Consider the following 64,192-nt stretch of genomic DNA (forward strand, 5'->3'; position numbering starts at 1 on the left):
GAATAGGAAAAAAGAGTTTGTGTGAAATCCTGCATGGAATGTTTTGTAGGCGGGCATGGTGGCACACGCCTCTAATCCCAGCAACTTAAATCACTACAGTCTGGAAGTGATGAATATCACCTCTGTCTACATTCTACTGCTGTAAAGCAGTGGCACAGTCCAATCAAATGAATGCCCAGCTTGGAGTCTTTTAATTAGTTTTAATGTTTTATAATTATTTCTTCATTGTTTAGATTGCTTTCCTGGGCGTGTTCTATAATGGTGACATTATTAATGATTTTTATGAGTAGTTACTTACTGTACTAGCACAGTTTTACTCTTCTCAATTTCTAGTGAATATTAATTCTTGTCCAATATCTGGACATTGATAATAATATTGCAATATAAAAATTGTGTTGAGCCAGGAGTGATGGCCCACGCCTATAGTCCCAGCAACTTGAAAGGCTGAGGCAGAAGGATGACAGGTTTGAAGTCAGCCTTAGCAACTTGGCGAGGCTCTAAACAATTTAGCAAGACCCTGTCTGAAAATAAAAAACAAAAAGTGGGCAGGGGATATGTCTCAGTGGTTAAGCACCTTTGGGTTCAATTCCTGGTACCAACAAACAAACCCAAACCAAACCAACAACAATGTGTTGAATTGAATACCTAAATTTAATTGAATACCTAAATGGTATTTAGAGGAATAGCTAAAAGAGAAAGAAAATTATGCTTGTTGTGTTTTTAGTCTGCTCTTTCACTGCTGTGACCAAAAGACCTGAAAAGAACAATTTTAGAGAAGGAAAAGTTTCTTTGGTGTTCACCATTTCAGAGGACTTAGTCCACAGGTAGCTGACTCTGTTGCTCTGGGCCACCGGTGAGGCAGAACATCATGGCGAAAGGGTGTGGAAGAGGAAAAATGCTCAGGATGTGGCCACTAGGAAGCGGGGAGAGTTCTCGCTCACCAGGGACAAAATATAAACCCCAAAGGCACATCCCCAGTGACCCACCTCCTCTGGCCGTAACCTACCTGCCTACAGTTACTTCCCAGTTGATCCTTATCAGGGTATTAACGCACTGATGGATTAAGGCTCTCGTAACCCAATAATTTCATTTCTGAAATTCCTGGCATTGTCTCACACATGAGCTTTTGGGAGATACTTCATATTTAAATCATAACAGTAGTCTTTCACAAGTTTCGATTTTTTTTTTAGTTGTCAATGGACCCTTATTTTATTTATATGTGATGCTGAGAATTGAATCCTGTGCCTCACACATGCTAGCAAGCTCTCTGCCACTGACCACAGCTACAGTCACAGTTCCAATTTTAACAGTAGAAAATTTGTGCTTTGCGATCAGACTAGTAAATTCCGTTCAGCCATTTTTGGAGTACGGTTTTTACCCCCTCTTGGCTTCAGCTTCCTCCACTTATAAAGATAACCACTAAAACTTACTGTGATTATGTTTTAGGAAGTAGATGAGATACCTGAAAACCACAGTCCTTGATATAGAGCCTGTGCTACATAGATGGCAGCTGCTTCTCTGTCCTTCTCTTCCTGCATTCTACAGCCTAGGACCAGCCACGACCGGCCCTGGCTTCTTTCCTTAGGGTTTAATCTGGAGGGAACACCCACTGAAAATCACAGGAATATATCTAATGGTCCACAAATCAGGTGGAATTCTGAGATAGGAAGATCACAGAAAAGTCATTCGAAGGCTCAGAGGACAGATGGTTTGTAAGCTGGGGGAAGCGAAAGATAGGATAGGTTACCTAAAGTCACCAATTTCAGGGTTGGAGAGGTCTTTGAAGAACAGCATTGCATGTAATTGAAAGCATGGGGTTAGACATTAGACCAAGCAGGTTCTAATTCTCTCATAGCTCTTCACTGTGTATCACTGGGCAATTCACTTAGTCTTCTCAATCTCATGTTTTCTCATCTGGAAAATAGGAACAATAGTGTCTCCTTTAGTGGCAGTTTATTTGCAAAAATCTGTAAAATACTTAGAGCAATTGGTGTGAAGTAAGCCTCAGTAAGTGAGGTCCATGGAGCCCCTGTGGGGTGAGTGAGGAAACAGGCCCAGAGAGTGTTAACAGCTTGCTCCAGATCAGTTAGGCAGCTAGTTAGGAATTGGATTAGAACCTTGCATTAGAACCAGTGTGAACCAAGGCAGAGAAGTTGCAAATGTCACATGGGCCTAGGACAGAGGTAGCAAAGGAGGGCTTGGGCAGAGAGAGAAGGGGTAACACCAGCCCTTGAAAGCAGAGAAGGAGCTCAATGGATGCAAAGAGGAGGGGAATATGATCCTCGCTTCTTGGGCAGGGAGGTATTTCATGCAAACACATTCTGAAATTCCATTGCAAAGAGATGAATGATAGAATTAATACAATAGACTTTGACTCAAGACCAGGAATACAGTCATTCAGCCACAGAACCCAGAGGAGACAGCCCTACTAAAAGGCACCCAGAGGCTTTGCATCATTCTCAATCTGTAGTCAAGGAAACAGGAGGCTAAAAAAGACATTGCCACAGAAACACTGATTTGAAAATATCTACCAGAGAAAGAGGAGAACCAGTTATGTATTCTGTGCCCACGTTCCCATGGTAGCACGTGTATGTACGTGGTGAGGCACAGGTATGTATATATCCATGCACACATGTGTGCATGCGTGTAGTGTGTGTGGTGTGTGTGGGTGCATGGATGTGTATGTGTTGGTGATGGGTGTGAAGGATACACAGCCCCAGCTCACACCTGAGACAGTTGGGAGAAAAGGAATAAGCACACAGTCTATCCATGAATGGACTAGGAATTCCCACGAGCTTTTGAATTTTTAACTGTTGTGCCAAATGAGCAGTGGCAGAGCATCTCAGAGTTCACTTGAGGTCAATAGAGAAAATTATCAGCTGAAACCTGGGTCCTTGAATGCATGCAAATGGGTAGACACTGGGTGGGAGTAGGGTGGGCGGTGTGATGTCATGGGAAGAATGGAGGCTGTGGGGTCAGATGCACTTGCTTTGGAATCAGGCTTTGTAATAATAATTCATTGTGGAGCCCTTGGCAATTTGTTACACAAACACTCCAGTGTCTGAGACTCATCACTGAAAGAGAATAATAAAAGCTACCTTTAATGGTTTTGTGAAAATCATAGGAGGTGTTATAAACACATGTACCTAGCATATAGGAGACACTCAGCACTATTATTTTCCTCCTCACTCTTCTCTTTTAAATAAGAGAGTTTTCAACCTTAGAATAAATAGGAATCACCTGGAAGCTGCAGGCTTGCTTCACCCCCAGGAATCTGCCCTAAAAGTCTACAAAGGGGACTCAGGAATCTGTCGTCTAACTAGGGTCACAGGGATCAATTGAGATGACCCAGCAACTGTATGTGAAGAAACATTGTCCTAAAAGAATGAGAAACTAGAGAAAAAAACAGAAGTCAAAGAATAAAATATACAATAGGTAACAGACATCCTTTTTGGCTACTTTATTTTCCATGTGGCTGAGGAGGCATGGCAGCCAGGTCACCTTCCAGAGATGTCAGTCACGGTGGCCCAAGTCAATAAACCACACTGATGGCAAAAGCCTTGTTTGTAAGTTGAATCGGGGTAGTTTCCTTGTATAAGACCAGGTGATGGAGCAGAGGGCCCCAGAAGCTGTGTGGCCCATCTCCATAGTTGTTTGCTCATTTGTTGCTTCACTGCTTCCTTTATTCATGAGTTGGGTGCCTGCTGCGTGAGGCTTACAGGACATGCTCACTGCCCTCAAAAAACAGAAGATGTTGAAATATGACACCTTAAATCTCAACCAAGGACAACAGATCAGAATGTGATGGAAGTACAAACTTAGTACTAGACATAAGTTCTGCAACTATGGGGACCCAGAGATATGGGTCCAAAAAGGCTTATTGGAGCCTTTGAGAATTAGGCTGGCACTTGAGAAAGGAGTTTGAGTTTTGAATACATAGAGCCAAGGGCAGGACATTCCAGTTTTTTCCTTTCATTGAATGCTTCTTTTTATAATCATTTTGTGGATTGTTGTATATCCTTTAGCTATTATTGTTGCTGCTCAGACTGGTGCCTCTGTACTTTGCTAATTATAACATGCTCTGTTTCCTAGGAAAGTGGAGCATTCCTGTACTTCTTTATCAGACAATCCTTTGGTTAATTTCACCTGCATATTTCCCCAAATCTATTTTAGAACAAAATTTTGATATTCTAGAAAAAACTCCATTAACGTGTATAAAGCATATGGCTTGATCAATTAATTAGGGGAAGAAATTAAAATAGCTTGCAATAGTTTTTCTGTTTAAAAATGTTGTTTCAAACTCTTTTGGAACTTGCTTAGGTGCAGGCCCAGCACCCTGCCCTTTTGTAGGCTGCAAAGCTGTGTGGCGCTGGAATAACCCCCCAGAATGACCAGCACTGGTTATCTGCCCTTGGTAACCCTGAGCAGTGTTGTCACCACTAAGCCAGGAGAGTTCTGCCTCACAATGGCAACTCTAATTGATCGGGTTAAGCTACAGACTTTGCCAGGCACCAGAATGATAATGTTTCCCTCAACCCAACTCTCAAATCAAGTAAAAAGGAAGGGAGAGCCGGATCCATCCTGCTGGCTTTGTTGGTTTCTCCAAATAGTTACTATTGATTAATTGGGGATGTATGGGACACTTGTTAAAGAGAAAAGGTACTAACGGGTATTAAGCACTGGTGATGTACATCTGCCAATCTTTAAACCCGATACTAGCTCCATGTTTAAGTACATTCTCTACCTGCTTTATTGTTTTTTCCTTTTTTATAACAATCCCATAGGTAATAACTATTATTAAATTACTAAGTAAAGGGCCAAGTTAATTGTTAAACTAACTTGCACAGTGACGGAGCAGTCACTGGTCTATTTAACACCAACATCCATGACATCTTTGGTACAGCACATATTGTCCAGCTGCTTAATATCCAAACTCTTTAATGGTTCTGTGAAAATCATAGGAGGTGTCATAAACACATGTACCTAGCATATAGGAAACACTCAGCCCTATTATTTCCCTCCTCACCCTTCTCTTCTAAATAAGAGAGTTTTAAACCTTACAGTATATAAGTTCAAAGAGGTATGAGTGCAGATAGCTGCTGTTACCATGCAAATTACATAGGTACTGCCAAAACATAGGAAAAGCTGGGTTTCCATTAAAGAAATAATGAATGTAGTTTTCCCAGGAAAACTAATATCCGTAGCATCTTGCAATGTAGCCATCTCAGGGGTGTGCTGCAGCCAGGCTGTTTGTCATGTAAAAGCCAGTTGTTAAACTTTCAGGAATATTCTGAGTCAGTTGTTAAACCTAGCTATTAGTAGAAATTAAATTACATAACTTATGATTAAGCAGTGTTAAAAAACAAAGGTCATAATTATTCATAATCTGTCACTGCCTAACCATTATTACTACACTTTATTATTACCTCTGCTCTTGAGGTAGAAATACTATAAAATGGTACTATACACTGTGTGCATCTCTTCAAAGCAGATATTCAGAGATGTTCTGTTGATTTTGTTGAAATCAGCCATGAGAATTGTAGCTACACTATTGGCAAATACTATGAACCCAGGGTGTTCCTCCAGGGAACCAGTTGTTAAAACACATGCATACTACAGGCAGTCTGCAGATGAGTGTTTCCTTCATAAGGAAATAAACAGTCCTAATGAATATCTTCAGTAAGCCCCAAAATGCCGTCCCATCACTAGGGTCTTGGCCGAGAGAGCAGAAGTCAAGAAGACAGAAAGGGTCAAACTGTGACTGAGCACTAAAGACTCCTTACAACTCAGGGATTCTGGGTCATTCGCCCAATTCTGGCAGGCATGAGCTTCCCCAGGATCCTGGAAGCCATTGCCCCAAAGGAAAGCCAAGCTGAATTTATTGTGCTTCTAGTGCCCAACCAATGAAAGCCCTGGTCTGTGGCTTTTTCCAGAACACTTCTGCTTCCTGGGTGTCAGTGCAAAGGGCCAAGCAGTGGCAGCCCTGGCTGGGGAGGTGTATGAACATGACACTCACAGCAGGTGGTGGGGCTGGTACCTCACTGGCTTTCTTTCACTCTCTGTTACTCCTGTTTCTGGGCACTGCCAGCCCATTGCCCCAGTGAGCGCATAATGCTTTACCTTGGCCAATGATCCCCACAGAGTCAGATTTATCCGTGGGAGTAGGTGTCTGGAAACAAGTAAGACCAAGACATTGGGAAGAGGATCAAAAACGAAACTCATGGCAAGAGAAGAGACTATAAAGTGAAGTTGAGATTTTAAGGTAAACATGAACTTTTAGGATCCTGAAAATTTGATGGGTGGATACTCATGACAGAAATATAGTTAAAATTTCTTTGGATGTTATTTTTTCTTTACCTCTTTTAAAAATTTTAAATAGATGCTGGGTGTGATGTTGCATGTCTATATTTCCAGCTACTCAGGAGGTTGAGGCAGGAGGATTGAAAGTTCAAAGTCAGTCTCAGCAACTTAGTGAGGTCCTAGGTAACTTAGCAAGAACCTGTCTTGAAATAGAAAGGACTAGGGATGTGGCTAAGTCCCCCTGGGTTCAATACTAAGTTCTAAAATAATAATAATAATAATAATAATAATAATAATAATAATAAAATTTTAAATCAATTCATGTCACTGAAAAATATTGAAGAGGAGAAGATCTGGCCCATGTTTTATTGCATAGTAGAAAATTACATTGTGCAGATGTACCATAATGTATTTAAAGAGTTCTCTATTGATGAACAGTGAAGTATTTTGTTGTTGTTGTTGTTGTTGTTGTTTTGTGCGTGTGTGTGTGTGTGTGTATGTGTGGTGCTAGGAATCCAACCCAGGGCCTTGTGCATGTGAGGAAGTACTCTACCAGCTGAGCTATATCCCCAGCCCCAAAGTTTCTTTTCAATTATTTCCAATTAAAATACTATAAAAAATGAATATCCTTGTAAATATATTTAGTCTACTTGTACAGTTATTTCTGTAGGAAAGATAGTAAGGGGTAAAGTTGTACAGTAAATGGTATGTGCACTTACAATTTTAATAACTTGTCAAATTGCCCTTCTAAAATATTTTACTTGTGTATACTCCTACAACATTAAAATATCTACTTTCCCCCTCATTTTTATCAACATGGTGAATGCACAATCTTTTTAATTTTGGCCCATCTCATAGCTGAAAACTTGTATCTTGTTCTTGCTTTGCAATTATTTGACAGTATTTAATCTGTATTTTTCCTGTGCATAGCCTGCTTGCTAACTATCTGCTAATTTGATTGACTTTCTCTTACTGATTTCACTTTTATTGTTTTTTTAAAAAAAAACTTTTAATTTATTCTTTTTAGTTATACATGACAGTAGAATTATTTTGACATACATACATGGTTGTATGAGTTAACGTAAAACTTTTTATATCTATATATGAGGAATATTCATACTTTGTTATGTGTTATATTTTCTCACTCTTCCATTTATCTTTTGTCCTTATTTAATTTACATTTTATACCATATCAACATTTTACATTTTTTCATAGATAAACTTGCTGGTCTATTTTCTTCGCAGTTTCTGGGTTTGGGTCTTGTTTTGGATATTTTCAAATACTGGTAAGATGAATATAAAGCCTTAAGGAAAAAAATAAGCTTTAAAATTTTGATAAATGTCATAAAAAGAAAGCAGCATTTATTTAATAATTCATTAAATATTCTCTTCTGTGTGGAAGCAAAACAAGAAGCATTTCTCCAACAAGATGAATAAATACTTTTTGCAGATCAGGGAAGAAAACTGTAGAAAGCTGTGCTGAGCCTTCTGCACACACTGGAGCAGGCAGGGGATGTAGCGAGGGAGCCGGCAGGAAGACGGGAAACGTGTCTTGACATATATATTTCATTACTGGCTCTACAAGCAACGTTTAGCATTGGTTTATTCTGTCTTTATTTTGCCAAGGAGAAAATGAAAAAAAAAAAGAGAGAGAATTACAAGTTTGTCAAATGTTTGGAGTGACCATTATATTCAAGCTCAGGTTTATCCCACCCAGGTTTTTCTTTCTATCATGAATTTTAAATTATGCGTATAATATTCGTCTAAAGAGACAAAGCAATTAGTTGATAATGAAATTCATTAAGTGGGAACAAAACTATCCAGATGTTTTGGACAGAATTCATTAATCCCTGAGAAACTAAGGATACTTTTATTGGTTCATAGCATAATTTTACCTTCATTTGAGACATTAAAATTCTTATGATCTTTTCTCCCATAGTTTTTATTGTTACTTTAAAATATTATCAATGACTAAAGGAACTGTGGATATCTTTTTTTTTTTTTTAAGAGAGAGTGAGAGAGGAGAGAGAGAGAGAGAGAGAGAGAGAGAATTTTTTTTTTTAATATTTATTTTCAGTTCTCGGCGGACACAACATCTTTGTTGGTATGTGGTGCTGAGGATCGAACCCGGGCCGCACGCATGCCAGGCGAGCACTCTACCGCTTGAGCCACATCCCCAGCCCGGATATCTTAATAATTCAAAAAAATTTTAAAAAATTAGATCACTCAAATTTAATGACTCAAAATACCTTGTTTGCAAAAGGACTCCCAGTACTTTTGGCTATATAGTTGCTTGAAGTAGCTCATAAAGGAATAAGAGGGGGAAAAAAAGTCTTCCATGTTCAGCATTTTAGGATTCCATCTGTATGAATTACAGGGTTGAACAAGAAGAAATACTCAGCTAACTGGAAAATCCGTTACTATGGAGAGTACGGTATATGAGAGAGAAAGGAGCATTGCAGGAAAGCCTGTTGCACAGTGAGATCCAAGTCAAGGTCACTGGAAAGGAGGCAAGAAACAACGGTGCTGATCTCAGGTGTCTATATGCCATTGCCTAAGCAATGGGTAATAGAAAAGCAAATTTGCTATTCTAACACCCAGAAATAAATATGATCTCATGGATATGTTCCTGAGACTTGATACAGAGACTCAATGACAAGATAGAGGAATGGAAGAATAGACTTTGTCTAAGAAACATAACCTACTAGGAAGATAGATATGTGAAGAATTCATCAATTGAACATGGTGCTATGCTGGACAGTCAATGGATACAGACAGGAAAAGAGAGGTCAAGAGCAGCACGGAGCTGAGCAAGGCGCTAGCTCACCTGACTTACTGAGGGGCTTCTCTGATCTCAGGTTTCTCTTGGCCCCAAACCATTTGAGTATGTCACTGAAGTCATGCCTAAGAGTTCTGTCTTCATTGAAGGAGGAACCACCAAGAATTTTTGAGAGATAGGACCTGTTGGGGACTGAATTTTAAAGAAGACAATTTTTATTAGTGTGGCAATCACCCTCTGAATGACGTCAATAAAACCTGGGACCCTAGAGGCATTTATAGGCCACACGGCAAACCCTGGACTAACAGAGTATAGAGACAAACAAGCAACTCAGAAATGACATGCAAACTAGGAGACAGAAAGATGTATGTGAAGGAACGTTATTTCTGCCTGGGGTTGTTGGAAGGGAGCTGCACAGATGGTGGTATCCCAGTTAGGCCTTGGAAGCAGAATAAAATGCTAGAGACTTGGGAGAGGCATGAGGGCATGGGCAGCCAAGGCAAAAGGGAACCTGGCACGTTCTGGGAAGAGTGGGTAGCTCTGATGTGAGTACAGGGAAATGGGCTGGGATCATGGCTGGCTGCAGAGAGGCAACCCAACTGTGAAAGCTGGGGAAGTCCTAGCAGCAATGAAGAACCATTACAGAACTTTAAACAAGGCTCAGACTGGGCAGACTGAGGTATCTCTGGAAAGACCAATTGCAGCAGCGGTGCAGAGAATGGACAGGGTAAAGGTAGAGAGATCACTCAGGAGTCCATTGCCCGTGGGCCATGGGAGCTGTGAGGTCCTGAACAGGGTAAGGCTGGGCAGTGGATATGGAAAAGAAGAAGCAGACAGAATAGAAATCAGTGGTTACTGATTGGTCATAGAGTCTGAAAGTTTCTGATTCATTTGGTGACCTAAGATGCCATTAACTGAAAGGCAGAACTAGAGGAGCAGGGACATGGGAGGCAGAGGTGACTCTGACTTGGGACATCTTAAGGATACCAGTTACCTATTGTAGTACAATAAATGACCCCAAACACAGTGGCAAAGACAACCATTTTATTATGCAGTGAGTATGGCATGCCTCTGCTCCCCACCTAAGGCCTTAACTGGAAAGACTGGGGGTGACCCAGAAAGTGGGGAACTGGAGCAGCTGTAGCTGCAGGAGCCACTTCCAAGATAAGATGACTTGGTCACTCACGTACCTGGCTCCTTGGTGGGCAAGACCGGCAGGCTGAACTCAGCCAGCACTGCCACTTGGCAGGCCTCTGAGCGGTCAGACTTCTTACCTGGGCAGGAAGACCATGCGCCAAAACAGCAAACAATGGCCTTTGAGGACCAGGCCTTCAAAGACTCCTGTCATCATTTCTGCCTTACCCTATTGTTCTAAGCAGTCACAGGGGTCTTGCTGCTTCAAGAAGAGGAGGACACAGATTCCATCTCTCAATATAAGAGCCCAAAAGTTTGAGACCATGTGTTAAAACTGCTATCAGAAGGATGAGATTAAACACAAGAGGACAGATGGGAGACTTTAATAGGGTTCCATGGATCTCAGAAACCAAATGAATATTAAGCTAAGGAGGAAGGAAGCCTCCAAGATGAATATTGACATTGAAATTTCCCACCTTAGATATTGGTGGTAGTGATTGGGAGGTGGACTGGGGTTGAACACTAGCACCACATGGTGTGTTTACAGTTTGATCATAGGCAACTTTCTTAATCTCTCTGTGCTCCACTTACCTGTTATTCCATTTTACTAGATATAATAATTGTAAGCTATTTGTAAGAGTTGGTGAGGATTCTAGTAAAGATATGTAAAAGAAGCTGGGCGTGGTGGCACCTGACAGCTTCTTTTGCATACCTTAACTAGAATCCTAATCCCAGCTATTTGGGAAGTTGAGGCAGCAGGATAGTATATTTGAAGCTCACCTGGGCCACTTAGTGAACCCTGTCACATAATAATAAAAAAAGACATAAATTTCCTAGTACAGCACCAGGCACACATTCACACTCCAAGTCTTAGCTATTACTGTTTACAAAACACATGCACATGCATTATCTCATTTATTCCTCACTAGGACCATCTGATGTAACTTTTCACATTATTGTCATTTAACAGATAAAGAGCAATGACCCTGAGAGGTCAGGTAACATTTTGAAAAGTCACACAGCTGGGAAGTGACAGAGCTGCGACTCTCAAACCTGCTTTCCTGCTTCCAGAGACTCAGCTCTTCCCACGGCTGCACAGCTGCTCCCCAAACAGGAGCATGCTCGGGACCACTCCTGGGCCCACCCACACTGTGGAATTAGCTTCCTGGCAAAGCCACCGTGTTTCTAGCACTGATGCCGTCCTCCTGGGAGACGCAGCGGCACCTGCCTCTGCCTTCGCCCACCACCGGCATGTCTGAAATTTACTAGAAGCAAGATGCTGACAACTGTGACAGCAGGTGTGACACCCATGCCATGGGCATCCAACCTCCCTGCCTGAGATCTTTAGGCTGCTGCCTTTGCTCTGGAATGGGAGTGGGGTGGGAAGCAAGCAAGGCCAAGCAGATCTCAGGACTGGACACAGACATTCCTTTGGGACCAGCACCAGTTCAGATGCCAGGTCCAGAGGTGCCTGCCCAAGACAGCTGTGGGAGAATGCTGAATAAGGATGGGCCTGCCTTTCCCATGACCCCTAGGGCCCCTCTCATTTCCTGGACGCCCCTATTCGGCTGAGCCGTAGCTCCTCCCTATCTCACCCTGCTGCATCTTTTTTCTATCTGGGGGGCTCAAAAATCAAACAAGGAAATACTCAAAACAGTGACACATTTCCTTTGACTCCTTTAACAGTTTAAAACATGGACACATCTGTGAGAATATTAATCTTCAGACCCTGCAATAGTCCGGAAAGGAATAACAATGTCTGCTGCTTTCTGTTAAAGGTCACCCTCTAGGCTCTGAGGAATTTTTCCTGAATTACAAAAGAGGGACAGATCAAATGCCTGTCATAACACACTCAGAAAACAAGGAGCAACCAGAAGTTCCCATTCATCTAAGGAATCTTTGAAAATCCTGCCTTGGGTGGGGCGACATTTGCTAACAATAAAAACAGTTCATTTGGCAGTCAGCCCTGGGTACAGCCAAAGCTAACCAGCCCAACTATTCCTCCAGGACTGTGTCTCACCTCTCAAGACTTCCAGGAAGTTCCTGAGAACGTCAGGAACTATGTCCCAGCTTTGGAGTGTCACAGCCCATACCTCCATCCCTGTTTCCCCTGCACCCACGAATTTTCCTCTGAAATCCAGTGGGGCTGTTTCACCTTTCCCCACAGTTAAGCTGACCAGAGTCAGACTAGGCCAAAGTCATCAGGCAGAACTACTCGCATATTTATGTGATTCCTACTGGTTCCTTGGCTTCCTGCCTAGTGCAGATTCTGAGTGATGGGATACTGTATGGCAAAACCAAACACATCCTATCAACCACGCAGCCACAGGGCTATTTCCAGGTGCACTCGTCTTCTTTGCATGGGTTTGTTAAAAAGCACTAAAAGAACAGTTGTCATACAACTTCAAAGTCATTTGCTAAATCCTTTTTGTAATCAACATTTTGTAATTTCCACAATACTCTTGTAGAGGTGGCAGGGAATTTCATTTTCTCTTTCTTCTCTGAAAATATGATTGTGACTAAAAAAAAAATTGGTGACCCTGAAATATAATCTAGGACTAAGTGGTATAGAATTACTACATGTTTTTATTTTGGGTGAAATCGCTGGCAATAGTGTTGGAAGCAAGCTGAAGAAACCTTCTGCCTTGCATTGTGTAGTGAGGACACCCTTTATACTTTCACTGAATTATTTTAATAACTCCAGCAGCTTTGGTGTGACTGGTGTGAGGAGACTTGTGAGCATGACGTACAAACTACCCCGTGGCCTGGGAAGACAAATGTCACATGTGTTAGGAAACAAACACACTCAGTCGTCTTCTTTTCCTCCCTTTGTAACAGCGGCGCTTCTCTGTAACCAAAGAATTGCCCTAGTTATTTAAACAATCATTTTCATTTGTCTATTAAATAATCTTCCTAGGATCATGACTTCAAAAATGAGATAAGGAAACCCTACATCTGTCAATTTACTAATTTTAAAGCACGTTCAAATCAACTGTTGTGTCTTTTCTTGGTCCATAATACCATCTGTGACTTGGGCAGAGTTGCTGTAATTGTTGTTGCTTCATGAACTGGAAAACTGATGTTTATAAAGACATCATGACCTGCTCCAAGCCCTGCCTTGGTGTTACAGATTCGCCAGCATTTGATTGTGTTTGGTCCAAGCTGTCTTCCCAGTGATTCTTGGGATTTTTAAAATTTCCCGAGAGGGGATGACTGTTAGATGATGGGAGTCAAAACGTCTCCAAGTCCATAATCGTTTTATGTCAGACACACATTCGCACCACACACACTCCACATAAATTGCTGAAATTTTTTGCCTACGCATGTTTTTTTTTTGGGGGGGGAGAGCGGTAAACTGAGAGTATAAGTGCTTATTATAAGAGGAATATTGTTCTGTGACGTGATGCGATGGTTGAAGTTTCTTGTGGCGAGGTGTGCTTTATGTACACAATGTACACAAACTTGATTGTGTACAGTTCAAACTTGAGGCCCCCATGATCACTTTTACATTTGTTTTTTTTTTTTTTTACAGTAGGGGGAATAGAACCCAGGGCTTTGTGCATGCTTGGCAAATACTCTATCACTAAGCTACATCCCCAGCCTCGAATTTGATAATTTGCTAGGACTCCAGAATCACCAAATCTCTTACAGTCACTATTACAGTTTATTATAATAAAAGGATAAGATTAAAACAGCAAAGAAGGAAGACATGGGCTGGGCCCATAGGAGTTTCAAGCATGAGCTTCCAGTTGTCTCTCTCAGTAGAATCATGGACAGCGCTAACTTCTCTCAGAAAGAATATATGACAATATGCATGGAGTGTTGCCAATCAGGGACCTGAGCCTTGACATCCAGAGTTTTAACTGTTATCTTTGTTATATAGACATGGCTGATTACCTATGTGATGATTTTAGTCCCCAGCCCCTCCTGAAGCCAAGCTAACACCACGTGGCCCAAGACATATAAACATCATATGTGTAGAATAGACTTTCTGGCATGGCCCAAGGCCCCTGGTAAATAAGACACTCTTACCAGGCAGGGAATTCCAAGATTTTAGAATTTACTTCACAGGAGCGAAGGGCAAAGACCAGCCTCTTTTACTGCACAAACATGTACTGGAGTTACAGAAGCCTAATAAAACAAAATGGAGGAAACTAGGCAGGCAGACAGACATCTAATAGGGATTTTCCTATTGTCCTTCCGGCTCAGTGATACTTCAGAATTACTAGACATGAAACCGCATATTGGACATCATGGGCTATATAAGGGACTTTCAAGGGAATTTCAACTGTAAAGTTTGACTTTTAAAAATTATTTTCTCACTAACCCCTGTTCCCACCACAGCTAAATATCTAAGCTGCTCTGCTACTACTATCATAAAGAAAAAAAAAAAAAAGTAGGTAAACAACCCCCCCCAAAAATAAATTATTTTAATAGAAGAACTAAATCTGGAAATTCAGTTTCTGTTATTGCTACAATTAATTTTCTAGCCGTGAAAACTGTGTTAGGTTGTAAGATTCTTTTGCTTATGATTGTGAAACACAGAGCTAGGAATGTTGGGGACTATTTTTGGAGTGTCTCCTTCTAGTGTAAAGTTGACTCAACAATGAGAAAATTATGTGACCTATAAGATTACTTAACAGTAAAATACAGCCTCTGTGTCCATGGGTCTGCATCCATGAAGTCATCCAACCATGGATCAAAAATGTTTGAAAAAAAATGCATCTATAAGGAAGAGACTTTATTTTCTTCTCATTATTCCCTAAATAATTCAGTACAATGGCTATTTACATAGCACTTACCTTGTATTAGGTATTATAAGCAACCTAGAGATAATTTGCATAGGTTATATGCAAATACTCTGCCATTTTATATTAGGGACTTGAGTATCTGTAGATTTTGTTGTCTGTGGGAGTTCTAGAACCAACCCCACCCCCCTGGTAGACACCAGGAATGACAATTTTAAGCTTTTAAATCTACAGAACTTAAAAAAAAAATAGAAGACAGAGTAATTGGAGGAAATTTTTATAATAAAGAAATTAATACAAGTAAAAAGCAACATGTTTTCTCTGTCACAAAATCTATCTTTGACATTGGTGGATACATACCAGGACTGGGGGCTCTGTCTTCATGTTGAAATATTGCAGATCATCTTATATAATTCATCAACCAAAAGCATTCCATCTGTGAATCTTAATAAGTTGGCAATGAATTTCTGTGGTAGAAAGCTGGTGTTTTTTTCTCCTCTCTTACATCTTGATTTATGGCATGCCCTCTGCGGGGGCCATGCCCCAGCACAGCAATTCTAATGGTTTCATGTAGCCTGTCATGAACACAATTACCCAACAAAATATCCTATTACCAATAAGCATAGATTTTTGGTATGACACATTAGCAATAGATCTTGCAAATCTGCTTTTTTAAAAAACCTTTTTGCACAGTAGATAGGATCAATAATTTCCAGACTTTAGGATTTCACAGACTAGATAAATTAGCATACTTTTTGAAGGAACTGACATAGAGTTGTCAAATATTTTCTTTCGCCAAATAAAGACACTGTGAGGGGGAAAAAATCTCCTAGAACATTATCTAAAACATTTCACAAAAGAACAATTTTTCAGTTAACACTCAGGTTAATCAATTACTGATTTATTTGCCTTGTTTTTCTGTTTATATCCTACTTTTTCTGTCTAGATTTGACATCAATCTTTTAAATGACATCTTTTAGTAGTTATTTCAATGAAGATTTGTGGGTAGCTAACTCTGTTAGTCATGGAGATAGAGTAACGGAGTGAATAACCATGGACTCTGGAGCCAAATGCCTGGGCCTGAGTCCCAATTTGGCCACATGCGAGTTGTGTGACTTTGGACAAATATTTAAATACTTAACCTCCCTGTATCTTGGTTTTATTATCTCTAAGATGGTAATATTGTAGTATCTACATCAGAGGGTTGTCATGGGGATTATGAGTTAAAATATATAAAGTATGTAAAATAGTGCCTTGTATATAATTGTATTATATATAAATGCTTAATATTATAATTAATCTGTGCATGTTTGAAATGTTCATATTTGCTTCCATTCTTGAATTATAGTTTAGTTTGTCAGGAAATTCAGTGTTGGCCATTATTATCTTCATTACTTTTGATATCACTCCATTGTCTTCTTGCATCTATTTTTGTGGATAAAGAGTCTGCTATCGTGATTATCTTTCCTTTATAAATAAGAACCTCTTTTATTTCTGATTTGTCTTAAAGGCGTTTCTCTTTACATTTGATGCTCAGTGGTTTTACTCTGTGTGTCTATGTGAGGATCTAATTTTATTTTATTTTTTTAGTTCAATATTCAGATTACTCCTGAAAGACATGAAGACTCATATCTTTCTTTGATCCTAGAAAATTCTCAGTCATTGTATAATTTAGGACTAGTTTCGACTGTAAGTGACTTTTAAAAAAGCTAAATCAGAGTGGTTTGTATGAGATAGAAGTTTTTTTTTTTACACAAATTATGTCATCCAGTGGTGTGCGATGATGATGTCAGGGGCTCAAGGAAACTTCTATTTATTTTCAGGAAGCTAGTTAAAACCTTAAATCATCACATCTGCATTTCAGCTACCAGGAAGGAAAAACTAGAGAAAAGGGTCCACCTCCTTCCCTTGAAGGACATTTCTGGACATTGCGCATGTTGTTCTGGTTATATCCCAGGACCATAATATTGTCAACCCAGCTTCAAGGGAAGCTAGGAAATGTTGTCTTTATTCTGGTTAGACAAATTTCCAGCTAAAGATAGGTAATTCTATTAATAAGGAAGAAGGGGAGACTGGCTACTGGGGAATAAGTAGTAAATCTGTCACAACTATTTATTTTCAAATTTCTATTTCTCAAGTTCCCCTATTATGTCCTTCTGGAACTTTAGTGCCATTCTATTCTTTCTTCTCCTCCTTCTTTTTTTAATTGCTTTTATTTTTTAAATGCATGACAGCTGAATGCATCACAATTCTTATTACACACATAGAACACAATTTTTCATATCTCTGTATATAAAGTATGTTCACACCAATTCATGTCTTCATACATGTACTTTGGATAATGATGTCTATCACATTCCACCATCATTGCTAACTCCCTTCCTCTTCCATTCCCCTCCCACACCTCTTCTCCTTCTTTCTCTCTGTCTCTTTTTGGTGGTAGTACTGGAGATAGAATTCAGAGCTTTGTGCATGCTAGAAAAGGACCTGTGGCCATCATGAGCTATGTGCATCTTCTTTTTAATATTTTATCTGTTGTATTCTGTGAGATCTCTTCATTCCTATCTCCAACTTACTGAATTCTTAATTTGTGGTTAGTCTACAGAACTGTTTTTAAAAAAAATGGTATATTTTTATCTTTATGTACTCCCCTATGTCTATTTCTTTATGTTGTCCTGGTTTCTCTGTTTAGTTTTTATTCTTTTAAAATTTTTTTTTAGTTGTTGATGAACCTTTATTGAATCAATTTATTTATATGTGGTGCTGAAAATTGAACCCAGTGCCTCACACATACTAGGCAAGTGCTCCTCCACTGAACTACACCCCAGACCCCAGTTTTTATTCTTTTATGTCATGAGTTATTAGGTATACTTACTTTTCAGTCTATTTGTGTTCTTTTCTGTAGTTCCTGAGGTCTGAATTTTGCTAACTCCCTTCCCTGGATAGTTTTTTCCTTGCCTCTTATGTTTTTGTCCTGTTTTTGTTTTAATCCTATCATCTTGGTGTCCCATGCATGCAGGATTATACAGTGTCACTATGGGACAGTTTCATATTTGCTTGAGTTCCTTGCTGTGTTAGTCAACTTTCTGTTACTATGACAAAATACCAGAAAAAAAATCCACTTAAAGGGAGGGAAGATTTATGTTGTTTCACAGTTTCAGGGATTTTATTCATGGTCATTTGGCTCTGTTCTTTGGGCCTGTGACCATCATGGCAGGGAGTGCATGGTGGCAGAGTCTGCTCACCTCATGGCAGCCAGGCAGCAAAAAAAGGAGAAGAAAGGATCAGGATCCTAATATTCCTCTCAAGGGTGTACCCCAACGGCCTAACTTCTTTTACAAGGCCCTACCTCCTAAGGGTCCCACCTCTTTCTAATAGCACCACAGGCTGGTGACCAAGCCCTTAAGACATGAACCTCTGGGGGACACTTCAGAACCAAAGCATAGTACCTGTACTACTCATGAAAGCACTTTTGGACTCCACCCCTACACACGGCTCAGTTTGGTAGAGAGGTCGCCCGGGTGGTAATCAGTCAGCCCTATCCACTGATTCCCAAGGTCATGGGAGAAGATAGTCTAGGATCCTCTTCATGGCAGCAAAGCTCCTCTAGGATCCTGGCTCTATGATCGGTTCCAACTCCACAGCACATGCGGCCTCCACCCATTCCAGTTCAGGCATGAAGGTCACAGCTCCTAAATTAATCTTCTGATTCTAATTCTTCAGTTCCCTGTTCAGCTCGCTTTTAAAAACATGTTTTGTTTTTGTTTTTTAGTTATAGATGGACACAATACATTTATTTTGTTTATTTTTACGTGGTACTGGAGATTGAAGCCAGTGCCTCATACGTACCAGTAGAGCTGTCTACGCCATAACTCCAGCCCCTACCTTGCCTTTTTTTTTTTTTTTTTTTTGGTACCAGGGATTGAACTCAGGGGCACTTGACCAATGAGTCACACCCCCAGCCCTATTTTGTATTTTATTTAGAGATAGGGTCTCACTGAGTTGCTTAGCCCCTCGCCCTTGCTGAGGCTGGCTTTGAACTCAAGATCCTCCTATCTCAGCCTCCAGAGTCGCTGGGATTACAGGTGTGTGTCACCATGCCAGGTGCCTAGACTCGCTTTTTGATCACTGTTTTTTTTTTTTCCATATTTTTCACTTCTGACCTGAGTGATTTAATTTGTTTTAGTATTTAGCTGTATACATTTTAATGTTTTTGTTATATTTTATACAGTATTTATTTATCTGTTAGGAATGATGGGTTTTCCCCACATTCATTTAGTCCATCATAGTGATAATAAGTCCAATAGAACATTTTAAATCCCCAAAAGCAGTAAAATTAGTCTCTCAATAAAAATATTGAAATTATTTGTTTTGATACTTCTTGCATTGACCTTGTATTTTCATTTGTAATGGGCTAGCATTTTCCTGTGGGTTGACATCTGTGAGTTAATGAACTAGACTGGGCACTGAGAAACTCTGGTTCTGGTCCTAGCTCTGTTAACTATACAGTTGGAGAAATCATTTATGCTCTCTGAGCTTATTATTAGCTGTAAAATTGGAATGCTATTATTTCCCCTGCTTTATAGGATTTATTTTAAGGATCAAATGAGTTAATAAATTTGAACATAACACTTAAACCATATTACACAAGTTTTTGTTATTAACCATATTACACAATTTTTGTTATTATTAATAGCACTCTTAGGGTTGAAAAGCATTAATATATTCACTAAGGTGTTTTAAAATATTAAGTTATATGGACTTTTTTTAATAATTCAGAAAAAATCCTATATCCTTGTAAAAATACTTATAAGTATTTTATGAAAATACTTGATGAGGGAATTACACAGAGACATTCGAATATTCTTATGAAATTAAGAGTATTATTTGTATTGACAGGCAGTTATGACTTTAATATAGACTATGGAATTCATTTTGGACAGAAACACCCTTCACAGTTAAAAAAAAATACAGAGAATTGAACATGGCAGTAATCACTGCATTTTGTTATTATGCATTTTCTCAAACTATGGATATTGAAAATTCAATTACTATTTTGTGAGGAGCCAGAAACATTTTTTAATATAGAAAAGATGTTCTTTGCTGCACCAATTTGCAGTCCCACCAGCAGTGTATGAGTGTACCTTTTCCCCCCACATTCTCACCAACACTTATTGTTGTTTGTCTTCATACTAGCTGCCATTCTGATTGGAGTGAGATGAAATCTTAGAGTAGTTTTGATTTGCATTTCTCTAATTGCCAGCGATGCTGAACATTTTTTCATGTATTTGTTGATTGTACATCATCTTCTGAGAAGTGTCTGTTCAGGTCCTTGGCCTATTTATTGATTGGGTTATTCATTTCTTTGGTGTTTAGCTTTTTGAGTTCTTTATATACCCTAGAGATTAGTGCTCTATCTGATGCGTATCACACGAGGGGTAAAAATTTGCTCCCAAGATGTAGGTTCTCTATTCACCTCACAGATTGTTTCTTTTGCTGAGAAGAAACTTTTTAGTTTAAATCCATCCTGTTTATTGATACTTGATTTTAATTCTTGCACTATAGGAGTCTTATTAAGGAAGTTGGGGCCTAATCCCACATGATAGAGATTGGGGCCTACTTTTTCTTCTATTAGATGCAGGGTCTCTAGTTTTATTCCTAGGTTGTTGATATGAAAAGGATTTTGAAGATTCCTTGGAAACTGGAAATGGAACCACTACTTGACCCAGCTATCCCTCTCCTCAGTCTATACTCAAAGGACTTAAAAACAGCACACTACAGGGACACAGCCACATCAATGTTTATATCAGCACAATTCACAATAGTTAAACTGTGGAACCAACCTAGACGCCTTTCAGTAGATGGATAAAAAAAAAAAGTGGCATTTATACACAATGGAATATTACTCAGCAATAAAAGAGAATAAAATCATGGCATTTGCAGGTAAATGGATGGAGTTGGAGGAGATAATGTTAAGTGAAGTTAGCCAATCCCAAAAAATAAATGCTGAATGTTTTCTCTGATTTAAGGAGGCTGATTCATAGTGTGGTAGGGATGGGGGGCTTGGGTAGAATAGAAGAACTCTAGATAGGGCAGAGGGGTGAGAGGGGAATGAGGGGGCATGGGGTTAGAAATTATGGTGGAATGTGATGGTCATTATTATCCAAAGTACATGTATGAAGACATGAATTGGTGTGAATATATTTTGTATACAACCAGAGATATGAAAAAACGTGCTCTATATGTGTAATATGAATTGTAATGCTTTCCACTGTCATATATAAATTTAAAAAAATAACAAAAAAAGAGCAAAAAAAGAAAAAAGAAAAGATATTCTTCCTGCGTGCAGTGGTGCACACCTGTACTCCCAGCAGCTTGGGAGGCTGAGGCAAGAGGATTGTGAGTTCACAGCCAGCCTCATCAACTTAGCAAGGCCCTAAGCAACTTAGTGAGGCCCTGTATTAAAATAAGAAAACATATTTTTAAAAGGAAAAGGGATGTGGCTCAGAGGTTAAGTGCTCCTGGGTTCAATCCCTGGCACAATTAATAATAAAAATAAAGTATTAGGGATGGGATTGTGGCTCAGTGGTAGAGCACTTGCCTAGGATGTGTGAGACACTGGGTTTGATCCCCTGCACCACATAAAAGTAAACAAAATAAAGGGATTGTGTCCATCTACAATTAAAAAAATATTTTAAAAAAAGTATTAGAAAAGATGTCCTCATATTTGAAAAGTTTGAGAACCAACCAAGGCTATGATAGTAGCTCACTGACAGGGCTGTTTGACTCCAGGTCCTCCACCTATTGTTAATGCATTCTCTAGGACAGAAAGACTGTGTCAGTCCTCAATGATAAGAATTAGTCAACCTGGAGGTCTACTGCAAAGACTGTGATATTTACTAATGGTTAAACTTAATTAAGTTTGCATATAATTTACTTAATAGAGAATTAAAGATTGACTCATGATGGCTGATTGAACATACACATCTGCTGCTTGGTGCCCCCTAAATCTCATAAAAATGCATGTAGATACAGATAATAAAATCCATTTTAATAAAATTAGAAAACCAGGAAACTTATGACCAAAAAGAGTAGATTTTAAGTAAATTCTGAAATATATTACAAGAAAACAAATGTTGGGACAATCAAACTGAAGAAAACAAAAGCCCAACATATGGGCAGAGATGCCTACTGGGAGGGGAGGTCTGACAGCTGAAGCTAAGAGTCAGTGGATAAGGAGAGGTGAAGAGTGTTGGGGTAGCAGGGTGGGTGGGGAGGATGGATCTTCTATTCCAAAGTGCTTTGATTCTCTTATCTCCGGTTCTGAAGTTTGAATCATTCTGTGCACTGAAGACTCTTGCTCTGTTTGCTTTTCTTCTTTGTATGATTTGTTATTTTTGATTGTGACCTTATTTTTAGTGGAGATTTTTTTTTTCCTGAGAATCACAGAAATATCTCTCTAGGGGGATTTGTATTTGCTTTTGTCGGGTACCTCAGAGATAGCACTAGCAGGATTTTTATGTTAATTTTGTGTACTCTAAGAAATCCTACATGTAAATTCATATTGCAAACTGGAATGTGGCACAAACAGGGTTTTACTTTCTCACTATCTATAGCTTCAGGTAGAGGTAAACTTTCTTGCTGTCTTGTGGAATGGACTCTGCCTTGTATTGACAGGTCAGTTGTTCGAGAGTCTCGCTTCACACATGCTTCAACTCTCTCTCTACCTTGGAAACCATAAGGTTTTATCCCTGTTCAAATGTGGATTAAAATTTAAGTCCTGGGCTGGGGTTGTGGTTCAGTGGTAGAGCGCTCACCTAGCACGCATGAGGCACTGGGTTCAATCCTTGGCACCACATAAAAATAAAATAAAGGTTATTGTGTCCACCTACAACTAAAAACCAAATATTAAAAAAAAATTTAAATTACTAGCCCTTAAGACCTTTCCCCAGACTGCTTACCTTCCCCTTCCCTTCTTCCCACATCAAAGCTTTCATTCTTATTATTGCAGTTATATCTGTACCACGAAGGTTGGAAATCTATTAAAATAAGAAAGTAGTATGCATGTATTGACAAGGAAAGAGCTTCAGGATATATATTGACACAGAAATGAGCAAATTCACTCTTTTGGAATATGAAAGTTTTACTGTTGTATGAGTTTGGCTATATATTTGTTTGTTATCCAAACCTTTTATTCAGGATTTCAAGGTGTTTGCAATAGAAGGGATTCACCATTAGTCTTAGTTTGTCATGTTGTAAGATCCAGAAGTCTCCAACACACATATACATCCTGATGGCACTCATTCTTTTGCAGTCTTACTAAATTTTCTTTAGTGGAAAGAGGATAAAGGGATAAAGAAAAAGCTAATCTTTTCAGTACTGCAGATAATAGTGAGAAGCTGATACATCCAACGGAAATCCAGAAATACTCTTTATAGCAGAAGTTCTACTCTTTATAGTAGAAGTTCACCCACTTCTACTCGTATGTAACACAACATATAGTGGATACACTATGTCACATCAAATGCACAAAATTAGAATAGCTGGTAGAGTTCATCCTTACCAAACTCAGCCAAAACTTAAAGGTTGAATTAGTGTTAGAAATGATCTATGTAAAATAGAAAACAATTTAGGAAATATTTTTATATCCTAAGTACCCATGTAATCTATAAAGAAAGGCAAGGTGTGTATGTATATCTTGTACTGGCAGAAATGTTTTTAGATTTTTCGCACTCTTAATTGTGAAACACATAGGAGTTCTAAGTTTTAGAAAAAGGAGGAAAACTTAAATTCATAGGAAAATTTAAATTTATAATTTACATTATCCTTAAGTTGAAATTTTAATTTAGTAATAGTAATAATGTGATTACCGGACCACGTTTTGATCAATGTACATTACTATCTCATGCTCAACAATTTTATGAAATTGCTATTTTCTTCATGTTACAGATAAGAAAACCGAAGTTTAGAGAGGTTAAGTAATTTATTCTAGGTTACACAGCTCCTATGAAGTGGAACCAATATCCAACCCCAGTTTGTTTTGATTCTAGAACTATAACTAATGAATGTCTCATAGGGCCTCTCCTTTAACAATTTTATATTATTTAATAACATTAATTTTGTACAAAACAAAGTTTTTTTTTGTTTATAAATAATGTGATAGAAATAATGTCTCATAATCTGTCACTTATGGAGTTCACTCCTAACATTTGGAGGTATTTTGTCTTTTTTTCTTTTTTCTTTTTCCTATTTATGTAAACTATATGTTCTGAGGCACCAGGGCCTGCATGATAATTATGAAATTTCTCTACGTTCCAGTGATTATGCTTTTGTCTAAAGAAGGCAACTTATTCTGATTTTTTATTGGTGGCTTTAAAGGCTTTGGCCTGGAGAGAAGAGAGTGTCCTATAGTTGTGTGAAAGACGCCTGCAGTCTTCTCTCCTCTCAGGGCTTCTGGGGCATGCCTTGGCTGCCTGTCCGACGTCTGTTTCTGATAAGTGAGTTTTAAGTCTCTAACAGCTCTTGGGAATTTTGTTGGCAGAGACCTGGTGAGATCATTCTGCTTCCCGCTGGATTTCCTTTCTCTGTTTTGGGGGGCTGTTCTGATGAACACGGCCCCAGAGCATTCAGTAATACCTCTGTTCCCTTAGGAACTATTGGCCTACTCCCTGGTTTTATCTCTCTCTGCACAAAAGTTCCAAGTCTCTGGAAAGGAAAACAAAGTTGACATTAACAGAGGAACACAAATTACCGGAAGACGCAGCTGAGTTTGTCGGTTAGGTCAAGTCCTGGTGAGGCAGGCACTTACTTCGCTGCTTCTTCATTGGCTGTCTCCTTCATCCAAAACTAAAGACATCACCATAATATTTATTGGCTAAACTTGTAAATAAATTACAAAATAGGGTGTGCCAGAAAATGAGCAGGAAGGAAAAAAAAAAACAGTAGAAAGTCAAAGAAGAAATATTTCATTATCTCCCATTTCTCAACTTTTCTGTCATTTGGATTGTTTAAGGCTATTCATATCAAATATTATTTCTTGTTGTATAGGTTACTATGGATACAACAGAAACAGTTCATAGATCTAAGAATTTATGATCATGTCCCAAATGTCTATTAGTTCCAACAAAAGGTTTTCTTATAATGAAATATAAAAGCAAACATCTGTAGTTGAAAAAAATCCAAATACTCACTATTACATTTCTATCTGGATTTATAACCTGATTTGCATCCCCCTGCCACACATGCACATTAAGAATATAAAAAATTGTTTATTAGCTGCTTTGATATTATCTTAAGCAAATAATTTTAATTATTTAAATAAATTAAATTCCCAAACTCTTGAGTCCAAATTATGACATCATTCCTTGCTTTTTACTATGCATGTGGTTGGGATTCTATCCTACTAACAACTAGGTTAGTTTGTTTAAATAACCTTTTAGAAAGATGATTATGACTTCCAAAGTCTTTATATTCTACCATAAATCTATTCTGCTCTAATGTATTGTCATGAGCTGTCCGTGGGTTGCATGTGGGTCACCGCCCATGAAAGCCTAGTGAATGGAAACATCTGGTGTCTGGGAATGACCAGTAGACATTTTCTCTGGTCAATTGCTCAGGGACAGTGTGAATTTCTGTTCCACTCTGCCATGGCTCCCACGGCACCTGAGATGGGTGTGACGTGCCAAGATGTCAATCAACCTGCTGACTGCAAGACGTCTCAAGGCAAAACTCCACCCTTGAAACCTTATCATTTCCTTTAATGTACCCCCTTAAATAAACCACTGGAGCCATCTTTTGTCTGTCTAGCTCGAGAACCCATGTGGACTAGATCAGTCAGGGGCTTCACTATTGTAAATATATTTCTGAATATTTGTGTTTTGTTATTCATTAAGTATTAGAGACTTTTAAGTTTTAGGGTGGCTTACATTCTCCTCGGCAGGAAGAAGAACCCCCCAATGAGACACTGACCATTACACCTGTTAATGTATTAAATAACTGATTCTAAATAAAGTCTTACCTTTCCCCGGATGGGCTCATTGGGAGTTTTCCTGGAATCATATTGGTGTATAAAAGACATGTATTCTGTAAATTTGTTTTGAAGTTCTGCTGATGCATCTGGAGAGGCAAGTGGAACTAAGAAAAAGAAAAGAGTTTTTTGGGAAGTCAAAATAAAAATTAGATTTGTCTATAGAATTATAATCAGTATTCATAGTATCCAAGCTTTATAAAAATGCCCACAGAATGATATATTCTCTAAGTATGCAAGGTTACTTACCCATATCTACACAATAAATATAATGGATTCACCATGATTTTTCCATGAAAAGGACCAAAGCAAAACAACCAAATTTGCCCCACATGTGAAATTATTAATTTTTATATCTAATATTAATACTAATACAGTTATATTTAAGAAACTATTGGCCTAAAAATCTGTTAGATATGCTCTTTTACACAGAAAGCAATAAGTTTTAGAGAAAACTTAAGTCTAACTTATTTGTCAAATTATTTTTTACTATTAGAAAGAGTATGAGAAATTTTATGCTGAATCTGTAGTCGGGACCAAGTGGCTAAGGTGATGCGCAAGGAATTCCGTACTCAAATTCCTCCCAGCTATCTTCATGGAATGCACTGGAAGACCCTGGAGCTGCTGCACTTGTAGCTGAATATGCTGAGGGCCATTGCCAAGTAGGAATGACGCATCGAAATTTCCTTGCCAGCGTACCCCATGTTAAATGGACTTGCCTTGGAAATTCGCTGTTGACATTGCATGTGTGTTTGAGAAAGGTGACCCTGCTCAAGGACGAGGGTGGATCCAGGATTAGGGTGTATCCTGCAGTTTGAGGAAGTATCCCGCTCCTTGGGTTTAGGGCATTCCCGGTTTAAGACAAGTTTAAGGCGTTCCCAGTTTAAGACAATATGGGTTTTAGGGAAGTTCGAGGTTGAAGATTATTGCTGCTGGGAATAGGGCGTTCCTGCTGCCTGAGTTCCTGTTGAGTTCTCGTGAGATTCAGAAAGTAATTGGAAAAAAGCCTCGAGGAGTAGGTGAATTGGGCGGCAGCAGAACTGGGATTTCCCCAGAAGGTGTGTAGAGGCCGGTGTGAGTTTGGGAATAAAGAATTGCTGTTTGAATCTACAAAGCTGTGGTGGCTCGTGATTCTGTGCCCAGCCAAGACTGTGGCAGAATACACAATCCTTTTTATTTCACCCAATGACAGAGATTCTGAATATTTGCAAGAGCATAAGACACTTTAGAAATCACTTTTAAGTATCTTTAAATCAAGGTGATGAGTATGTATTCATTTTGTGGGTCTCTACTTCACTTATGTTTAATATTTTAAATACTTTTAAAACTCACTTTAGTTTTATTTTTAGCAGGCAAAGTTATTTAAATAATCAGAGCAACTTCCAATGGCTGCTGACAATCACAAAAGTTTAATGTAGTAATTCTGTCAAGGAAAAAATTAATCTTTTAAAAAATATGAACTAGTATGAAGTATGAGCAGCAGTTTGGGCTGGAGGATAGGAAAGGTCATATTCTGTCAAAAGAGAATAGGCTGTGAGGAAGCGTTTCTAAGAGTTTACATATATTAGCATATCTGTGGAATGATATATAAGAAACTGATATCAAAGACTACTGTAGAAGAAAGACTTGGGTTACTGAACAACAGAAGTGGAGAGAGGTAGATTCACTTTTCACTGAATATTCCTTTGTATTCTTTGAATTCTGTACTATATGCATATATAACTATGAAAATAAAGTAAAATCTATTTTTAATCACATCTTTACATATGAAAGAATATTATATTAGTAAATTCACATTTATTAACCATTCATGAATTCAATTTGATATTCAAATATAGACATAAGTTAATTTTACTAGCATGAATGATGAGTATTCAAATATTTATACATCAAATGTATAAATACATTACATGATATGAATGGCAATCTTTCCCCAATTAGCAGGAAAACAAAAGTTAACTGATAACATTTTCTTGATTTCTAATTGAAATCAGCTGCTCAAAACTCATTTTTTGTTTTGTTTGTTTGTTTTACTTGGTTTTTGTTTTTGTTTTTAACCTAGTCATTACCTTTCTTTTAGAACTTGCTAACACACAAAAAACAGCAGGTGCTAAAAATTTAATAGCTACAACACTGAGAAAATCCTATCCATAATTCATATTGTTTTCCTGCAAATTGAGAAAGGACTACCATTTTTTTGAATGAATAACAAGTTTCAGCTCACAGAACATTAATGTTTTCTGGGGCCTCGTTTGATAACTTCTTGAATAAAATAAGGCAATTCTAAATTTAAGCATTAATCATATAAGGTTAATGGATTAAACCATTTTGGGGTTTAATTGAACCATTTTGGTTTTGATAGAAGATTGATATATTTTCAAATTCTGGAACCACTACATTTCCTACCCATGTGACTTTGGAAAAATCACTTAACTTTATTGAGATTCAATTTCCTCTTCTCTAAAATAGGGATAATGATAATTTGTTTTCAGAATTGTGAGGATGAAGGGCAACATTTATAAAGTCTCTAGGATGTTGGGGTCAAATTATGGAGAGTCTCAGCAAGGGCCCAGGTCTTTTCTATTCTGGGGAAAATCCAGAAGGGAAAGAAAAGCATGAGTCCAATGACCTATCAAAAAAAAAAAAAAAAAAAAAAAAGACAAAACCAAAACAAAACAGACAAAACAGCTGTGAGAAACCCAAAGGCTTCAGTAGATGGGTATGAAGGCTTTATTGAACTGGTGTGACAGGTGAGCAGCAGCCAGAGGATAGAAAGGTTCAAATGCAGTCAAGAGAGAAAAGGTTGAGAGAGACCTTTTAAATTTGCTCCAGGCCTTGCCTCACATTGCCTTGGGAAGATCATGACTTGCCCCAGAGCCACAGAAACTGGCATTCACTGATCAGCCATCCTGTGTCAACACAGTAACATCAGCCAGCACAGCAGTCCCCCCAGGATAAGAAACTGGTGGCAATGGGTGCATGCTGTCCCCTTGGGCTTCTCTGCTCAACTTTTCCTCCAGCAATTGTCAGCATTGGTGGATGTGAAACGCCAAGAGAGTGCCTTCCCTCAGTGATGCCTCTTTCAAAGAGTTTAGAGGTAGCAGGAGTGGATTCCTGACTTTAGGACTGGCCTAGTAGAGTGACAGCAACTGATGATGGTCAAAACTGATTTTGTAATGTCTGAAGCTCTACAGCCTAGGCCTCGTTTTCTTTCCTTAAATTCACTGGGAGGTATGCAAACCAGAGCCTGGTCTTAACCATTTGTCTACACAAGGCCTTTGGGGAACATGATCTAAGATAAATTACATACCCTGGAACAAAAAGAAAAGTTTAACATATACCATGGGAAGCAGAATTATTAGAAGCAATACATCAATAATTAAAAGAAGCAGATAACTTCTAATATACATAGAAGTTGTCAGTAATGTGAGGCAAGAGTAAAGATAATTTAAAAATCATGCAAAATGTTAGAAATGAAAATAGAGACACCTCCACCAGCAGGGTAGACACCTGCCAGAGCCTCGCCTCTGGCACAGGACCACCTCTTCTGACCAGCAGACTACCTAGGGAGGTCAAACTCTGTGGCCCAGGTCCACCCACACCCACCAGAGCCCACCTTCCAGCATAGGTCCACCTCTTCAGAACAGAAGACTACTGCGGGAGTCAGGCCCCACCCACATCTGTCCACACCGACTTGGGCAGGAACCATGTCCAGGGTAGGTCGGAGTTCAACCCCCTCCCACCTGGGAGATTAAGCATAATCCACTTCCATCTTGAGACACTGCAGTCATCGACATAGCCCTCCCCACACAGTAGCCCCTAACTTTTTGACAACAGACAGGGTCTACAAGCAGCTGCATCTCAGAGCAGGCATCCCAAAGGGAGTGTGAGGCCCACTCTTGCAGCCCCATCTCTGTAAGACATTGCTTTCATCTTGGGCACCTTAACTATTATCTCGAGTTACCTCTGCTATTGCCACCACCAACCTTAGATGCAGTAGCATATACTGAGGGACACCAGCAGGGTCTGGAAGCCCAACATCAAGGTGGGGTACAGACAATCTGCACGGGTGCTACAAGAATATAGGGAAGAACTGTACTATCTCAGATCCACACTGCAAGAAAGGAAGACACATAGACAACATGAAAAAACAAGGGAGGAAAGTGCCCCAAACAAACCAGGACACTATAATAACAGAATCCATGAAGTTGATGAAGTATCAAAGAAGGAGTTCAGGAGGTTCATAAATAAAATGATCTATGAATTAAAGTATTACCTAAATAAGCAAATACAGGCAAAAATTGATCACTCCAACAAAGAGATAAAAGAGCAAACACAGGTAGCAAAAGATACTTCAAGAGAGAGACTCTGAAAAAAAAACAACAGTCAGAAATCCTTGAAATGAAGGATACAATAAATCAAATTAAAAACTCAATAGAAAGCATAACCAACAAACTAGATCACTTGGAAGAAAGAACATCAGATAATGAAGACAAAGTATACAATCTGGAAAATAAAGCAGATCACACAATGAAGATAGTAAGAAACCATGAACAAAACATACAAGAATTATGGGACAGCATCAAAAGACCAAATTTAGGAATTATTGGGGTAGAAGAAGGCACAGAGTTTCAAACCAAAGGAATGCACAATTTCTTTAATGAGATAATATCAGAAAATTTCCCAAGCATGAAGAATGAATTGGAAAACCAAATACAAGAGGCTTACAGGACAACAAAAGTACAAAATTACAACAGATCTACACCAAGGCACATTATAATGAAAATGCCTAGCATACAGAATAAGGATAGAATCTTAAAAGCTGCAAGAGAGAGGAATCAGATCACATATGGGGGAGACCAATTTGTATCTCAGCATATTTTTCAACCCAGATCCTCAAAGCCAGGAGATAGTGGAAAAACATATACCAAGCTCCGAAAGAAAATGGATATCAACCAAGAATCTTATAACCAGAAAAACTAAGCTTTAGATTTGATGATGAAACAAAAACTTCCATGATAAACAAAAGTTAAAAGAATTTACAACTAGAAAGCCTGCACTACAGAATATCCTCAGCAAAATATTCCAAGAAGAGGAAATGAAAATCAATGGTGAAAATCAGCAGAGAGAGGTATTACACTAAAGTAAAATCTAATCAGAGGAGAAACCAAGTCACATTAAATACTAAAAATAAACAAAAATGGCTGGGAATACAAATCATATCTCAATTATAACCCTGAATGTTAATGACCTAAACTCACCAATCAAAAGACATAGTCAAGCAGATTGGATTTAAAAAAGACCCAACAATATGCTGCCTCCAAGAGACTCATCTAATAGGAAAAGACATCCACAGACTGAAGGTGAAGGGTTAGGAAAAATCATACCACTCACATGGACTGTGGAAGCAAGCAAAGGTTTCCACCCTCTTATCAAATAAAGTAAACTTCAAACTAAAGTCAATCAAAAAGGATAAAGAAGGACACTATATACTGCTCAAGGGAACCATACACCAACAAGACTTAACAATTATAAATATATATGCCCCCAGAAAGGAGCCTCTACGCTCATCAAACAAACTCTGCTCAAGTTCAAGAGTCAAATAGACCACAACACAATAATTTGGGGTGACTTTAACACACCTCTTTCATCACTAGATAGACTTTTCAAACAAAAGCTGAACAAAGAAACTATAGAACTCAATAATACAATCAATAACTAAGACTTAACTGACATATGTAGAATATTTCATCTTTCAATGAGAGAATACACTTTATTCTCAGTAGCACATGGATCCTTATCTAAAATAGACTATATACTATGCCACAAAGCAACTGTTAGCAAATATAAAAAGTAAAGATACCACCCTGCATTCTATCAGATCATAATGGAATGGAATTAGAAATCAATAATAAAATAAGAAATAAAAGCTACTCCAACACCTGGAGACTAAATAATATGCTACTGAATGAGCAATGGGTTGCAGAAGACATCAAGGAAAAGATTAAAACATTTTTAGAGGTGAATGAAAACACAGATACAACATATCGAAATCTTTGGGACACTATGAAAGCAATTCTAAGAGGAAAGTTCACTGCATGGAGTTCATTCCTTAAAAGAAGAAAAAGTCAACAAATAAATGACTTAACATTATCTCTCAATGCCCTAGAAAAGAAGAACAAATCAGCACCAAAAGCAGTAGAAGACAGGAAATAATTAAAATCAGAGCTGAAATCAATGAAATTGAAACAATTGAAAAAATTGACAGAACAGGGGCTGGGGTTGTGGCTCAGTGGTAGTGCTTGCCTCACATGTGTGAGGCACTGGGTTCAATTCTCAGCACCGCATATAAATAAATGAATAAAAAAATAAAGGTCCATCAACTCTAAAAATATTTTTAAAAAATTGTCAGAACAAAAAGTTGGTTCTTTTAAAAACATAAATAAAATTGACAGAGCCTTAGCCATGGTAACAAGGAGAAGGAGAGAGAAAACTTAAATCACTAACATATGTGATGAAATAGGAAATATCACAACAGACACCAGAGAAACACAGAAGATAATTATAAATTATTTTGAAAACTTGTACTTCAATAAAATAGAAAATATTGAAGACATCAACAAATTTCTAGAGTCTTATAATTTGCCCAAATTGAATCAGGATGATATATACAATTTAAACAGATGAATTTTAAGTGACAAAATAGAAGACGGCATCAGAAGTCTACCAATCAAAAAAAGCCCAGGACCGGATGGATACATAGCCGAGTTCTACAAGACCTTTAACGAAGAACTAATACCAATACTCTACAATCTATTTCAGGAAATAGAGAGGGAGCATTTCCAAACTCATTCTATGAGGCTAACATCACCCTGATTCCAAAACCAGGCAAAGACACATCAAAAAAGAAAAACTTCAGACCAATATCTCTAATGAACATATATGCAAAAATTCTCAATAAAATTCTGGCAAATCAAATATGAAAACATATCACAAAGATCATGCACCATGATCAAGTGGGATTCATCCCAGGGATTCAAGGTTGGTTCAACATACGGAAATCAATAAATGTAATTCATCACATAATAGATAGACTTAAAGATAAGAATCATATGATCATCTCAATAGAAGCAGAAAAAGCATTTTACAAAATACAGTACCCTATATGTTCAAAACACTAGAAAAACGAGGGATAACAGGGACAAATCTCAACATCATAAAGGCTATCTATGCTAAGCCTCAGGCCAACATCATTCTAAATGGAGAAAAATTGAAGGCATTCCATCTAAAAACTGGAACAAGACAGAGATGCCCTCTTTCACCACTTCTATTTAACATAGTTCTTGAAATATTGGCCAGAACTATTAGACAGACAAAAGAAATTAAAGGGATGGATACACATAGGAAAAGAAAAATTCAAAATGACAGTATTTGCTGATGATATCATTCTATACCTAGAAGACCCAAAAAGTTCCACCAGAAAACTTCTAGAACTAGTAAATGAATTCAGCAAAGTAGCAGGATATAAAGTCAACACCCATAAATCAAAGGCATTTCTCTACATCAGTGACAAATCCTCAAAAAGAGAAACGAGGAAAACTATCCCATTTACAATAGCCTCAAAGAAAAAAAAATACTTGGGAATCAACTTAATGAAAGAGGTGAAATGTCTACATAATGAAAATTACAGAACTCTAAAGAAAGAAGCCAAAGAAGACTTTAGAAGATGGAGAGATCTACCTTGCTCTTGGATAGGCAGAATTAATATTATCAAAATGACCATACTACCAAAAGCACTATACAGATTTAATGCAATTCTGATCAAAATCCCAATGACATTCTTCATAGAAATAGAAAAAGCAGTCATGAAATTCATCTGGAAAAATAAGAGACCCAGAATAGCTAAAGCAATCCTTAGCAGGAAGAGTGAAGCAGGTGGCATCACTATACCAGACCTTAAACTATACTTCAGAACAATAGTAAAGAAAACAGCATGGTACTGACACCAAAACAGACTTGTAGACCAATGGTACAGAATAGAGGACACACAGACTAATCCACAAAATTACAATTGTCTTATATTAGACAAAGGTGCCAAAACACATGCATTGGAGAAGAGATAGCATCTTCAACAAATGGCGCTGGGAAAACTGGAAATCCACATGCAACAAAATGAAATTAAATCTCTATCTCTCACTATGCACAAAACTCAACTCAAAATGGATTAAGGACCTAGGAATAAAACCAGAGACACTGTGTCTAATAGAAGAAAAAGTAGACCCCAACTTCCTTATTGAGACTCCTTTGGCATAAGAATTAAAATCAAGACTCAATAAATGGGATGGACTCAAACTAAAAAGTTGCTTCTCAGCAAAAGAAACAATCTGTGAGATGAATAGGGAACCTATATCTTGGAAGCAAATTTTTACCCTTCACACATCAGAAAGAGTATTAATCTCTAGGGTATATAAAGAACTCAAAAAGTTAAACACCAAAAAAAAAAAAAAAAAACCAAACAAATAACCCAATCAATAAATGGGCCAAGAACCTGAAAATACACTTCTCAGAAGATGGTGTATAATCAATCAACAAATATATGAAAAAATGTTCATCATCACTAGCAATTAGAGAAGTGCAAATCAAAACTACTCTACTATTTCATACTCCAGTCAGAATGAAGCTATTTTGAAGACAAACAACAATAAGTGTTGACGAGGATGTGGGGGGAAAGGCACAGTCATACACTGCTGGTGGGACTGCAAATTGGTGCAGCCAATATGGAAAGCAGTATGGAGATTTCTTGGAAAATTTGGAATGGAACCACCATTTGACCCAGCTATCCCTCTCCTCAGTCTGTACCCAAAGAACTTAAAAACAGCACACTACAGGGACACAGCCACATCAATGTTTATAGCAGCACAATTCACAATAGCTAAACTGTAGAACCAACCTAGAGGCCCTTTAATAGATGAAAGGATAAAAAAATGTGGCATTTATACACAATGGAATATTACTCAGCAATAAAAGAGAATAAAATCATGGCAATTGCAGGTAAATGGATGGAGTTGGAGGAGATAATGCTAAGTGAAGTTAGCCAATCACCAAAAAAACAAATGCTTAATGTTTTCTTTGACTTAAGGAGGCTGATTCATAGTGGGATAGGGAGAGGGAGCATGGGAGGAATAGACAACTCCAGGTAGGACAGAGGGGTGAGAGGGGAAAGGAGGAGGCATGGGGTTAGAAATCATGGTGGAATGTGATGATCATTATTATCCAAAGTACATGTATGAAAAACACGAATTGGTGTGAATATACTTTGTGTACAACCAGAGATATGAAAAATTGTGCTTTATATGTGTAATAAGAATTGTAATGCACATGTCATATGTAGGTAAAAAAAAATCAACTGTTTAAAAAAAAAAGAAAACAGGAACAATTGAAATGGAACAAACAACAACAACAACAAAAAAGACGCAATAAACCATGAGATTCTTGAACTAGAAAATTAGATTGAGAAGCTATCCCAGAATATAAGAGGAAAGAAGAAAGAAAAAACAAAATTCAAGAGACATGGAAGGTGGAAATACCAACACCAGATTTAAAAGAAATAGAAGGAAATATCCAAAGAAATAATGAGGCTAAATATCTAACAATTTAAAGGAAGAGCACAGATCTCAGATTATAAGAGTTCACAGAATACTAAAAAGGCAAGGGAAGTACCAGGGATGCCAGATTTAAGGAGGTACCTGCATGACCTGGGGAGCGAGTGGCTCTTTAAAGTTTGCACCGTAGGCCTCTCACTTGCTCCACCCTGTCCTACAGGGTGCATAAGGAAAACCTCACGTCTAAGACACTTTGTACAGAAATTTAAGGTCATCTGAGGGCTGGGGATGTGGCTCAAGCTGTATCGCGCTCGCCTGGCATGCGTGCGGCCGGGTTCGATCCTCAGCACCACATACCAACAAAGATGTTGTGTCCGCCGAGAACTAAAAAATAAATATTAAAAATTCTCTCTCTCTCTCTCTCTCTCTCTCTCTCTCTCCCCCCCCCACTCTCTCTTTAAAAAAAAAAAAAAAAAGGTCATCTGAGACAAAGAAAAAATTATAAATACTTTCATAGAGAAGACATAGATTATCTCCAAAGGAGTAGGAAGCAGATTAGTGTTAAATATCTCAATAGCAACAGTGGACCCAAGATAACTGGGTAATATTTTGAAAATATTAAAAGAAAAATTAGAATGTTAAATTAAATTTTAAATTAGAATTTTAATTAAAAGGAAATTAGAAGGCTGGATGCGGTAGTGCCTGCTTGTAATCCCAGTGGCTCATGAGGCTAAGACAGGAGGATCACCATTTCAAAGCCAGCCTCAGCAATGGCAAGGCGCTAAGCAACTCAATGAGACTCTGTCTCTAAATAAAATACAAAATAGGGCTGGGGATGTGGCTCAGTGATTGAGTGCCCCTGAGTTCAATCCTCAGTACCAAAATGAATAATAAATAAAAATAAAAGGAAACTAGAATTTTAATATCTAACCAAATTATCATTTAACTATAAAGCTAAAATAAAAAAAAAATATTGGAAGGCTACAAAATCAGATTTTTCCATTAAAAAAATCTACTTGAAAGAACTTCTAGAAGAAGTACTCAAATAAGACTAAGTAAGAAATAAACCAAGGAGAGTGCCTAAGATATATAAAGGAAAATAACAAAAGCTTTTATTTCCTGAAAAAGACAAGGAGTACAGAACAGAAAAAATAGCATTATACCCATAAAAACGCAGAGCATATTATCAATGAATAATATTATCAATGGGCTGGCCTTGTGCTTAGCTTTAGCCAAAATAATGAGGCAGCAGTATCACTGTGTCAGTTCCAGGCAAAAATCCTTAAGAAAACCTTGCAACTTCTGCTTTTTGTTTTCTTAGAAGCCCTGAGCTGCCAGGTTAAGAAATCCAGCCACTCTGCAGGAGAAACCACAGGGAGAAGACCCAGGCATCTCAGTGCCCTAGCTGAACCCAGTCCTAGATACCTGTCAGCCGAACACAGCCACACAAATGACCCTCCCCAAGACCAGAACTGCCCAGCTGAACCCAGCAAAGAGTGAAGAACACTGAGAAAATCAGATGATTGTTGTTTTAAACAACCAAATTTGAGGTAGCTTGTTATACAGATAATTGAAAGAGAAATAGTTCCAAAGAAAGCCAATAAAATAAATCATCTTTTAAATGGAGATTAAGAACTTCCTAGAATCTCAAAAATAATAACATGAAAGCATTCATTTCTTTATGGAGGAACAAAAGGGAGAGGAAAGTACTCTGAGCTATGATAGAGGGGAATTTCTCACCCAGATGTTACACCTATTAGACATAAAAACTATGTTCATTTATGCAAACACATGAGACTTTCTTTAAATAAGCTAATAATAGTGGAGGCTTGGGTTGTAGCTCAGTGGTAGAGCTCCTGACTCGCATGTGTGAGGCACTGGGTTCAATCCTCAGCACCATATAAAAATAAATAAAGGTGTTATGCTCATCTACAACTAAAAAAACATTTTAAAAAACTTGAAATAGTGGAGAATATCTAAGTGGGACAACCTGAGAGAAGATATTCAGGTTCTTAGTGGTTTCTCTACTTAATAATTCAAATGCACCCCAGTGATTATTGAAAGAAGTGTTATTAGATGAAAGCTACAAACATAAGGCAAAGTACATGAAGAATGTTGGAAATCCACAGTTTCTTGGAAACTTGATCTAATTAAAATAAGAATTTTCTAAACAAGTTGGTATCTAGCCATTCAAGTTTTATCAACAAAGCCAGGATTCATTCAAACCCACAATTTGCTCCTTATATAGGTGAGAACTTAGCAGTTTTACTTTGAGAAATTTTCTTAACCTTTTGTTTGTGTCTACTTAAGAAACATTGCCAGTAATATTTTCTCTTAGAAATTCTACTCAATAGTATTTATTTTGAGGGGCTGGGATTGTGGCTTAGCGGTGGAGCGCTCGCCTAGCATGCACGGGGCCCTGGGTTCAATCCTCAGCACCACATAAAAATAAATGAATGGAATAAAGGTATTGTGTCCAGCTATAACTAAAAAAAAATAAATATTAAAAAAATAGTATTTATTTTGATCTGTATAAAAAAAGATTGTTAATATAAAAATGCTATAGATCTTCAAAAAACACTTAAAAAATCCACAAACATAACTATAGCAAGAAGTCAGTCCTATGCTATACCTTGGTGCAAAAGAAGAAACTTAGACTAAAACCAACTTTATAAAATTAATTTGACCACTACATCTAGATCTGCAATGCAAAAGAACATTAAAATATCAAGTAGTCCGATAAACAGCCAGAGTTTCATTTAAATATGAAATACAACCCCTTCACTAATTAGATCAGCCTTTCCAATTTATAAAGTTTTATTATATAAAATCAAATGTGAAGACTTATTCTTACTGGACTCAGATATGATGAAGCATAGCCATTTGTTAACTAACCATGGATGGCAGCCAGGAAATTGTGTGGTGGTACAAGACATAAAGGGCACTTTTATTGTCAGCACAAGATAAAATTGCTGAAATACCAAAGACCAGGCGTAATTAAGTGGGCTGACGGAACGGAATGACTATGAAATGACTTTTAATTGGCATTAACACATTTTTTTTTCTGTTTGAATGCATATATAAAAATCTGGCACATTCAGACTAGTTTTATACATATTTTAAAATGTTACATTAAAATATTTTTCTTTTTAAAAAATCCTTTTTATCTGGTATCCACACACCACCTAAAATAGGAATTAATTACAGGCCTATGTTGTTTTTCATGTTAGTTTAAATTACATTGACTTTAAACATTTTTTTTCTGAGTAGTATGTAATTATCATTCAATTATTCAATAAATATTATTGAGTTTGGGCATTATACTTGGCCCAAGGATATAATAATGAACATAGTAATGGGAAATACCAATAACTGAGGAGAAAGAGGAAGGTGGAGAGGTCTGGAGGGAGGGAGGGAGGGAGAGAAAGAGAGGTTCAATGCCAGCTTCCCAAAACTAAATTTCAACTTAACACCTAACTTAGCAGTGATTAATAATAGAAATAGCTACCATTTATTGCCTAGTACATAAAAGAACTGTGGTAGGCACTTTTCATGTTATTTCATTTAGTTCTCATAACAGTCCTTCAAAGTAGGAAGTATTATTCTCATTTCATAAACTGAATAAACAAAATGATGAATTTTAATAAGGGGCCCAGGATCAGACAATTCTAAGTACTGAGCAATACTAAATAGCTGTGACAGTCACAGGGCTTATTTCCAATTAAATGTGGCGATCAACCTGTGCATTACCTGCCATTTCTTCCCTAACTCCCAAAAAATAACAATAAAGAAATTAAGAGGGCCTATGTCCTTAAGGGGGAAAAAAAAGAACTAAATGGGAACTAAGATGTTAACAAATTTTGAAACTGGAAAACTGATGGATAAATGGCAATTGGCTTGATTAGACCTCAGAAAACTAGAAATTAGTGCATATGGGGATGAAAGTGGGGTAAAAATCATGCCAGCTCATGCCACAGTATTGTAGTAAAGCTCAGGAACTTGGAGGTTCTGAAGCAGGGAGCATGGGGCATTGGTACTGAAGTTGCAAACAGGATTGTTTGAGGGATTCTTGGATAATCTGTCTTCCACCTTAAGCAGGGGTTTGGAGGATTTCTCTCTGGAAAAGTTGTTTAGCCCAACAGAACAGATCCACAAACCCTAATTTAAAGGATCCCTTATGAAATGACTGGACCTTCCTGACCAACCTAGAACAAAATGCATCTGTCCAGTCTCATTTTTAACCACTCTTCCACATCCCTTCAACCAGATTAGAAGTGATTCCTCCTTATATTAAGAGGACTAGTTGTTTAACCAAAATAAATCAGTTAAAGCAAAGAATCATATACCATACTTATACCTTTAATTTTTATCAGCTCATTGCTCAAATTCTTACTGGAGCACCAAGTCATTTTTCTTTATGTATGCACTGATTGGAATTTCATTTTGTTTCTTATACAAACTACATCTCTAATGCACCCTTTCCATTTTCTGTTTCTTTAACACAGAATGAAATGTAAATACACATTTGAAGCAAAATGAGTATACAATGCTTCAAGACTTAAAAAATTCATTCCAGGGCTGGGGATGTGGCTCAAGCGGTAGTGCGCTCGCCTGGCATGCGTGCGGCCTGGATTCGATCCTCAGCACCACATACAAACAAAGATGTTGTGTCCGCCGAGAACTAAAAAATAAATATTAAAAATTCTCTCTCTCTCTCTCTCTCTCTCTCTCTCTCTCTCTCTCCTCTCTCACTCCCTCTCTTAAAAAAATATTTAAAAAAAATTCATTCCAGCTCCTCTTTTTTTTTAAGGCTGTCTTGCCCATACCTAATCATCATTTTCTAAGTTAATGACTGACTATTTCTCAAGTCTTTCCAAAGCACTCAACTTTGAATGTTTTATAGAAACAACTGCTTTATTATCATGCTCAGTTTTAATTTACAAGGACATGTAATTAAATTACAGAAATGCAATAACAAGTAAGCAAACATAATTGGAACAAGCCTGACTTTCAGAGTTTTCCTACCTCCTTGGTCTGAGTTGTATCTCTAAATCTCCATATTATATGTAATAGAAGAGAAAGCAGATTTGGCAGGGGGGTTTCATTGGTGTTTTAAAAATATCCTTCTGTTGATGATGCAGAAAACACATCATAGCAGAGGAAGAAAGGCAGGAGGTTGTAATGGCTGCACTACATTCATTACGATAACGATGGAAATGAATAGATTTGGTTGTATTTGGAGCTCAAAATATCAAGATTCACTAATAGATTGAACATAGAGGAAGGAAAGGGAAAGTTTTAGAATGACTTCTAGATTATCAAAACATGAGCACCTGGGGGAATGGAGATGGCACTCCTTGAACATGGGAATACTACTGGGTACATTGGTTTGGATGGGGGAAATGAAACCTTCTGTCCTAGCCTTATCATACTTAAAAATGTGATTATATATCCAAGAGGAGATTTTTAAGTAGGTGGTTGACAATATGAGCTTGAGCTCAGTGAAGAGGCTAAGGTTCTTAACCTGGTTCCTTTGGCCTTTAAAGAGCCTCCCTCTCCCACCACTGCCCCACTGCCAGTGCTGGGGACTGAACCCAGGACCTCGTGCATGATACACAAGCACTCTACCACTGATATACTCCCAGCCCTTAACTTTTAAATTTCTCCTCTTGGGCTGGGATTGTGGCTCAGCGGTAGAGCGCTTGCCTTGCACAGGTGGGGCCCAGGTTCCCACCTGTGCAAGGCAAATAAAGGCATTGTGTTGTGTCCATCTACACCTAAAAAATAAATATTTTTTTAAAAAACTTATAAATTTCTCCTCTTTGTTTCATCCATATTGTGTAGTATCCCTTGATTATATGTTAAATAATATTAACCCCCCTATTCTATTTCCCATCTTTATTTTTCTCAGGGCTAGAGATGGAACCCAGGGCCCCATGCATGGTAGGCAAGCTCTCTATGACTGAGCTACACCCTCAGCCCCCTACTTCCCATCTTCTATCAACTGTTTATTTACTTTTCTTATTAAGGCTGTTAACACAAATTCTGTTATGTAATCATATTTAAACTTCCCATACTGTGTGTATACATTGATCCTAAAAGTTGAGAACTACTAAATAGCATTCATAATATTATGTAATTATATGAATTTTGCTCACTTAAGGGTCAAATAGTGTGCCCTAGCATTTCCTTCTCAGTGGGTTTAATGCCCAGTGCCACTTGAAGAAAGTGGTTGGAGTGTCTATGCCAAGTAAATCCTCTTTTCTAGGTTAAAAATTATTTCCCCTGAGAACTTTAAAGACTTTAACTCTATTGTTCCCTTGCATCAGTGCTTTTTTTAAAAATTGATTCTTATTCCTTAGGTGGTGACATTTTTCTTTCTCTTTATGGAAACTTTTAGAATCTTCTCTTCATGATTGTTTTACCATTTCATAATGATGTCTAGGAGTGTACACTTTTTCCCCTTCACACCTGGAAACACTCAGTGGACCCTTTTAATACAGAGAAATCCTTTGATACAAAGGAAACTTTCTTAATACTTTAAAGGCTATTGCAGAGTTAGAGTACAGATACTGAGAGATCAGGTTATTGGGGGTTCAAATCACAATCATTCACTGTGTAGCTTTGAGCAAATTATTTAAAATTTGTGCTTTCTTTTTTTAATGTGGTGATTTGTATTTAGCTAATTTATTTTCTTAAAATTACACCCAAAATGCAAATAAAGTTGTTTAATTCCTCAAAAATTATTTTGAACAATGTGTGTATTCCTTTATCCAACAAATCAGCTAACAACACACACACACACACACACGCACACACATATCCAGAAACTTTTCCTTGAATATATGTATATATTGGTGCAATAAAGAATACTTTTGCTTAAACATAAAGCCTTTCTCAATTCTAGATTTTGCTTTCAAAAATTAGTATGTATGCCAGGCAGTGGTACACACTTGTAATCCTGGTGGCTCAGGAGGCTGAGGCAGGAAGATTGCAAGTTCAAAGCCAGCCTCAGCAACTGCAAGGCACTAAGCAACTCAGTGAGACCCTGTCTCTAAATAAAATACAAAATAGGGTTGGGGATGTGGCTCAGTGGTTGAGTGCCCCTGAGTTCAATCCCCAGTATCTCCCCACAAAAAAAAATAGTACGTGGCTCTTAAGATAGTTGATGTTGTCATTGAAAAATCATAACACTTTTGTGACCTAATTTATATGCCTACTATTAATGTTATAGCCATGCCTAAGCTTAATTTTTCCCACATTTAATTGGTACATTATAATTGTACATACAGAAGGGATTTGTTGTTACATATTTGCACTGCACATAATATGTCCATAAAATTTGGCCAATATCAATTCCCCCTCTTTGACCCTTTCCTCTATTGATCTCCCTTTGATTTTTATGAGATTTGCCCCATAACATATATCCCTTAACCTTCTGAGATTGACTTATTTCATTTAACATAATGGTCTTTAGCTCCACCCATTTTCCGAAAATGACATAATTTCTTTTTTTTTTATGACTGAATAGAACTCCATTGTGTATATATACCACATTTTCTCTATCCATTCATCTGCTGTTGATGGACACCTAGGCTGGTTCCATAGTTTGGCTATTGTGAATTGTGCTGCTATAAACAAGGGTATGTGTGTATCACTGATGACTTTAATTCTTTAGGATAAATACCAAGGAGTGGAATAGCTGGGTCATATGATGGTTCCATGCCTAGCCTTTTGAGGAAACTCAATGCTGATTCCATAGTGGTTGTAGTGATTTACAATCCCACCAAAAGGTGTTCCTTTTTCTCCACATCCTCTCCATCATTTATTATTTGTATTCTTGATGACTGCTATTCTGACTGGTATGAGATGAACTCTCAGTGTATTTTTTTTCTCTTTAATTAAAATTTTTTTAAAATATATATTTTTTAGTTGTTGATAGACATGACACCTTTATTTTATTTATTTATGTGGTGCTGAGGTTCAAACCCAGTGCCTCACACATGCTAGGCAATCGTTCTACCACTGAGCCACAGCCCCAACCCCTCAGTGTAGTTTTTATTTGCATTTCCCTAATTGCTAATGTTGTTAAACATTTTTTCATGTATTTGTCAGCCATTTGTATTTCTTCTTTTGAGAAGTGTCTGTTTAATTCATGTGCTCATTTATTAACTGGGTTATTTGATTTTTTTTTTTTTTTTTGGCATGAAGTTTTTTGAGTTCTTTGTCTATTCCAGGTATTGGTCCTCTGTCAGAAGAGTAGCTAGCAAAGAGTTTCTCCCATTCTGTAAGTTCTCTCTTCACATTCCTAATTGTTTCCTTTGCTGTTCAGAAGCCTAATGCCATTCCATTTATTAGCTCTTGACATTATTTCCTGAGCTTTAGAGGTCCTATTGAGAAAGTTGTTGCCTGTACTTATATGCTGTAGTGCTAACCCTATGTTTTCTCCTAGGAGTTGCATAAACTTTGTGCTTTCTTTTGAAGGAGTTCAAAGCATACCACACCCAAATATGCTGGTATCTTGACCATATTGAGTTAAAGACTTTTGAAAAATAGTGGGTACAAATAAATAAACCAAAACCAAAACAAACAAACAAGCAGACAAAAACATTCTGATCTTCCTTCTTTTTCTTAAAAGCTGAAGATGAAATTCCTGTAAAAGATGTTCTACCTCTGCCACAAGGAAAGTATCATTCTTATCATCAAGCCCAGGAAATGAGCCTGAGGGTAATCTGTACCAGTAAACCTAGTTAAACTAACCCTTCTCCAACAGTGACTCAGTTCTCTACCCAGTTAACTACCCAATCCAAGTGCCTTTGCCTTTTTACATTTTCAGTGTACAGCTTTGTCCAATTCAGTATATAACTCTAACTGTGTCTTTGGATCTTCATTTCCTTATGAAGGCACTTGTGCTACATAAAGCTTGCTTTAACTAAATTTCTGTTTTTCTTCTGTTGATCTTTGAGTCAATTTAATTCTCAGACCCAGCCAAAAACTCCTAAGAGGGTAGAAATAAGTTTGTCTCCCTACCCGTTCTTATCTGAAATATGAGAATAGTAAGAGTATTTCTACACTATTATGTTACAAATGATTTGTGTAAAAATTAAAGTAAGAATTAAAGTTTATATTTAGAAAGCTTTATAAAGTGCCTGGCAAATAACACATAATCAATAAATGTCACATTATGTTTTCATGATTACCTTGTTTTTGTTTTTACTCCTCTTTTTTGGAGCTCTAGAAAAGTTGGACCTCCCAAACTGATCCTCCATTTTGCTTTTATTCTCCCATATTTTCTAAGTTTCTGATTTTCTAAAATAACTGTTCTAGTAGTTGGAATCTGGATAAAATATTGAGTTCTAATACTTTTATTTTTAGTACCCAGGGACACTGAGCTACATCCACAACCCTTTTAGTTTTTATTTTGATATAGGGTCTCCTTAAATTGCCTAGGTTGGCTTTGAACTTGTGATCCTCCTGCCTCAGCCTCCTGAGTGGCTGGGATTACAGATGTGCACCATCACACCCAGTTCTAATAGTCTTAATGTAAAGAGAGGTGGAGCGCTCATGACTGAAGCTGCTAATTGAGACAGACTTTTGAGCAACCCTGACTTCCATTCTCTCTTTGTTCTTGTCTTCCCCAGTGTCTGCTAACTGAACCCATCAGGGTCCAGTCAAATGGATTGATTCTTCTTCACTGAATTTCCTTTCTGGTATTACTTCTTTTCTCTTTTTTTTATCCACCAATAGGCTTCCATTCTTTCCCACATTCCAGAAAGCTTTTCCTTCCATTCCCTTTACCTTTATCAGTTTATTGGTTGGGTGTTATTTATGTTTGTGCAAATTTATGTTTGTGCTCGGTCTACTATCCTGAATTAGAAACTTTATCTTTCCAAAGTCATTAATACAGAGTATTTAATTAGTTAACCCTCTTTGTTAACTATTTCCCTTGAGGTAGAAATCATGCTGGATAGGATCATTTTTTAATGTCCTGACCCTCAATCTAGTTGCCCTGTGTATCCTTGATTAGACTGACCAAATCATAGCAATCAGAAGTCAGGTACTCTTGATCTCTAAAAGCAAGTTTTCATTGATTACTGTCCTGTATGTTACAGTACCTTATTTAAAGTTTAGTTTTGAACTTTTGTAGGGGGTGAGGACCAGAGTAGGTATTCAATAAATGCATTTTAATCTTGGCTTCATTCTGGACTTGTTTAAGACTTAGTAAAACCTACTTCAGAGGTATAGATGACTAGGAATGGACTAACAAACAGATAATGACTTTCATAAAATGTGACTTAGTTTATTATAATGACATCGTCAGGCCAAGTTGATTTTAGATATGAAAATGTTTTAATAATCTACATAACAGTATTTCCTAAATTATGTTTTGTGGGTCACCAGACATGAAAGTGAAATGAACAGAAAGTGGGGAAAACAGCATTCTTTACTCTCCTGCTTGGAAATTCATCATGCTTATCTTGGAATAAGGGTGTTGAGAGTGCTACAGGTTAAAAAATTTTGTGTAACTTAACTTTTGCAAAACATGTAACCACTCCCCCTGTTTATTTGATCAGTTATCTACAAACATTATACAAAACTAGTGTTCCTCAGAGTACACTTTGAGAAATACTGCCATTTAGTGTTATCTACTATTGGGTGGAGGGGCACTCAACCACTGAGCCACATCCCCAGCCCTATTTGTATTTTATTTAGAGACAGGGTCTCACTAAGTTGCTTAGCACCTCACCATTGCTGAGTCTGGCTTTGAACTTGTGATTCTCCTTCCTCAGCCTCAGGAGCCACTGGGATTATAGGTGTGTACCACCATGCCCAGCTATCTATTATTTTAATAGTAAGGATTTTTAAAATTTGGTGGCAACAATGAGAAGAATGCATCTAAGTTTATGACTTGAGGCTGGTGTTATTAATGATGTGTACAATTGTCATTATGTTATATTAAACACACTTGGAGTTGAGCTATCCACTAGGGAAGGATAACAAGTTTGTCAAGGGCTGCCCATTGCTGTGTGTATACTTTTAACTGTTAAAGAGAAGTAATTTTCTCAGGAGGTGTCAGCACCTCCAATATATCTTAATTTGATAGCAAGAAAGAGGTTTACCACTGCTAACCTTACCTATTCCAGAAGAAGCCTTTTGCATCTTGCTGTGTTTGACAGGCAAAATCAATGGACATGTTGGTTTTTGGAAGTCACTCCTCTGGGTGCTCTTTGTATCATAGGGTGGTTGGAAGACATGTTCCAGTGCTTTACTATATGACCACCAGTCACTCTTTATAGAAAAAAATTGGAAACACAAAATTGAATACCATAGGACATTTTCATGTGTTATTTGATGTTTATGGATGTTCAGTAATTCAACAAGTTATTGTCTATTCTAGTACTAAAAACGAGTTATAAAATCCAGGAATATCTTTTCACAGGGACATTATTTCTTAAAAGACAGCTAAAAATAAATCATCATATTTTTAGTTAAAATACAGCTGCTCAATACTTAAACTACCTTCTATTAACAGATGAAGTGCTAAAAATCAACAAAATAATTTTATCTGTTTTGCACATAATTTTAATATAATACGTACACACACACATAAAAACATGATTGATTGATTGATTGATTTAATTTATTTTGGGATTGAACAAAGGCCCTCTTTTATATGCTAGAGCTATACCACTGAGTTACATTCCCAGCTCTTAAACATGATTTAATCTAAAAATTATATTCTATACTTTTTTTTAGAGAGAGAGAGAGTTTTTTAATATTTATTTTTCAGTTTTCAGTGGACACAACATCTTTATTTTATTTTTATGTGGTGTTGAGGATCGAACCCAATGCCCCGCGCATGCCAGGCCAGCGCGTTACTGCTTAAGCCAACATCTCCAGCCCAATATTCTATACTTTTTAATCATGATAATACAAATAAGGTGTCATCATCTTAAAAATGGCAGTTTTCAAAGTTTTTAGTCCATGATCGACACCATGACATAAATTTTATATCATGCAAGGACACACAATACTACACATACATAAAACTGAAAAAAAAATTCATAAAATATTTATTTCTATTAGTTTTCAGGGTACTCAGCCATTTTTCTATAATGTCATTTCTCTTCTATTCATTTCATAGTGCTGACTACAATTCACATCGATTTATAATTCACTAATAACTCAGTTTGAATGTTTCCAATAATACTGAATTTTTGGTATTAAAACCTACCTAAGTACCTAGGAAAGTGATAGATTTTTCATTAATACATACACACCATTTCATTAATACATACACAACTCTTAGAAGTTGGGAAAGCAGTGAGGGAAACTGTTACTCAGGTTAATTCTGACCAAACTTTTAAAACTGTTTGTGGGGTAGAAAGAAAACCTTGGGGAAAAGGAACTGTGACAACTGAGTTCCTAGGCATTATTAGGGAATATTCCTTGGGCTAAGAAAGTTAGATCTGCCTGGGCTGGGGATGTAGCTGAGTGGTAAAACCCTTGACTAGAAAGTAGTTCTGCCTAAAAAAACAGCGATGATTTCATAATCAAAGACTTTTAAAATGTGAATTAAGTGAAATGAATATGTGATTCTAATAATAAAATTCAGACAATACAATTGAGGCTACATTGATTCAAAAAGAACAGGCATCTAAAGAAACCTATGTGGGTTCAAAGAGAGTCATCTCTCAAATGAGATTAGTTTCTAAAAAGACAGGCACATGTAAGAGGTACAATATCAAACTTAAAATAAAATGTAATGGAGTCGACTTGTTAGAAGACTTCAGCAGCTTAGAAATAGAAGAAATTCATGAAATATGCTAAAGGCACCAAAAATAAGTTTTGGGTTTTTTTTTTTTTTTTTTTTTTTTTTTTTTACTTTTTAGAGCAAGAAATCAAAGAAATGCTAACAATTTGGAAAGGAGTACACTATTCAAAGCTAAAAAGTCAGAACAACTCAACTTCAGGTCCTTTGTTAATGAAAACTACCTTAAGACTGAAAATGACAGGATGAACACATACCAAAGAGGGAACTAAGAACTGAATAGTTGTTACTTTATTTAGTGCCAGTTTTTAGGCCAATGACAAATGGTAACTAGGAGTAATGGAAGAACAGGTAATTGTAAATAGGTGATTTCTGCAGAAATTTTAGGAACAAGGGAATTTTGGAGAACAGGAAATATTGGCTAATGCCTCATGTATTTTCAGAATGGGCCAAAAGGTGGATTTTTAAAACTGAGACAAATTAATATGGATCCTAAGAAAATTCTAGAACAGATTACTAAACAGATGGTGTCTTCTCACTATCTGGCTAAAAATAGTCACATCTTACTGTTGTCAGAGTGCCTGATTCTTGTAGCTCTTTCTCCTCCATTCCAATTCATAATTATGACAGTGCTTAATATGTTTCAAGGTATAATATTTATAGGCCTTATCTTACCACAATTCTACAAGATAGATACATCCACTTTACAATGAGAAAACTAGCATATTAAGTAACTTTCCCAAGGCACATCACCAGCAGGCAGCACAATTCAATCCCCGACCTATCTGGACATAACCCTAATTTCTGTGCTCCATTGCTACATCAAATCTCCTGTAGAATGCTAAACCAAATAAGCATAGACTTAATTACATTATTTCAAAAGTGACTTTAAGTGTCTTAATCTGTTTTGTGCAGCTTTAATGAATATAATTTTATTGGCTCACAGTTCTGTAGGCTCATAAGTCTGATATCAAGGAGCCATAGTGTGGGCAGGTTTGACAATTCTAATTCCGAGTTGGCCTCTAGAATGCTCATGTAGTTGGGAGATGTAAGAGTAAAAGGAAGGCAAAGGGGAGTTGACTTTGTCCTTTTATTACAGAATTAATCCCAGTCATGAAGGTGAATGGTCTAATCACCTCTTAACAGTCTCACCTCTTAATACTGTTACAATGGCAATTACATTTCTACATATGTTTTGTAAGGCACAAACTTTCAAACCATAGCAGTCAGTATTCTAAGAAAGTTCTATGAAAGGTTACAAGGCATACACTTTGTAGTATAGTATATCTACATTTATTGATCAGAAATTTGTTTTACTAATATCCAAGTTACTGGGAAAGGGATACTGGGAAGATGCTTGGTGGACTCCAATTTTTTTCTCAAATGAATATAATACAAAAACTATTCCTTTTTAAAAAAAATTTTGTAATTGTAGATGGACAGCATGCCTTTATTTATTTTTGTATGCAGTGCTGAAGATTGAACCCAGTGCCTCACCCATGCTAGACAAGTCCTCTGCCACTGAGTCACAGCCTCAGTCTACAAAACTATTCTTAAAGCAGAGAACCAGTAAACCTTTCAAGCAAAATTTGTTGAATTGAGAATATTATTACAATTGTCCTTTAGTTTCACAGATACAAAGGAAATAATGAATAATTTTTCCTAAAATTTGATGGATGACTTTAAGATGCTGTAATTGGTAAAAGAGTTTTGATGAGTGTTAAAACTAGATGCATCTTCACTTAACTGAATGAAATATTACAATTCAAAGGATATTATCTTTCCTATTTCTGGAGAGTCTTCCCTATGCTTGGAAAGTATGGGTTGTCCCTTAAGAGTGAGAACATGACTCCCATGCATGGGCACATGCCTTTTTGGTCCAAGCACTTATGCATAAGAGTTTATGAGATCAAAGAAATAGATGGAGCTTGCTTTTGTCTTCACCTCTCACTGAAGAGAAAGACTAATAAAATATTTACTGTTTTGTGGCTCATCACTAACATTGGATTTGAGAGGGGTAGATATGGAAATATTTAAGACAAAATTGGGAAGTCATCTAGTGTGATGGGTAGGCTTTGGGGGACAGATTACATTTACAGATTATAAGAGGGGGCTTTGCCTAAAGAGACAGTTGTTCCCAAATCAAAACTTTGGACCCAGAGAGAAAAAGAAGCCTGCACTCAGGTCTGTACCCACATTTTAAGGCCTATCCCCTTTCCTAGGTTAGGACTGATAGTCACTAGGGTTCCCTGGTTAGGACATGCCTGGAGATTCCTGGGTAGAACTCCTTCTAACCCCTCAATCCTGGAAAGTCTAATGTCCACTGCACTGTGGGCCCATCAGTTACATTTAGAAGCCAGTGTGAGGGAATCTATGTAATATACCTGCTATCCCCAAGTTATCAGAAATGTCTTAGTAAACACTATTTTATTTTCCATTCTTTGGGAAATTATGGGAGAATCCTCAGAAGAGAAGTGGTAAAAACAAGCGGTGAATCCTGGAGAAATGAGTTAAGAGAAAGCAAGTGGTAGTAAGCTGGGCGGTCAGGAGTAGCTTGGCCAAGACGGTTGTGGTGACAGCAGTCATCTGTGATACATAAAATCCTCTTTGGGGATTTCTAAATATAGTGAAACTAAAATTGTTTTGCTGTAGATATCAGGAATGCTAAAAATGTCTCTTTTAAAGTGATTTATAATGTCTCCTATAACAGTTACTTACCTGTGTTTTGTGAAACACTAGGTCCCGGGCATATTAGTAGATGTTATGCAAAAAGAGGCTCCCATAGTTAAATAAATTTGAGAACTAGTCAGATAAGCAAAGTTAAACAAGTTTATCACAGAATTTCTCAGAACCTTTATATACCAACGTAAACTGTGAAGCTCTAAGAAAGGTAAATAAAAGGACATGTTTTACAAAACATATTCGATTTTGGAAATTTATTTTTTCAAGCATGTAGGCAAGGGTTAGTGCTCTGAAAAATGCACTTTTGAAAATATCAACTTACTACAATTTCTTTTAAATAATATCAATATTTAGAAAACCAAGATAACTGGGCTAAAATACTTCATTTCACTTTTTCCAATGCCACCAATTTTATGTCTTTAGTTAGAAATGTATAAAGGATAATTTCATTTAAAAATCTTATAAACAAATAAAACCAACCAATCTAGTGTTGAGTTCTAAAGATATTATCTTAGCAAAATGTATAAAACAGATGCCAGTAAATATATTTAGACAACTTCATTTTATTTCTTAAAGCCAGCTATACTATATATATATATTTATATATTTTAACCAAGCTAATTCTTAAAAAGAAACCTGTCATCTTAAATAAAACAACAAAGTTTACATACATGTGAAACAGCATTCTTTATTGCTTCTTGGGTACATGGAAATGAATACATTAAAAAGTTCATTTTTAGTTTTGTTTTTGAAACAAAGTTTTCCTTCACTGATCACCCAAACCACACGACTTTGTGATGCATCTCTTATCTTTCTCTGTAACCCTTTATTCATATCTCCTATTAGCCTCTCTTACCTGTGCTCTTACTTCATTTCAAACTTCCTTTCACCATCTCTGAATGTCTCACACATTTCTATTCTTGAACTAGCTTTTCTTTAATGTCCCCAATGTAGGGATGGGTGGAGTTAACAGTTTCTCTTAGATTCAACCCTGAATAGAGCTCAGGAAAGTTACTCATTAAGAAATATGAGAACTACACTCACTTGGATTTCTGTACCAGATTTATTTCCCCAGTGTAGGTCTGGTCTAACAATTTAATAACGGATTTCTTTTAAATCCCAAATAAAGAATATAAGAGCACCCACAAGAGCAAGTTTATAAAATCAAGTACCAAACAATCCTTGCATCAGTTTACAACATGATATTAAAGCATATTTGACCATGAGAATTCTTTCCCTGAGATCTCACATTTTGCATACAGTAGCAGGGTGCATAGTTTTATGACCAGAAGTGTTGATATCATAGATGTGGAGAGCTCACAAAATAGCCTCTTTAACAAATGGTGCTGAGAAAACTGGAAATTCATATGCAACAAAATGAAAATAAACCCCTATCTCTCAGTATGCACAATACTCAACCCAAAGTGGATCAAGGATCTAGGAATTAAACCAGAAACTCTGCATCTAATAGAAGAAAAAGTAGGCCCTAATCTTCATCATATGGGATTAGGCCTCAACTTCCTTAATAAGACTCCTATAGCCCAAGAATTAAAACCAAGAATCAATAAATGGGATAGACTCAAACTAAAAAGTTTTTTTCTCAGCAAAAGAAACAGTCTGTGAGATGAATAGAGAGCCTACATCTTGGGAGCAAATTTTTACCCCTCACATATCAGATAGACCACTAATCTCTAGGGTATATAAAGAACTCAAAAAGCTAAGCACTAAAAAAAACAAATAACCCAATCAACAAATGGGCCAAGGACCTGAACATATACTTCTCAGAAGAGGATATACAATCAATCAACAAATATATGAAAAAATGTTCATCATCACTAGCAATTAGAGAAATCCAAATCAAAACTAATCTAGGATACCATCTCACTCCATTCTGAATGGCGATTTCCATTAAACATCAAGTAAAATCTCAACTCCACCTAATGCACACTAGCAGAGATGAGAAAAGTGGAATAGAGCAAGCTGACATTGCTGAAATGGTCTGAAACCATTTGGATAGTACACATTTCCTTCTTCAAATGTCATGCTGGAAATTATGATTGCCTCTGCAGTGGCATCTTTTGCATACCATCTGTTGATCACTTCCTGAGCCCAGTATTGTATTAGGCCTCGCATCATAGAATCCTGTTCTCCATGGGAAGTGGTGGGCGTCTCAGTCCCCACAACTGTACAAGAGCAGTAGATTAGGATTCTACTACTGCCAAGAGCTAATGCTTATTCTGTGTTCCCTTTGTGCATCACAAATCCTCTCCTGCCAGGTTACTATGTGGTCCTTCCCCAGTCCCTTTCAGGTCTTCACTCAAAAGTCACCTTCTTGGTGAGGTTTCTCTGACCACCTATTTAAAGTTGCAGTTCTCCCTTCTTACCTCCTCTCCCATGCTAATTCTTACTACCATCTAGTATCCTAATACAGTGTATTGTGCTTATTTTCCCACCAGAATGTAAGCAAGGAGCTGCCCTCTATTTATTTTATTGACTGCTATATCCCAAGTGCCTCGAATAGGATCTGACAAAAATATCTATTTTAATTCTCACAAAAATCTATGAGAGAGAATGACTACTAACTCTATTTTATATATAATAAAACTGAAGCTTTGAAAAAGTAATTATTTGCCCAAAGTCACATGACAAGGGTACAGTAGCAACAAAAAGGAATGAACAAATGGTATATGCAACAATCTAGAGAAATCCCAACTGCAAGAAAAGGATTCGGAAAATTCTAAACTGTCTAATTCCATTTGTATGACTTTCTAGAAAAGGCAAGACCTCAGAAAACAAATCAGTGGTTCCATGGGCTGAAGCAGAGGAAAAGGATAACTACAAAAGAACAAGGGAGAACTTCTGGGAATGATGAAACTGTTCCATAGCTTGACTGTGGTCAGGTAAATGACCACACCGTCACCAAAACTCACAGACTTGTACATTTAAGAAAGGTGAATCTACTGTGCAAATGCTCTCCCACCTTCAAAGATGTTCATGTCTTACTCTCTGAACCTGTAAATATATTAATTTAAACAACAAAGGGACCTTGCAGATGTGATTCTGGATCCTGAGATGGGAGATTAGCTTGGGTCATTTGGGTATATATATGTAATTACTATGAGATTTATGCAATCATAGGCTTCTACAAGAAGGAGGCAGGAGAGTGAGTCAGTGCACAATTTGAAATGCTATGATGCTGGCTTTGAAGAGGAAGGTGCCAAAAGCCCAGGAATGTGGGCAGCCTCTGGAAGCTGGGAAAGGCAAAGAAACAGATTCTCCCTAAGGGCCTCTAGAAGGAACCCACCCTACCAATGGCCAGTGAGACAGATTTTGGACTTCTGAATTCCAGAACTAGAAAAGAATAGACTTAGGTTAAGCCAGTGTTTAAGTTTATGGTAATTTTTAACAGCCACAATAAGGAAGCAAATATAATAAATCAAACCTAAATAAATCTGACTTTTTGAAAAAAAAGTTTTGTAGTTGTAGATAGACAGCATGTCTTTATTTTATTTGGTTATTTTTATGTGGTGCTGATGATTGAACCCAGGTCTGCACATGTGCTAGGCAAGCACTCTGCCACTGAGCTCTGTCCCCAGCCCCAAATCTGACTTTTAAAAAAAGAAACTGAATGTATTTAGCATGGTACAGCAAATAAAAGGGGTTTGGCTAAGCTAACAATCCTGGGTCAGAAACAGGAGTGTGATTATTTGCTTACTCTCTAGCTGACATGTTAATTAACCTCACTGGAGTATTATTATTGCCTTTAAAATATTTCCAATAATGTGTCATAGAAATTAAATTCAGGGATTAAAAGATATAATTTATACAAAAACTTTGCTAATTCCTAGCACTTTATATGCTTTCAATAAGTTGTAGCTATTATTTTAGCTGATTATCATGGGAAATTTTCATATTAGAATATACATAAAAATATAACATTATAGCAGAAATAAGCCTCCAATCATTATTTAGTGGCTACAATCTAGAAAAATTAGATGCAATCTACAAAAATGATTATTTGGATTCCTTCCTGATAGACAATTGCTTGTATGCCAAAGTTCTCTACCAGAATAGGTCCGAGTTACTTCTTTTAACTATTGGATTATAAACAGTAGTACTCTGAGATGTGTCACATCCTTTAAATAAGTATGTGACCAAACTGTCCTGCAAAACAGTTTCCAAATCTAAATCTATATTTGTATGTAACAAACATCTGTCCAACCTGGTCCTCTGTCTTGTTTTTGGAATCTATGTAGGGAATTGGTTCATAGAATGTTCTTGCATTTGTGATAATGAATTTGGCATAATCTACACGTCCTCTCCTCACACATGGTTTTGAACGTTGTATGCTTTTCCCAGGTTTTTTTTCATGTTTGATTTCTTCTTCTTTCTCAGTTACATATACTATACCATCATCTTCTATTTTATGCTGTCTGAAAGACATAATTAAATAGTAAATAATTTACCCAATAAGCAAGCAGTCATAATTAAATAAGATTCAAATATATTTCAGGTATTAGTCAAGACAATTTAAGTTTTATTAATAGTTTTTGACAGCTTGTGCTATTAAAATTTAGGGTGGCATCTTCTCATTCTAAATATATGAGATAAAGGAACTATGTGTCAATAATGATTATTCATTATGACCAGTGTAGTATACAGACTCTAATTGGCTTGCAGTAAAGAGTAGAAATTTGATTATGCTTATAAGTCTTGTTTGTAATATTTATACCTGTGGCTAAATTATATGCTAATCTGAACATATTTTTTTTCCAAATTTTATTACCAGGAGATGCCCCCCCCCCCTACACACTTTACCTCATAAATTCAGCCATCTAGACAAAGATAACCACTTAATTTTAAAAACTCACCTAGAAAATTTATAAAAGCAGGCTGGGAATATAGCTCAGTTGGTAGAGTACTTGCCTCACATGCACAAGGCCCTGGGTTCAATCCCAATACCACAAAAAAAAAGCTACCCAATTATCAGCTATATTTATCTTTTTAAGAAAAAAAAATACTGCATAGGCAAAATAATTAAGTCTTATCATTTTATGCTTCTAATGATTACACTGCTACAAAAAGTAGAATTACTGAAATGAAAAACATTAAAGAGATATTTAAAGTTCATAGAACATTTTCCTTTTAAATAAGGAAAAACAGATATTATGAAAGTCTATTAAAATTTCACATAATTGAAAAATAAAGAATATGGTAATCTGAATAATTTTCACACACAAGGCTTTTAAAATCAAAGCTCTGACCCCACAAAAGCTGAATTAGGAAGATTCCAAATTTATAAGAAATTCTGTTTAGCCTGATACTCAGACCATAAAATATAACCCCTACCTTACTTCAAACCAAAGCCAGGCCCATCTCTTCTATCATGTCATTTTTCAATTAAAATCCTCAAGTAGCTCTCCACTGCATTTAAAACAAGATGCTGCCTCTTGATTGGAGCTCATGTGTGACTTGCTAATCTCTTCACTCTCATTCAAGCCTCTCTGCCTCACTCCTGCAGCTTCTCCTTTTCTTTTCTCCTCAGGACCTTTGCACATGTTGTGCTCTCAGCCTGCACTTCTCTTCCCCAGCTCCCTGCATAGCTTGCTGGTGATCATTTAGATCTCAGTCTACAAGTCATTTTCTCAGAAGCTTTGTATCTATTTTCCCCTCCTGACTCTCTATATTCACTATTTTAGTGATTTGTCCTTTTATTTCATGACACTTACCACAGTTTATAATGCATGTACCTAGTTTTTTGTTTACTTGCTTTTAGTAAACACCAGAAATACCCTACTAGTCATAGTCAATAAGTTCCATGAGGTAGGGATTGTTTCACTTATTATTTACCCAATATCCGGGCAAGGGGTTCTATTCCCTGCAGATGAATAAAGTGCCATTTATATTGACATATTTCTGGTGACTCTGATGGGATTTTTTTCCACACTCTGGGTTTGTTTTAGCTGTGTATCCTCTGCATTCCCCCCACTACACAAATAACATTCAATCCTTGTGACTGATTTGAAAAAACTGATTACTGGTAAAGTGTAAATAACTTCTAAGCCTTTTCTACTATCTTTCCGGAAACATAAGTATTTATTTCAAGATTGTGACTTTGAGGTTAATTACTTTATCATTGTAGAATCCTGGCATCAGTCTTTCCCCATCTGCTTCTCATGGTTGTAACCCAGCAATACATTAGTACTAGAACCAGGTCTTCAAAGGACAATAGCTATTTGTTTACACACTTATGCACTCCTTCAGTTAAGCACTTGTGTAAATAACTATAGATAAAGAAATGTGGGACTGGGCTTGTGGCTCAGTGGTAGAGCCTTTGCCTCACATGTGTGAGGCACTGGGTTCAATTCTCAGCACCGTGTATAGAAATCAATCAACAACAACAACAAAAATATTTTTTTAAAAAAAGAAATGTGAAATATGACTCTTCAGTAATTTCTTATAGAAGGAAAACAGATAAAAACCCTAATGGGCTCTGCAATTAGTCAGATCTGAATCGGAATCACAACTCTGCCATTTAATATCTGAACTTCATTTTCCTCATTGGTCTGATAAGAACAATATCTATTATGACAGATGTGAGAATAACCCTGAATAATTCATTCTTCCAATAATTAGTCACTATGTGCCACGTGCTGTTTGAGGTATGGAGGATACAGCAGTGAAAATAGAAAAATCACTGCCCTCATAGAGCTTACATTCTAGCAGGGGAAGGCAGATGATATATAAAATAACAAATGCACAGTCTTTTATATGGTGTTAAGTGGTGAGGACAACAATAAAGCAGGGAAAAGGAGTGCATGCATGTGGGAGGTAGGCTGCATTTTTAGGTAGGGTGGAGGCTGCTTTGTGAAGGTGGCAATTGAAAAAAGAAACAGGGGAGAGAGAGAGCTAAGTGCATATTTGAGGGAAGAGCATTCCAAACCAGTGAACTGTAACTGCAAAGCCTTGCAGCAGGAATGTCCCCATCCTTAGCACCGTGCTTCCTGAAGTGTGATTGTTGGAGTAAGCCTCATTGGCATCAATGTGACTTCGTTAGAACTACAACTTTAAAGGCATCATTTCAATACTAAATCATCATCTCTGGGGCTGGTTCCCAGGAACCTGTTTTAACCAGCTGTCTAGCTGACTCATAGATGTTTAAGTTTGAGAACCACTCTTCCACCAACAAAAATGCAGGCTTTGGTTCCACTGATTCCACATCACTCTTAACAAGCTGTGCTACCTTGATTCAGTGGATCACAAAACATTCCGTACATGGGAGGGCTGGTTAAAGCCCAGATTATTAGGTCCCACACCCAAAGTTTCAGATTCAGTGTGTTCAGATGGGGGAATCCCCTAAGATTCTGCATTTCTACAAGTTCTCAGGTGATGCTAAGATGGTCTGGGAATCACGTTGAGATTCTCTGGAGAAAACAGCAAGAAGGCCCATACTAGAGCAGGGTCCTGCCAGAGGGAGGTAAGCAGTAGACAAGGTCAAGTAAGGAGAGAGAGGCAAATTATGTAGGCCTCAAGTAGAAAACCTTGGCTTTTGCTGTGCTATGCACAATGGAGGATGGTGATCTAACCTACCTTGTAAAAAGACAATTCTGACTGCTATGTTGAGTTGCTGCAGAGGGGAAAGGAACCAAAGCTATTGCAGTCTCCAAGAGTGAGAAGCTGGGGCTTGGGACAGGGTGGGGATGATAGTGGAAATGGTTAACAGTGTAGAGTCTGGATACTTTGCAAGGGTAAAGCCTACAGAATTTGCTAATAAGTTAAATGTGGGAAGTGAAAAGGAGTGGATGATTTCAAGATGCCTTCAAGAGTTTTAGGCCAGGCAATGCATGTGAAGTTGCTGACACACAATACTGTGAGCAGTCAACGGTGCATTTTAAAAGTTGTTATGGTAAGCATTCAGCCCCTAGAAACCGCATTTAGGAAGGGAACTGGATGAGGTTTGGCATGGACAGTGCTGGGGACCACCCCTTGGGTTTCATCTAACTCTCCCTCTTAAGGAGGAAAATAATTTTCTGAAGGAGAAATAAAAATCCAAACCCTGCACTTACTGCAGCTTTTCCTCCTTTCCTTCCATGGGCTCCTACGGCCTGGCACGTGGCAACGAGGAGCCTCTATCAGAAGAACGGGGACGTAGCCTTGCTAGGAATGAGGCCCGAGAGCGAGGCAACTGTGACTCGTGCGTTGCGTTGCTAAGCGACGGCGGCCTGGCAACACGGCCGCGGAAAGGGGCGTGAGAGCTGGACCCGGACGCGCAGGCGCAGTGATCGCGGTCGGCTCAGCTCTGTTGGCCGCGGCTGAGCTGCGCCGAGCCTGGCCGGGTGTTTAGGCGTCCGCCCCACCAACCCGCTGCAGGGTGCACACCCTGCGCTTGAACTTGCCCTTCCGCCGGTAGGGCCAGGACTGGTGTTTATCACCGTGACTAGGTCCTGGGTGGGAGGGATCAGCGAGGGTCGGCTTCCGGAGCTTCCCCCGCCGAGGGAAGTGCTGCTCTGGTCTGCTCATCGTCCTCCCTCCAGAGCCCAGCAGCAGGACGTTGCCCCGGTGTCCGCAGCTGCCAGAACTGGCTCCAGAAGTGCGGGCAGGCGGGAAGAAAACGTGTTTACTCGTGAGCCATTAAATACTGTGCAAGTCGTGATTCGCTTTCTCCGGTCAAGGAGAAAGCTGTCACTGTTTACCACCAATTTCAAGCAAAATCTTTCCCGACCCTGTGGCAATGGTTAAAATTGAACAAGGGAACACTCATCTCCTGCAAATGAGGCTCCCTGTGGTGTGTGCATCTGTCCAAGGCTGAGCGGCCTTCAGAATCAGGCGCAGGGGATTGTAGGCTTAGGCAGCCAGCTGGTTGGGACTTGTTCCTGTAGCACTTATCCAAAAAGAGCAAGCTCCTGGGAGAAGCCCACAATTACTGCGTCCATGTCTGACCCTGGAATTTCTTACCTCATTTCACCATTGCCTTCCACTTTCCACTAACCAGAGCCAAACGTCTTCGGCATCTACATGATAACTGTTACGCATTTTCCTGCATAAGGAAGGAAATGGAAAGGAAAAAGTCCTCACTGAGTCGAATTCTTCTGCGTTTCCGGCTGTGTGCAAGTGCATACGTTTTGTAACCCAGAGTCAATTTGTATATTTGCGTTTTCCTTGGAGAGGTGTAGGAAAGTGGAGGTTGGGCCTAATACCCATTGTACACATATGAGCTAAAGTCCTGGCAGGTATGAATAGATTTGACACTCAGTGACCTAACATCTACTTCTCTGGTTTTATCTTAACCATTGTAGACACTGGATACCTGGAAGTAATGGGACTTTGAATAGTGGCTCCACCACTTAAACCAGTTAGTTTAAGAGGGAAGTGGCTTAACCTCCCAGAGCCTCAATGTCTTCATTCACAAAATGTGAAAACACTAGGGTTGTTATGAAGTATAATTTGATACAGGCAGAGTACTAAGAGCAGTGTGTGATGCTTAGTACTTGCTTGGTCACGATTAGCTTTCACTATTTTTTATTTGAGCAATTCAATCTGCCTATGCTGCTACATGTCCTTGAGGTTTAGTTGACATCCTTATCATTCCTTCTAATTTCTATTTTAACCTTCACCAATCTCTTTGATTTGATTATTCAAATCACTTAACTTCAGGGACAGTCTCTACTACTCGTTAAAAAGAAATGAAAACATTTTCTCAACTTTCTGTCTCTCAAATTGACAAATTCACCTGAACCCATGTGGAATGAGTTGTTTGCCTCTATTTTGAAAGTATCAGTCTAAAATAAATACATTTATGTCACTATCGGAAACTGTTATGCAGTTTGCATATGCCTAGGATTTATTAAAGGCCATGAGAAACTTTAAAACAAATTGTGCCACAAGGAAGTCACAATCTAGTTAGGAATACAAGAGAATCACACACACAAAAAAAAAAATTGTGAACAAAACAGCAATGAACATATTATATAGCTGATAGTCACAAGTGTTAAATTTCAGTGCTGATGATAATATTCTATTATAATGATACACCATTTATTCTTGTTGTATTCTCTGTAGGGCGATGGCATAATTGTATGGATTTTACAATAATTATTGACTTTTTATATAGAAAAGCACTGGATTACTTTAGTATTTTTTTTACTAATAATTATCTGACCTAAAATACATACTTAAAAATTCTCCATGATGTAGATTCTCACTTGTAAAAAAAAAAAAACTGAAAAAAAATCAGTAAAAGATGTGATTTTCTCATTTGTGATAAGTAGTCTGAATGTTTACCAACAAAGTAGTTAGTTTACTAACATTGTTCAAGTTAAAAAATACCAGTGCTGTTTGAGCTAGCCAGCATACCTTCTGTGAGGGACCACAAGAGAATGGAAAGTGCTCATGCAAAATGTTATAGATTCAGAAAATTATCAATATGTTTTGGACCACAGGAAAATATCAAAAGAACAGTAAAGTTGTATATCCTTGTAGGAAAGCTGGGGTTCAGGGGGATTCAGTTTCCTCTGAGTCTTTTTTTAAGTGATGTCATTGGGATACAGGAAAGGATTGCAAACATATGGCATAAACAAAAGCTAGCCCAAATTCTATTTAAAAAAAACAACAGATCATTTACTTGCCTCATACACATGTGTTGCAAGGATTAAATGAGAAAATTCATTCAGTGAACTTATCCCAGCACATGGTAGCACTATTAAAAGCTAGCTGTTAGTATTCTTCCAATTTTTATAATTGGTAAGGTGGAAGTTTCATTGAGTGCACACATTATATTGCCTTTGTTTCATTACCTTAGACTGTAAGACATTAATAAACCAAAATAAACATTAATCGAGGGCCATGGAATAAGAAATGTTAGTGTTAGTTTTGCCTATCTTTGAGAAAGGATGGGTTCAAACAAGTCACAGATGTGAGAGGGTCGCTGAGTTTTTCTCATGTCTAAGTTCAAAGCTAATTAATTTTTATCATACGTTAAAGAGAGACACATAATAAAAAATAAAAAACAAGAATGAGTTGTTGCATCTCCAGAAAGGTAAAAATCTCTAAATTTAAGGATAGGTTGGAGACTGAGGATGTAGCTCAAAATTTGGCAGCAAAATGCTTGCCTAGCATGTGTGCCTAGCATCCCTGAATTCAAGACCCTAGCATGGCAAAAAACAAAATGAAAAAAAAAAAGCCCATAGACCACCTTTGATGTAAATAAATAATCCTGTGTTTATATTAATTCATACAGATATATAAACAAAAATCTTTAAAATTTTCTAGAAATTTCTAGAAATAACTAAAAGAATTCTAGTATACCATAGATTTGTGCAAAATCATTATTAGAAATTACTAGTTCCAAACCTTATTGAGAGAAGACACTTATATTTTATGATTTCACAATTCAAAGTTCATTTTAAAATAATCCCAACTACCATTGTCTGTATAGAAGCTGTATAACCAAAGGATGAATGAAAAGCTAGTCTCAGCTGGGCAGAACAAGAAGGGCCATTTTACGTTATAGTGGAAAGACTGGTTGAATGAACAACTATGGGCATACAGCCTCTTGAGGAAGAACGTTGCAAAATATTGTTGGAATGTTACCATCCTCAAAAGGTTAGAAATCACTAACTGAGCTGTCTAGTTTTAAAGGTTTTCTGTCTCCTAGTTTCCTTTTCAATATATATTTTTTTGTTCTGTCTGAAGAATTCCAGAAATGTAATCATCTCTGTGCAAGCCATTGCCATACTTTATTATCTAATTATTAAGCAACACATTCTGAGAAACTTTCATATTCTGATCTATTCTTACTGGGCTGTGATATTTTAATTCATTGATTTTGAGATTCGAGTACCTAGAAAAGTATCTTCCAAATAAAAGTTCTGTGAGTAAGACTAACCCAGAAAAATCTTTCCTTATATCCTGCAAAATATATACTACTTCTAATATTTTCAGTAGTGTTTTCTTTAATGGACACCAATTAAAACTGTTCAACACACTCCTTAGAGAAATGCCACATTTTAAAAATGGTAATTAAAACACCCTTTTAAGCTAAACAATTTAAGTTCTTCAACTTCTGCCCATAAAATCTACTTTGATCCTTTTGATGATACAAATTGCCATCCTCTGTGCTTCCCCTAAGGGAGAATTAATACATATTGAATTTTGGGATTAGACCTGTGTTTAAATCCTAGTGTTGTGACTCTGGGCAAGTTATTTAAAGTTTTAAATTTTGAATATATTGCTTGTTAATCTTTAAAAGTAAATGAAAAATAAAGCCCCTGAAGAATAGGAATAAAAAAACCTGTAAGGTGGTTGGTTGTGTTCAATGGTATGCATAATCACCTGGCGCACAGTAGGTACCCAGTAAGTGTTTTCTACCACTCTTTTTCTTCCTTACCCATTGTCTAAGGTCAATCGCCTTGAAAGTGATTCTGCTAGGATTTGATTTTGGAACTACTTCTCTTTTTCTATCCCTCATGGCCTCTATACTTAATTTCTCTCTTATTTTAAACCATGGTGATAAAAACTGAATATAAACTTCCAAATGGGGGCTTCCTAATGTAGAATAGTTGGAAAGATTAGAAACAGGAGATTGGGTGGAAATATCTAGAAAGAGTAAAATCAGATCCCTTGACAGGAGTCCATGGTGAGTGGAAGACTTTGATACAGGAAGGTCACAATAGGGGAGGAGAATATTATTATTATTTAGTGATGGAGTGGGTGCAAAGGGAGAGAATGTGCCCCATCTGCTTTTAAAATGTCACCATACCTTATGCATTCTGGCAAATGCATGATGTTAGGTTCCATGATTGATAAAGCAGAAACAATAACTTTCTAAGAATAAGCACATCATCACCAACCCCCATGACTCCAACTCATGACTTAAGTGGTGCCATGATTTGGAACTGTGATATGTATGGGTAGACCTGTGATAAATTAAAAAAAAAAAAAAAAAAAAAAAAAAAAACTTTCCTTCTGTAGCACAAATGAAGAACCCAGAGATGTTAAGATTACATTTGAAGAAAAATGAGGGTTTTTGACCTAAAAACTTGAATATGCCTAAAAAGAAATCACAGTTGAGGTTTTTAATAGAAAAGTATTACAACACTTTTAATTAGGGAGGGAGTTTAGTTTACCTCAAATACCTCCTAATCTGAAGTC

At 37.4% G+C, this 64,192-nt stretch overlaps 1 protein-coding gene across 1 annotated transcript; it reads right to left on the bottom strand.

Annotated features, from left to right (window-relative positions):
* Nucleotides 1–23,934: 23,934 nt before the first annotated feature.
* On the bottom strand, nt 23,935–59,522 carry CIMIP6 (ciliary microtubule inner protein 6). Its single transcript, XM_081265423.1, is given in 7 exon segments — nt 23,935–24,407; nt 24,409–24,467; nt 24,469–24,666; nt 25,979–26,094; nt 46,725–46,878; nt 55,266–55,476; nt 59,110–59,522. Coding segments are annotated over 7 exon segments (903 nt in total). The 5' UTR covers nt 59,136–59,522; the 3' UTR covers nt 23,935–24,268.
* Between the last annotated feature and the right edge of the window lie 4,670 nt (nt 59,523–64,192).

The sequence above is a fragment of the Spermophilus citellus genome, assembly GCF_964194105.1.
Source record: "Spermophilus citellus genome assembly, chromosome: 13".
Taxonomy (NCBI): domain Eukaryota; kingdom Metazoa; phylum Chordata; class Mammalia; order Rodentia; family Sciuridae; genus Spermophilus; species Spermophilus citellus.